At 35.6% G+C, this 69,936-nt stretch overlaps 1 protein-coding gene across 1 annotated transcript; it reads left to right on the top strand.

The window, feature by feature from the left end:
- Positions 1–36,207: 36,207 nt before the first annotated feature.
- LOC149771353 (Golgi-pH regulating cation channel-like) lies at positions 36,208–69,203 on the top strand. The gene is made up of 4 exons (XM_089948560.1): positions 36,208–36,311; positions 39,051–39,109; positions 52,609–52,712; positions 63,222–69,203. Exons 1-4 carry the CDS (start codon positions 36,269–36,271, stop codon positions 63,295–63,297), a joined length of 282 nt encoding a protein of 93 aa, XP_089804686.1. The 5' UTR covers positions 36,208–36,268; the 3' UTR covers positions 63,298–69,203.
- Positions 69,204–69,936: the final 733 nt, after the last annotated feature.

Genomic DNA, 69,936 nt, shown 5'->3' with positions numbered 1-69,936 from the left:
ATGACATTTATGGATAAACTTAATTGTAAGTAGATATGACGTACTGAACACTCACTTGTGAATTGCACGAAGAGCATTTCGTTTACACTTGTTCAAAAATTAACAAAAATTAAAACCTGAGAGAAGAAAATTCGATAAAAATGCCAATTAGCTGTAGTCATCTGACAAAGGTAATTAAGTGTTCCTCCAAGACTAATGTAAATTTTAGCGAAACAACATTGTGTTAATAAAACATTAATTCTTAATATTTGAGTAAACTCCACTTTGTTGCGTGTACTAAACATATGTTTAAACTTTAAGCTACATGCGAAATATCAGACTTTTGTAAAATATGAAATTTAATTCAAAATGAAAACTAGCATTGTTTTTTTTTTTTTTTTTTTTGCTTTCAACCGACTTTTGACTATCTCATCAGATTGATCATCACTTAGATTTTAATATTGGTCATTTGATTCAAGTTACATGTGATAAAAGTGATTTTAGTGGGAATTCAAATTTTTCCACCGCTAATTTATATTCTTTATAACTTTAAATTCTGCAGAATTGTAAACTGTGGTAGAACCAGACGTAACGGCTCGTATGATTTAGATTTTGTAGGGACATAATTATAGCATGTGATATTAGGTACAAAATCTAAATCATACGAGCCGTTACGCCTGGTTCTACCACAGTTTACAATTTTGAAGAATTTAATTTTTTTTTACATACAAACACAAATGCCTTTTGAGTGTATGGGTAAATAGCTACATCATTGCAAAAATACCCCTTGATATTGTACGAACCATATAGATACAGAACCATAAGTTTGTTACATGCAAAGACAAATGTATTTTGAGTTTATGAGTAAATAGCTACATCATTGCAAAAATATCCCTTGATATTATACGAACCATATATATATATACCAGTTTGATACCACGTGATATTTCCAAAACTGCACAATGTGTAATTTTAGAATGCAGTCACCTTATTGCATTCAACGAAATATGGTGGAATCATTTTCCCATGATGTAGGATGGCGCTGCATGTATTTTGGTTATAACTCCAACACAAACGGGTCAAAAGGAAGAAGTTGCAAGAAAGAAAGTGAATTTACTGTCACTTTTTATTTAATGAAATTTGGCACTTGGACTTGATAACCATGGACAATTATTTGTTATTTTTATTTCTAGACATGTTGAACGAATGGTCCCTGGGTCTATCTTTACCCCTAAGGACTTTGACCCAACGTCGTAACTGTGTATAACTGGGTAATTATAAATACCCCCACCTTTTCCTATGTACATGTGTGCCACTTACGCATAGAAATAATTTTTGTATATTCATCAGGCCGTAAGCTATTTTCATCCCTTATTCCTTTAAGCGTTTTCGCATCCATCATCATGGATACTGTCGGGTAACTTTACACTGTCTAGGTATTTCTGCAGAAGCAATAACGGTATAATTATTCTTTGAACGTAATTTGTATATACTATAAAAACATCCATCATGATGATGCTAGCGCATTTAAAGGACTAACGGATGAACATAGCAGATATAATTGTGAATATACCCACACTGGCCGAATCCGAGACTCGAACCCACGCAGACAGAAGTGGGATGGCAGTGATCCATAACGGAGTGCGCTTTTGACCACTCGACCACTCGGGGCCCTTAGATAGATAGATAGATAGATAGATAGATAGATAGATAGATAGATAGATAGATATAGATAGATAGATAGATAGATAGATAGTTAGTTAGATAGATAGATATATAGATAGATATATAGATAGGTAGATACCTTTACAACGATAAATTCCAATGACGAAGGTGCACTCTGTGTATAATGTCTAAATTCCTGGGGATTTGGGCTAGAATTTAAAGATTTTGCTTAAAACAGTATCTTTAAGAACAACGGTATTCGTGTTTTCGAACGTCTCTTTTTCTCTGTTGAACAGTTGCTTTCTGGTAAAATGTCCAATTTTCTAGACGATTCTTGAACTATTGCTATGAGTCACAAATAATTTCTTATACTATCGGAATAAACATTAAGTAACGTTCCTTATTATTACTGTCCCAATAGACAAACAGCTAAGATACTTGTAACACTACTATTGGAATGTACACACAGCAGACACGATAGTTACATCTACTATGTGAATAGACACAGCTACGATACTAACACTACTATTGGAATGTACACACAGCAGACACGATATTTACATCTACTATGTGAATAGACACAGCTACGATACTAACACTACTATTGGAATGTACACACAGCAGACACGATAGTTACATCTACTATGTGAATAGACACAGCTACGATACTAACACTACTATTGGAATGTACACACAGCAGACACGATAGTTACATCTACTATGTGAATAGACACAGCTACGATACTAACACTACTATTGGAATGTACACACAGCAGACACGATAGTTACATCTACTATGTGAATAGACACAGCTACGATACTAACACTACTATTGGAATGTACACACAGCAGACACGATAGTTACATCTACTATGTGAATAGACACAGCTACGATACTAACACTACTATTGGAATGTACACACAGCAGACACGATAGTTACATCTACTATGTGAATAGACACAGCTACGATACTAACACTACTATTGGAATGTACACACAGCAGACACGATATTTACATCTACTATGTGAATAGACACAGCTACGATACTAACACTACTATTGGAATGTACACACAGCAGACACGATATTTACATCTACTATGTGAATAGACACAGCTACGATACTAACACTACTATTGGAATGTACACACAGCAGACACGATATTTACATCTACTATGTGAATAGACACAGCTACGATACTAACACTACTATTGGAATGTACACACAGCAGACACGATAGTTACATCTACTATGTGAATAGACACAGCTACGATACTAACACTACTATTGGAATGTACACACAGCAGACACGATATTTACATCTACTATGTGAATAGACACAGCTACGATACTAACACTACTATTGGAATGTACACACAGCAGACACGATAGTTACCTCTACTATGTGAATAGACACAGCTACGATACTAACACTACTATTGGAATGTACACACAGCAGACACGATAGTTACATCTACTATGTGAATAGACACAGCTACGATACTAACACTACTATTGGAATGTACACACAGCAGACACGATAGTTACATCTACTATGTGAATAGACACAGCTACGATACTAACACTACTATTGGAATGTACACACAGCAGACACGATAGTTACATCTACTATGTGAATAGACACAGCTACGATACTAACACTACTATCACAATAGGCACACATTCACGATACTTAACACTTCTGTCGGAATAGACACTTGCCAAGATGCTTAACACTACTGTCGGAATAGATACACAGCCGCAATGATCAATGCTACTGCAGAAACGACCCACATCCATGATACTTAAGACCACTATAGAAATAGAGACAAAGCCACTATCGGAATAGCCAAATGTATACTATACTTAATAATACTGTAGTGTGGTTGTGGAGGGCTGGACTTGTTTGCTCCTATTATTACTCTTCAAGGTCACTGCCTCTATCCCTATGACTTTTGCTCACAAACCACACACGTTGCGCAACCATCGGATTATTATCATTAGTAGTTCACGAAAGTGAAGTGGCCCTAGCAAGAAAGTAGAAACGCATAAACGCAAAACAGTAACCGGCAAAACCGCCAGTATCACTCACTTCCTCAAAAATAATCCACGTCCTAGATTCGCAATCACTGGATCTGGCAGTCGTTGGTTTGATGATGCCCGAGTCACTAATCGCCTTTATCGACCATCTTCCATAACTATCACTGATGGTCTCACAAATTAAATTGGTATGCGTTGTTGAGGTTATTTTCAGTGACAGGCGCGATATGATATCCCATACGGAAAAATAGATTATCATCTGAAATATCATGCCAATCTAAGACTGATCTTATTGACAATCGTGCAATGTCAACCACATACGTTAGAGATTATATTGCAATGAGAAAATTGAGGGGGTGGGCTCATTGGCAAGTACGGAATTGTTTAGAGTATTTGTCGGTTTTTAATTTGATTCTTAGTTGAATTTCTTCATTGATCGATTCCATGTGGTAATGGTTGGCAGGAAGTTAGCATTCACGGTGGTGTCAATGTCTGCTACAAACACGTGTTATATGCTGGCAGACCACCAAAGCATTGTGTCCTGACATTATTTCGAATGACATAGTGATGCTAGTGCGATATAAAGTGTGCGTGATTTACAGGCGATGACAGGTGTAGTAAATGTCACTCTGCATTCTGGTTTCTTTGATGAGATTGTGATCATCGAGGTCACGCTCTGGTCTGTATTTACAACAGCCAGTTGCATGAAAGCATAGATTTCACGTAAAATACGAAATGTTTAAATCGCCTCAGAACTCATCATCGGTGTGCGAACTTTGTTTGTCGTATACATCTTTGATATCTTCAACAAGCTAATTCGTCAACGCATAATCCGTTTTTCAGCCCATAAGGAGATTGTTGAACAACTGCTAACAAATTTATGTAGCTTCATATATGACTTCGTGAACTGATCCCACGAGTTTTGCCAATCGATCCGCTTAATGGTTAGGGTCACATGGTCTACCAAGGCCGCTTCCTTTTATTTTCTTCTTCCTGTTTAGGTGCAGGTGTGGATGGAAGTGCCACTGCTACACGTTTTTGTTGCCATTGTTGTTGCTCCGTCCGCCCATTTTGTTCTTCGTTCGGTCAGGGTGCAAAAGACCTTTGTCCAGCCGTTGGAATAGAAAATTATTCAAAATATGGTTGGTATATGTCTTGGTGGTGGTTGTCGGTTCTAACAATAACGTTGTCGTTCACGAACAGCTTCATTAATATGGTAGATCACTATGAAACTAACCTTTCTTTCGGGCTGGTCTTTATCATTTTTCCGGTTAAGCTAGACCGTTTCCTCTTTTGGCTGTTTTTCAGATTTTTCGGGTTTTGTTCGTGTAGGTGGAGGTATATGTTTTGCTTGTCACATATACATTTTTATTTGTTCGTCTGCCCATTCGGTTCGTTTTTTATCTGTGCGAAATTCACGTTTGGGTTGTTTAGTCATGCACTTTCTTATTTGTGTGTTCTTCTTTTGATGTTGTTGCAGGTGATACACTTTTTTGGGTACACTTGCTGAGCGTTTTGTTGTTCCCGATATCTACGTTGGTCCTTAGTGTCCTGTTCCAGATTTGTTTGTGTAAGATATTTAAGCTTGGGTCTGGGTCTTTAGGAAGTTGTCATTGTTGTGGCATGGACATTTACTTGTATTTTCTTTATAATGTTTCATTTTCCGCGCTTGTTTTGCCTATAAATGTATTAAGTGTTTCTATAAAATGAGCCCACTGATCACCAGTACATTGTTTCTTTCTAGTAAACGCCCTGAATACCATTTTAGACCATTTCTTATCTATGTGTTTATCGTGTGTCTGATGACAATTTTATCGTATACTCATCCCAGTTGCTGAGTCTAAAAGGAGCAACAAGTATAGGATTTTCCAAAATCGCCTCACGAACTGTTTAGTTTTTAAAAAAATCTGAACTGATGCCTGGTACGTGATTTTTTTTGGGGCAACTGTCTCTCTGACGTCTTCATCAAGTACACGGGTTCTTTTCTCAAGTACACCAACGGCTTCTTATATTTGTGCGAGGTTTTCTGTGATTACTCAATCACCTGTGACAAGAGTGTAATAGTCTTTGCAGTTGCTTATGTTGCTACTTTGTTATCCTTTTTTAGTTATTGAACGAATAGGACCCGGTTCTTCTTTTGTTCAAGTTAGAGCCACCACTTGTCCTCTGACGTTCGTGTTGCCTTTTTAATTTCCTCGGCACTTCCGGCAATTTCCGTTGTTGGTTTAATTAGCCTTACCAATGTTTGTTCAAGACCTGCTGTTAGGTCTTCTCATGAAGACTCCCACGCCTATAAAATGCTTTTGGCATTTTTGTGGCATTATGAATCAGTTTCTTGTGTTCACGAGCGGCTTTACACCGTCGCTTTCTATACTATTCTATGACATAACTAGCAGACATTTTATATATTGTTTTTGATGTTAAACTGAGACGCGTTCGTATTAGATAATTGCGTCGAAGCCCTCGCGATATTTACCATCGCTACTGCATGTTCCAATCAAACCATGGGTCGAAAAGATCTATACGGGTTTTCTGTGATCCTTAAAAACATATCCCGAAATTGATCGCACGAAAGGTCTGCGGTAAATCAAGTTCAGTGAACATGTGCAAGGCCATGTGCGTGAATGTAACGAAGTATCATCAACATGTTACCGTTGTGACGAACCACTTTAGGGACATATATGTACCGTTGAGTCAGATAGATTACAACGGGACTTTTGTGCCGACCTCTTGAAAATATTTGCATTGGATTTATTTTGTGCTCAAGCGTCACATCGTCGAACACAACGAGATTGTTTTCATCTGCACTCACATTGTTATTGGTAGGTGCTTCATCGATGGTGGCAAACAAATTACGGTGTCATTGGCACTCTTGTCACTCAGCGCATTTTGAAAGAATTTTAATAGCAACATAACATTACTACTCATAAATCGATGCTTGAGTCACGTACAAATCACCCAAATTTAGCAATCTTAAAATATATTCAACAGCAATTTAGTTTTTATTGATCCAGCGGCGCACAAACATGATTTGGAAATATATCACCATGCTTCCATGGTTTAGCTGTTCCCTGCACGGACATGTCAATGACCCAATCGTTTTACAATCTTCAGTAATTTTCTTTTCGTGATGTCATTGAATAATACAATCACGTCTTCATATTTTGTTTACTGAAAATCCAATTCAATTTCAAAGACTTAACGAAAGGGCAGCCATCAGTGAAATTCGTGTTCGATCTTTAGTATAAAAAAATTACTTTTATTGAAAAAATGGTCGGCAGTGGTATCGTTGCTGCATTAACAAAATTACCAGCAACACCATTGACTAAATATCCTTGTGAAGATTCACATCGCTGGAGACAATTACTGTGGGCCAGGTACATGGCTGGTACTCGACATAATGTTAACAGCGAGCCAAAGCCTAGTGAAACACCTGTAAATCGTGTCTATGTTGTGCATTGCAGACAAAGATTAAGGCGCTAGAGGATAATCGTTGTGTACATTATGTGAATCTTCTGGATATTCTAGATCAACTTCAAAGAAGTATATGTAGTCACTGTTGATGTTGTAATCATTTGATTATGTCAATGTGTCTTTGATTAATCCACAGAAACCCCGCCAGCCGTCAGCAGCTGCATCATTGTCTATTCATAGTAGTTATCGGTATTAAATACATGATGTAACTATTAGATGCAGCGGGATAATAACCGTCTATGTTTGGGTTCTTTGCGCAAGCATATCGGTGACTCGATATAAAAATCCCGATACGAAGAGATCACTCAATGAACATATATTGGTCAAAACTGGTGAGCAGTTCCAAGTCGCGTTTGGTTTTTGGACAAAAACACATCCTTAGCCATACTGTTGATGAGAAGTTTTGTGCGGGATCCAACTTATACGCGTGGATGGCATTGTCAAGATTGTTTTCAAATATATAAGCGAGCAACAATATATCAGTACTTAGATACAGATCGTGATAGTCACCCATGCTTTTACATACGAATGAGGACCAAACTTTGTTGCGTTGGTTGAAAATACCTTCTTTTGACAGTGATGAATGAAACGCTTCAATCGGATGTAACTAAGTTTCGGCAAACTTGTCCCGGTCGCTTGTGTAATCGTATGGACACACCTTTCTCAATAACATAACAGGTCCTTATTTTCTGAAAATATAAGCGAGTACTTTTAAAGGTTTCCTCCTTTACATTGCTCACTAACTTGTCCATTGATGAACTTAGGAACTGTAATGAATCGATGAACTGTTGACCCAGGCGAAATGTCATGTATTTGTCCATCCTGTTTGGTACAAAACGTATTGGTGATTTTGATGCCGTAGCTACTGCTTGATTTATTCAGTGGTCATCATATCTACGCAGAGTAGAAAGCACTATATAAATTTTTCTTTTGTTTGGGTATATTCGTAATTGCAGATTACATGCGTTGTGCGTGGTTCCTCTTTAAGCGCACGTGAAGTGAAAATGGTCAGAAACGTTAGAATCAAAACTTCCAGTTGGACCGGTAAAGTAAAATTCTTTCACAGACACAGCAATGTGTGGTTGCAGAAAACTCACGAAAGTTATCATGGATCATTATCATGTCTGCTGGTGAATAGAGCTGTTGACGAATCAATCAATTTGATTTAATAGATTCTTCAACCGAGTCCTGCCTCAGTACAACATTGGTGATTCAGTTTGCCCGTCATACATAACTGCTGTTTAGCAAAAACCGCATGGGACAACGTTCAGTATCTTTCACTGATGGCGCTAGTATTGCTAGGATTCAGAATTGTACAAGAACTGGTGTGAATCAACCGTTTAGTAGTTTCAAATTCACCATTATCACATTGGCAGCACGTAGCGGCATGATCACATGCCCATTATGAACAATATTAGCTTTAAATCCCAAAAGGACAAACTGTTGCAACCCCGATGTGATTCCATGGACCATGGTTTTAAATAGTTGCTACTTGTCCTGGTTTGTATGTGTGTTGGACAATTGACACGTGCTTTTCTAATGCACCACAACAATTATGTAATTTAAATTCAGGTTTTTGTGATTGCTATGCTCGTTCATGAACATACTCAGCAGCTTCAGCCGCAATAGCAGATGTAATACGTTTTTATTCATCCCGATGACGGTTTTATTCATCCCGAAGACGGTTTTTATCATTTTCAAACACCCTTAATATCGCAAGTATATTATCGTTTCCTGCACCTCTTGGTATTTGTGTGTTAAGCTCACGTGCAGATTCTTTCAGTAGCTTTTCTGCTAACATCCGGATATGGATTTGCAACCGGCTTTGGAGCAGGCTGATACAGTGCAGCAACAGGTCTGAAAAATTCAATTCTATCAACTTTTCGCAAAAGGCTTGGAATTCACATTCCATAATGTTGAGCGATTTGCTTTACCTGAAGCACGATAGGCATGTATATAAGAGCAATACCTTCCCTAGCTAAGAAGTTCATCAAAATATTTTTTTTATTTTTTCCGTTCTCCTCGGATCAGAAACTATAATTGCTTCAATCCTACGTATTAGTTTATTTATTTCTGTGTCGGTGTAGTCATAGGTGTCTGTATAGTCAGACAAATCTGTGTAATCACAAGTGTTTGTTTTTAGAGCCCCAAAACCATTTTTTTTTTTGTTAATTGACTTTTGGATATCTTCATTATTATAGCTGAAACATTCGCTAAAATTGGCAGAAAATTAATTAATGGAACTGTCCTCTTACCTCCAGAGACAATTTTTCTCGTGCAGATTATTATATAAAGCATTTTTCTTATTTGTTTGCTCATAATCTTTACCTTGTTTACACGGTACCTGTTTTAAAATTATTCCTAAGTTAATCAATTTATACATATTTTAGGATTACGTGTCCGAAAACGCATATAACATCATCTGTGCTTCTCTGATACATTTGTATGGTGCTTCAAACAAAACAGCTATTGAAGATTTTCTGCTACACGTTTTTTCCCAGTCAGTCGATAGGTTAACCCCATTTTTAACAACCTCCTTAAATTCCCTCAAAAAATTATTACTATCGATAGCTTCAGTATTTTCCGGCATGTTTTCCTTTCATGTGAGGATTTCTTGGAAGCTGAGGGAAAACTTGTACGCACCGTCAATACCGAAGTGGGATTTGTCAATCATGGAATCATGTCTTTGTTAAAGAATGTACGATATTCCATCGATGAAAAGGAAATTGAATCAAATGTTGATAACGGAGATTTTTCAACAACAATTCTACGACAATCAAGATGCAGTAATTACACGCGATCAACAGTCCATAAAATGAAGTTTTATAGACGACTCATCAGTGTCATGCAGATGATAGACCGTATAAATTTCACCAAATTGCACATGATGGTTTTGTGGACCAACATCCTGCTGGTATGGATGTCAGACCTGGTGCCCCTGACGCACCTATGATAATTAGTACTAACCCAGATTGCAACCTTGGATTAACACAACGTCGAAACGAGATCACTGGTTGTTCATTGAGGTTTTCGTGTGCAATTCTCCCCAGTCACACATTTGGGTTTTGTAGAGATGTTCACAAAGTCATTTTCGGAGTTAAACACACAGTCACCTTATTTCGGAAGAACAACATTAACGATGCAATGTGGCGTGTAGGAGGTACTGTTGTTAAAGTTGAGTTGTCATCCACGATCATTTACTACAGAATCATGAATCACGTTATTATCATGTATACGGTCGGGAAGCATACCAACACTGTCGTTTTGCGTTCACAACACAGACGGGCACCCACCAACTGGTATGGGGGACAATTTACTTGGCAAATATGTACCCATTTTGGTCTTACTGCACCATAACATATGTTCTTGGGTTTTCAAAATGTAACTCGTGATAATAGCCAAGACGATATTTGACGCCTATGCGTGGCTGTGTGTGTGGCTGTGTGTGTGTGTGTGTGTGTGTGTGTGTGTGTGTGTGTGTGTGATTTTGATTTTAACGTAGCTTTAAAAGTTTTTCAGTCATATCGCTACGATATCTGCAGTGTGGTAGTTTATGGTGATGTCTTGCACTGGGACATCATGCCGCAGACATTTAGCACGATTTCCGACCCAGTCACATTATCCTGAAACCAAGCCGACCAGTCCTAACACTAACCTCATAATGCTGAGCGCCAAGAGAGGCAGCTGTTAGTACCATTTTTATAAATCTTTGGTATGACACGGACGCGGATCTAACCAACGACCTCCTGCACCCGAAAAATAGTACAAAGCATCCCGTGTTCCGTTGGCGGATGGAACGATGAGGAGAAATATTAACATGGGTGGAATGAGCTTGTACGGACTTTCTAAAGCAAAGGCGGGGTCTTTTATACCCTTGAGACCTGCCGATTTTGATTAAGCCTTGGCTGGAAAATACGATAAAACGGGTGGATCCGTCACTGGAAATTTGCACGTGGCTTACATGTTTTCCATAGCAGGTCAGGTCATGAGCAATCTGGTTATGGCGATCCGAATTCTGAAACCAAGTCTCAAACTTCCAGACCGTGGGGGTGTACAGCGGACTTGATATGAGAACTACCATGGTCTATAACTTTGGAACTTCGGATCGTTTCCTCTGGATCGATAGAGAGGCAGGTAAAAATTAATCTCCCATCACGGTTCAAATCGAAGGATTTCGCGTCAACAACTCGAGTTACTATTCTTTGGTGGAGATCAGTCATAGTCAAATTAATTTGTACAGAACAATGTCTGCGCAAAACCAAAAAGTGTATTGACATCCTGCCACGTGGTTGATCAAGGAAAACTCTCAAGCGATTTCATACTCCTAGCTCATCTCGTTTTGAAATACTAAATTATCCACGAAGGGCGGAACACTCACCAGAACTTTCACTGCGACAACAGGAGTTAAAATGGTAGTGACGGATTATTCACCCGTAGCCAGCGAGGAAGTAGCTACAAAAATGTACGTGACCCGCCCCGCGCAGAAACAATGTGGAATATGTTCTAACTCTCTCTGGAAACACGGATAATCGCTGTGGAATCGTCTTTGAAGCGTCGTCCGAATACTTGTTGTCATTCCAGCCCTATGTGGTATTTTCTAAAGATCTTGTGGCAGCTCATAGAATTGGAAAGAAGTGGGCGACTAACGGAGTCACTTCTAATTTTTGGATAAAGATAAAGCTTACCGAAGCAGTGACGATATGGAAATTTAGGGTCCGAGGACGAAATAGTGGCAGCGAAAGAATTCTCACGTGGAGTCTCGAGGGCTTAAAACCCGATGATATTTCGGATGCCGTATATAACGGTACATCAGCTCAGAGAGGCCATCGATCGATACTGGACGGTCTTTAAATTTTGCAACGAACAAGAGTAAACACGGTTAGATAAAACATTAGAAGGCATCGTGCCAAACATCATTCACGAACTGCATCCAGACCTCGCGGATGTCACCTTGTGAACAGGCTACGTCAAACGATGACGGTATGGTAGAAGGGAAGACGACGAGGCCTACAAAAGATCACAACTGCATGGACAGACTTGTTTCACGAACGAATTTTCACAGCAGTCGACAACTTCGAGACGCTATCAACAATCAAAAATATTTTCAGGATGTCGGCTTGGAGAACGAGGACTTGGATACGATTCTGTCGGTGATGGGACTCGACAAATGCTCTGGCGGAGGTGCTGAGGCTCCAGTGTTTAATAACAGGATGGCTATGAAAGCGCTTTTTAACGTGATCAGGTTTAGCATACATGGAAAGATGAGCAGCTGAGTAGTTATTTTGTTTTACAAAAAAGGAAGTGTTCTTCCACAAGGACACTTTCTCAATGTTCTAAGGGCATATACAGAACTTTTAGATATAATAAATGATCGAGAAAAATATCGAACCAAATACTGGAGTTAGTGGGTTTTCATGAACATAGATTTTATATTTTCAGCGATACAATTCTTTGAAAAAGTAAATTTCAACGTGGAACACTCGCCCTGGTGTACTTGTATTTCTACAAGAATTACCGCAAACGTACTCATTCCATGGGTGAGATGTTACACGCCATATAATCACAACAGCATCTGGACCATGTGGAACGGGTAGCGACTCCTGATAATTTGTCTGATCTTGTGAGGTTAAATCAGTAGACGAAATCACAAAAGACTTAAACATATATCCACTGTGACTCGTTGGAAAAAAGGTGTCGGAGATCGACGACGATACAGTTAACGTGCACATAAATTTCTTAAAGGAATACTTGCAACAACTTGACCTGCTTTTGCTGAGTTTAGTAGACTCAGAATAAAGCACATCCTTGACCTTAATCACATCGATTTAAACCTTGTCGGTAGAGCAGTATAGTTAACCATAATCGTATTATTCCTATTAGCATCGAATCATCCACATCTACAGGCATGTGTACCGTCGCTACAAACGCATCCTTAAAGTCATTTCGATGATCGTTCTTGTTATGACTGCCACAAGAGTCATCCGATGATGTTGAATGTTTTGACCGGAGCTGGACTAGCCATGCAAACTCTGATGAAACGAGTCAAGCAAGGACAAGAGGCTAACAAAATATCACCAACCAACCCATGCTGTCCTATCAGAAAACGCTCAATAAAATCCGATCGTATCTGTTCGGAGTTCCCTTTGACGTGTCATAGCTCATTCACGAGATGTGGACTGTCGACGATCTCATCGTGGACATGGTGGGCAACCAGTGTGAGCTAATCCAACTAGGCCGATTCGAAAAGTTTTATGCCCAAAATATGATACCTAATTCTATCACAGATGTCTGATGATAACGAGTTCTTTGTGGCTGACATGATCTTGCATCACTCCGAAGCGCACCATAAAGCCGTCACGACAGTAGTAGGAAATAATGTTCATGTGAAAATCGAACTGACGCTGACCACAACACAAGGAGCAGCGCGTGGACAGACATTATCCCGAGACAGCGTTATGAAGATTATCTACGATGAACATCTGATCAGGCAGCACTGCATGCGATGTATGAGTAAAAAGCATTTTAAAGAATGTTACAATTATCTTAGTATACATGCAAGACGTAGAGTTGACTGATAGCGTGATGGATCAGACGCGATATCTCACATATGTCCTTGGGGAAAATCGAAAAGATCTCGAGGATCCGATCGAGAATGCGTTCAATCTCAACATAGACATCAAAGTGTCTTTCTCATTCACCAAAGTAGTGGGAATAGGAAACGATCTCGTATTGCTCATGGGGGCATAGCAGAAGGAGCTTTACGACAATACCATGCTCAATATCGTCTATGATAAAGAACTCCTTTTCAAGCACTGCATCCCTTGTATGCATCATCAAGAACTCTTCAAGCTGATGTACAAATATACCGAGGCGTAGAAATTTTTTGTAAAACATAGTTTTTAAAAGAAATTCTTTGCTATCCGTCATGTCTTATCTCCGTTCTGTTCAGATGAATGGGGAATATCCGATGGGAACCACTCCTCGATGAGCTTCAAACACCAAATTATGGCGGTACATCATAGCCATAAATACACTGACAAACACATGAACGATGGAATAACACCGGTAGTGCTACAATTTAGCACATGCCTAGTTTTAGTGCGCCTCTGTGTTAGCTTCGTAACAACTAAACACGGGATGTACTTTCCACAGCAATGTTTCCTGAGTCATGCTTAATCTTGGTCAGAAACCCATTAAACAACGCTGAATGGTTTTTGAGTCTCTGTGCAGTTCTCGCTTTTTCGCAGTAATATTTAATCACCCTGATGTTTTGTCTACCGTAGAGCTGACACACTTGGAACTGACCTCGAACACGTTCCTGTCAACCTAACCAGGGTTTCATTCTTGTATTTCTACGCTTGATTAAAGCACGATTCTGTTCGCAGTACTCTTTCATGGACGAATTGGTGCACTTTTCCGTGCTTCTCAGAGGTAACCACGCAAACTTATGCGTCCCACGCAGAGGCATTGTGCTCTATAATAGATTAAATATTTACCATATAACAAACAATCAAAAATATGACAAATGAACAAGCAATTTAAAGAAATGAACCACGGGACTATAGTATATATCATCTCTATCATCGCAAGGATAGACATTAATCGTGCCCATCATCCACGTATGACAGATCCAGAGAAAGAATTTATCTAACGGCATGATACTGCTCGTCGACCCAGGAGCATCGCTTAATCTTTACAAGGTGTCTACGTACCCTATCCCATATCGAATACCGCTCGGCACGAGTTAATCAAACGAATCAGAGGCGACATCAAGGCGATGCCAAAAAACATCCTGCACGTCGCAAGCTCGTCAACGAGTACAATGGCGGGACGAGAGATCCTCAACACGCAGCAGTACACGAAGCAACTGCGAGACAAATACAAAGCGCTCACGGGGAAAACCGTTAAGCCTTCCAAACCTCTATTGCAACATGAAATTATGAGCCGATCGCGAAGAGCTGATATCGAGAAAAAACTACCCAAAATCGATCCACATGCCCTTCAACGACAACGTGACACGATCACGCGTTTTGCACCACCCCGACGCACTGAAAACGCATAGGGGGGGTGCTGACAAAGGATCTATCTATGATCTTTCCCATGTCCTTCAGCGTGGAGTCGATCAAAGACTCCTGAAGAGCATTCTACAACCTACCGTAGATCCAGAATTACGCAAACACACGGACATCAAACTTGGAGTAGCTTTCAATGTTCATCTTGTCAAAGAACACAAGAACTTCGACGAGCGGATAAGAGCAAAATCGCTCATCGTGTATCACGGTGAAGATTTCTGTTCCATCGTCTATGTTGCCTGGTAGTTTATCTAGCGTCTCATCGGAGATTATGAAGATTCGGGATCGGCTAGACTCTTTGCCAGATTACCTCGCTACTTGGAAGTAAGTACGTGCCACTGCCCAAGCAACGCCTAGCTACCTAAGTGTGCATCAAAGTAAAAAATAGCGATGAATTCTGTGTCGTCTGTGCGATCCTCTTAGCGTCACATCTCGCTGCAGATCATGTTTATCGCGTATCCCACTACAAGCCCTATTTTGATACACTTCATACCACTTGCATCTCCTTTCCAGCATCGGTTAATCTGGAATCGCTCAAATAGGGACTCTCAATCAACGTGTTTGGACTCGATGACAAGAAGGCGGGCGATAAGCAGTTTGTGGTCTATACTATTCTAATCTCCAAAACATCCTCACAACGCAGGCTCAATTTCTTTATTACCAAAATCATTTCGTGTACACCAAAGGCATCAGCCGGTTATACCAACCTCAGTACATGCAACATAAAAATCACGGCTATTTCTGCTATCGCTGCTTACAATACTTTCCTCAACAGCAACGACTAAAGAATCACGTCTGGTCAGGATACTGTCAGGAATTACAAACCGTTCAGATGTCACGCTAGGGAACACTGCAGTTCGACCTCCACGACAAAGTGTACGTACGACCCTTTCATATCGACTTTGACTCGGAAGTCATCCTGGAAAATGTACAAGGACCCTCTTCTAGTCCAGACCGATATTTCACTCAGATGGGACAAAAATACATTTCCCTGCGCGATTGGCTATAAAACCTGCTCTCCTGTCAATGAGCATTTGTCCTCACCCTATCGGCAGCATCCTGGTGAGATAGCGTTCCATGGTTCTTTGAGCAACTCGTCAATAAATGAAAATGCATCCAAACCAAACTACGACAGCATAAAGCATCCAGCGATGTCATATATGCATAGACTAATTTCAACCTCATGATAAAAAAGTCAGAGACCATTGCCATATCACACGGAAGCAGCTGTTATCGAGCTCTCCAAAATGCCCATGCTCTGGTTTCATTACGACTTCATCAAACGGAGACAAAGCCACGCTACTCATGACGGATACAGTCTCAATCGTCTATGAACTTTAATCCGACGAAGTCTACCCGGATCTATATCAGCACATATAACTCTTCAATTTTAGTGATTATCCACAAAACAGTCCCTTCCACTGCGGTGACAATTAGAAAGTACTCGGAAAATTCAAAGATGAAACTCAGGGCATACCAGTCAAGGTATTCATCGGACTTCCAGTTAAAAGGTACTGCATCGTTGTTGACAATGGTACTGTCTTGAAAAAAGCCAAAGTAGTAAACAAAAATATTATTCCTAACATAGCCACACACCAACATTATACGCAAGCACTACACGGAAATCTCCATTAGTACTCCATGAGAACATTCCAATCACAGCAGCACAAAATATCTACCATGTTCATTCACAAACAACGACTATGCCCCTTTGATGGTAAACGCTACTCCACCGATGGCATTCACACGCTCGCTCATGGACACAAAGACACACCAGACTGAAACAAAAACTAGGAAAAAGAAAGAGCTAGAGACAAAAAAGAAAGAGCCAAGTGATACACAATGACTCAGGACCCCCATCACTCAGTAGTATAGATTCATGTGGACCTTTTCTGGCCACTTTTTTATCACGAAGTGATAAAGGTAGCCCAGAGCCTTATTTTCCTGTGCTACTGAGGATATCGTGAAATAGGTTGACATATAACAAGGCTGAGTCGATTAAGGAAGGACTCTAAATGTGAACCGCAGACAATGAACAGTTAAACAAAATATATATTGCTTTTGAACTTCTGTTATTTAGTTAATTCAATGAGCCACACAGGAAGAAAAACATACGCATCTATAAAGTGGAGAAAACACTCATACCAAATGGAACATTTGACCTTTGTGTGACACCTTGGAGTACACAACGAGGAGGCGTATTGACATTTAGAAGACGGTCGGTATTATACGTACAATTATGCATACTTTCACTGCTCCCAACTCTTAAAAACAAAGGGCAAAGAAGCGGAAAGCTCTCCTACCTAAGCAAGTTTTTAATACTTAACTAAATTACATGCATTGTTCATTCTAGTCAAAATATGAGGCCTTGGACTAAACTTAATGTCAGAAACCATCATTTGCTTATTATACTTATCATGACCGTGATCTTTGACCTTAAGACAACAAACCGATATGTCTCTTTTTTTACCCAAAATGAAAGTCATCCACAAGGTTTCTTCTGTGAACTTATTCCTTACCAAAAATTATTGTGCAAAACACATGTATATTTAAGCTGTGATACTGGTCCTGGAGTTATGGAAGGTTTATTTTAATAAAATAATTGTTAGTATCAGGATCCGTCACGTTCTACGGTTAATATGCATCGTTTGCGTACTCGAGTTCTGTTCATTTTATTTCAAATTACTATTTAATGTCTGTTTATGGTATGAGTTGTCTAATTTGTGAAATATGTTTGCTTATGAGTAGAATACAATAGCTTCCACCATGGCAAAATCCTTTACCAAAAATGGACTCTGCCAATACATCAATGGCCACATGGAGGATTCATTTATACAATCTTTTTCCGCAAACATCGAATGATCGATGTTGTTCTGTACGTAGCTACAAATAATGTTGAGATCATCTGTTTGTGAAACGCATTTGCTAGTTTCAGCTACATTTTGAGACTCCCACGTGAAAAATGGCTGTTATTGACGGGGAAATTATTCGCGATGCTGTGGTAATAGGTTGGGTTTGAATGACAACACACGCTTAGCGATCTACTTTCAGCCATATTACTGAGTGAAAACAATCTCTTAGTAACAGTGCTGTATAATCATATTTGTTCAATTTTGCAAACAGTTTTATTTTACCTGTATGATGTTAATTGTTTTATATGGAACAGCTGCCGATTCTTCCCTACAAGCAGGGTATAAAACCACAAAATGTGTATCTATTATTTTAGGTTGACAAGTTGGCGGTGGCGTGTTGTGTCGCGTATATGTATGTGTACGGGACAATATAATTTTAATAGCAATAAATACAACAACAACAACAATGTAGTATTAATTATTGTTAAAAAGTTTTAATCTCTCTGGATAACTTACTGCATCGGGTGCTCTGGGTGCGCTCTACATATATCATGAACTTCTGAGGGAGTGTCATCTGTAAGGTGAAGTTGTTTAAATTTGCAACATGCACAATGTTGTTATTCCTCTATTTAACTTTAATGTACTGTGGATGAAATTTCTCTGGATATTGTACTTGTGGAAGTTATACATGATCTAAGCACACAACTAACCAAACTGATTGATCCCATGTGCTCAAACCATCAGGCTGAATACACTGTGAATAGAGGAAACAAACTTTCTTAAACAAATACCAGCTTCTGAAAGTGGAATGAATGAATTACACAATATATAAAATGTAAACAAAAATATCGGGCCATTCTTTGCAAAAAATATCTATGAAATCCAGTAGATGAAAATGACCAAGTGGAGAAAGCATTTTGATAATAAATGCACATCTGAAATAAGGCGAAGCTGTTAACTCTATAACCTTTATCACATCATTCAGTCCTATACCAAAATAAAAGGACTTAAAAGTTTGTTGAACAATACCTGAGATATACAAGGTCTTTTTAAAATAGCCTTTACAAACACAAAGGACATCGAGGACATTTATTTTATTATAAAAAGTTCAACCCTATGCAAAATACTAAACTTTAGAGAGCCAGAGAGACGAGGTCAGGTGCATTTGGCTGCCCTGATCATGATACCGATAACAAAGTTTTACTGTAGAAACCACGCAACATCCTGTTGCATTACTTGTTCTCTTCGTCATCAGAAAGCCTGTCCGGATGTGCTCGAATTGAAATATTGTCTTCGAGGTCTGTTGAAGGAGATGAATGCACAGAAAATCAAGAAGTAAATGCGGAAATTAGAGTATCATCTTAAGAATTTAACAAGGTTGAAAGAAGAAACAAAAATACATATTGGAGTCACATGTTTGTAACGTTTATCTTGAGATATCAGAAGGAAACTAAAGGATATGTTCGACGATTTTGAGAAGATGGTGAAACTTGAAAGAAAACCAATTTACAAAGAGTGGTTGATCAGGAAACAAAAACAAAATCATCAATGTCAGTCCTTGCTAAGTGGTATCAGAAATTCGCAAGCACTTTTTGAGACGGTTGCCCAGTATGGGTCGGATACACAAAATTTCACGGTGACCTGCAAAACGGTAAAGCAGCTTCAGTGTTACAGTGATTAGATTCGAGAGAAGTTTGAAGGAATGGATCAGATCGGAATAAGACTTGAACTCGATAGTAACATGAAAGCGGTAATATCTAAAGATGCAGTAGGTTTGGTGAAAATATCATGTCAGGATGAGGCTAAGGATTTGCAATGCACAAGTCTTATGATACTTCTTTTCAAATAAACTGTGGAAAACTCTATATTTGCTGATATTCACTGTACAAGTCACATCAAACCCATAGTATATATAGGTATTGTCCAATTACCCGACGGATGCATAATTCTGGCAGACAACATTAACAAGGTATACTGTCTGTTCGATTCATCCTATGACTTCATCACAAGCCTTATTGTGCATGGAAATCCGTATGACATGTAAATACCATGTAGAAATGTTACATTGTTGCTACTGATAGCAAGGAGGAAATTGTTGTATCTTGCTTTTGTGGTGATGGAATGTTCAGTAAGACAGGGGTGGGCAAACTACGGCCCGCGGGCCGGATGCGGCCCTCCAAGGGCTTTCATGCGGCCCGCCAAGGGTTTTCATGCGACCTAGTAACAAGTCATCATTCGTACTGGCTCTGTTTACGTTACTGTTTATCAAATAAATTTGCTTCTTTTGAAGTTTAAGTTTAAGTTTTCAAATATTAACAACATATTAACAACTGAAAATGAATTATGATGTTATTTAGAAAAACCTTTTGTTTCTGCTATTTAAAATATTGATTATTTTACTTAATGAACTATGCGGCCCGCGACAAGGTGTAAATTTGTGTATGCGGCACTTGCACTGGAAAGTTTGCCTACCTCTGCAGTAAGACGTCACAAAAGCCAGAATACTAGGAATAGAAATGTCAAGCTTCACCATGAATTTGATTATCAAAGGACATGTCGTGCTTAGGTTGCTATACATGTATTTAAGTCACCTGTCTACCTAACTGTTTTTGGCGCCAATACAATGTATTATTTTGGTCTGAAAGATGGAAAAAAGCAATTTGTCTACTTATCGAATAACTTCAAGTGTACTACCGGTATATAACTGAACAAAGTGGACAAGGTATTTGTTGGGGGATACTACTCTAACAACATTCGTTAATCATCGCATGGTGGCTGTACACTCCAGGTGACTCCTTTGGAGTTCCGAAAAATCGAAGAAACATTTCCATCACAACAGGGATCATTTCATTATCATTAATTTAAGTAATGTGAGTAGCGAACGTCACGAGTTTGTGCACAACAAATAATATCTCCTGAACGACATAGATAATGGTGACAAGTCTATTTATGCAAAATAATATAAAAACGGACGCATATTACGCAGACAGGACAATGTCTATATTGTAGGATTCAACTCTAACAACATTTATAAACTATCACCAGATGCTATTGCACTCCAAATTAGTACTTGCGGTTTTCCAGTAAACTCAAGAGGAATTTATTTCAGTCACAGCAGAGATCAATTCGTGATCACTAATGAAATCAAAACGAGTATGTAATGTCACTAGATTGTATACAAATAATACATATCCTGAAAGATATAGAGGATGGTGATATGTATATTTTTGCACAGGAACTAACAAACAAAGCATTAAATTCATTGTAATATTAAAAGCCAATTTCTCTTTTGAAACGTTCATTTTTATGCTTGCAATATTGCTTATCGTGAATAATTAAATTATAAAATTATATCCCGTGTTAAATTGGAGACCATCACTTTAATCGTTGAAAATCACACCGTCTTCAGTTATTTATTCAAATCAAAACAAGCCGTCACAACACTGTCAAAGTAAAGTTTCATCCAATACTGCATACAAAGGATAGTTGGAAATGTTCTAAATTGAACGATACATTATTTTAAAGATATCTTTTGAACGTTTAATTACGATGTACGCTGTTCAGAGGAGATTTTGTGGTTATACTTGCTGTGTAAAATAACATCAATATACACCATACACCAACAATAGCGCGTGATAAAAGAGATATATTTGTCGGTTTAAAGAAAGAAAAGAGTACAGTGCCAATGCCAGTGGTCAGAATTGATCACTAAACTTTCTTTTTTATGTATACATTCGTTTCCTAGACGAAGATTTAAGGATTCTTGCACCCTTCACAAACATCTGCCACGTTTGTGCTGTGAATTTTCTTTCTACAGATATTATATTTAGTGTAGTTCCACAGAGTATGATATTTAAATATATATAACTTATTTTTACTGTATCTCATTTCGTTATATGTATTGCTAGATCCTACCGCATCACAAATAAAAACATTCTGCACTGTCAGCTTCGCTGACGTCATTCACGGTCAAGTAAACCCAATTGCTAAAGTTTCGTTTTACCACAAACTTACTAGAGCTTTAGGCTTGATAGCTTCATTAAACTTATGCAATTGTTCCTTGTATAATTCTTCCCCATTAAGCAATAAAACGTATTCCCATTAACCAATGCAACGTATTCCACATTGATGAACTTTTCTGTTTCTTAAGACATGACTGCCTACAGATTAATCCTGTTTTTAAGATTTAGTGTCCTGACATGGCTTGAGTTACAGGCACTCATAATACTATTCAAACCAATTAGAAACTGGTTAAACGAGGACATGGTGGCCCACCCTTTGTGTATTCGTCAATAATTGCAATGCCAGTAGCTGGTAAAGGAAGGTAACGTTTCCATTGGTCAGAATGTTACCACGTGATCAAAATTAATTGCGTTTATTTCCGTATAAAGTAGAACTACTTTTCTAATAATACCCACTTCTATAGATAGATTCACGTGTACAGCATAAGATAAGCACTGCCAGTGAAGGCAGACAGTAAGTAAGCATCAAAGGAAAAGAACATTCTTACAATTTAAAACAAAAATTGAATAAATTTAATCTGAAAGACGAAAGCAACCGATATTTCTCACCTTTTATGAATAAAATCAATTCTGTCTTTGTCGAAATGTGTGAAAAATATATTACGATCCAGCAGGACAATCCTAAGTGCTAAAATAGCTACGTAACAGGAAACCCCAATCATGTATTACTACGCTCAATTAAGATTTCTGTTTTTTAATGATGCAAACAAAATAACATAACGAAGAATTGAAATTTCAATTATTAGAGTTTAACGTTGTTTATTTATCTGAGTTTATCGTGGTATAAACTGTCAGTTGCCGACTCACACAGTTTACATAACGGCAACTGACAGTTTATAATAAATAATAATAACGAGGACTTTGTATAGCGCCTAATCTTTAGAAGCTCTAAGCGCTTTGCATTAAACAACACCTAGAAGATAAAAAAAAACATATAATGATATGATTACAAAAACAAACACCATGAAATTAGAAAACATTAAAAAAAACATGCTGAGAATATTTAAGGTAGGAATTATTAGGTCTTTAAGTTTGTTCTTGCAGTCGAAATAAGTGAGTTTTGAGAGCCCTCTTGAATGTGATCACTGTGTCGTTTAACCAGGTTATAATTGGTTTAAATAGTATTATGAGTAAGTGCCTGTAGCTCAAGTCATTTCAGGAAATGGAGTTATACCACGATAAACTCATGTCAGGAAATGGAGTTATACCACGATAAACTCATGTCAGGAAATGGAGTTATACCACGATAAACTCATGTCAGGAAATGGAGTTATACCACGATAAACTATAGACAAAACAACGTTAAACTCTTAAATGACTGCAGTTGATTGGTTAATGCAGTCAGGTTTGCCTTGGTTTGGTACCAGGATTCTTATTGCAGGTACATAACCTTAATTATTACAGTTTTTATGGCCTACCTTTGTATAATGATATTAATTTTCAAATGGGGTCAGTGGGCGTTAATGACATGCATTTTGACAATACAAGTACAGGTGAGTTTGTTGATCTCTTTGATAAGTCTTGCTATACAGTGGAATAGTTGGCAGCTTTGCTAATCTCTTTCACTATTTATTTATCTAAGGTGTAAGAAGGCTATTATAATCCACGATCTTAGATTATACTGAGGATATCATGCATCTATCTAATTGTCAATTGATAAAGCAGTTTTCTTTTCTCCGAGGCTTCCATGTATTCGTTGTTTTGTAACCAGCAGCAAAAATAATATTTTATTCATCAAGGGACATTTCCAACTGTCGGTCAAAAGATAAAGTTTAAAAATTGAAGAAGCAAACTGATACCTGAAATTATATGTAAGTGTTAGGGCTGTGATCACAGGTGATACACTTTGCATATATAATTTATTCTAAAAAGATTATTTGCGCAACCTTCTACTGTTTAATACATTTGGAAGGGTTACATAACGCAAAATCATTGTGATATTGATATATTTAAGTAGGTTATGATGTATGGAGTTCTGAAGTGGGTTAACCGATATAGCAGAACTATCAATTATTCATCTGTCATCTATCAGATTAAAAAATGATTACTTTTAATAATGCTTGTACAAATATTGTTTTTCTACAACTAATCGAGTTAGATTTAACTAATATACACAGATTATATTTAAGGAAGGGCTATTGCCATTATAACTGCTAGCTATCATAGTTCTAGCGATTAGTAACAAAATCACCAGAGGTGATTAGAACTTTCAAAATATAAAAAAGGCATGACATGCGTTTATGGTTAATCCCAATAATAATGGTCTCATTATTTTAAACAAAGGGGCACATAACTCAAGCAAATTAACAGGAAACCCAACCGGTATCCCATAAATGTTGTGTAGGTGGGATGTTTCACAGCATATTGTTTGTGACACACTCGTATCACAATTTCAGTGAAAAGGAGGTTACCATGTTGCATGCAGCTGCATACAGGCAGCCAGCCTGCACTTAACTTGATATGTGGCAGGGCAAAGTGTTTTAGCTGTATGACGTTAATGCAATCAGCACCCAGTCTAAACACCTGTTGTCCAAATAATACGATACCAATTTAAACAATCAATACAACAACCTGAAAACAGAGACGGTTTACAAGTTAGAGAGAAGCGATCCCCTTATAAAACTCTTATATCAGCTAATGTAACTAATGTTGTTTTAGGCCGCAATACATTTTCTCCAAAACTATAACAAACAAGTATGTTTATATAATATAGTTATGCTTGTATCAAAATGTGACTATACTATGAATCAAGTTTATAACAATTACAAACAGGTGTGTGTACATATTGAGGAATGACATATATGTAAAGATGTGTGTTTCTGGTTGTAAAACATATTTTGTCAGTGTTTGCCTTTTAACATGTTTTCCTCGCAGACGATTGTTTTAAGATGTTAAACGCCTGTGCTTGAATTATGGATAACAAACATAGCAACTTAATACATTTTAAGCTTAGACAGAGTTCGCATCCCATTAAATATTTCTGAAGAGATGATATGTTTCTTTATTGTTGAATTAGATATAAAAAAATATTGGTTATTGTTCAAGAGTGTGGAAGATGGTTTCAATACAAAATAGCTGAAAAAAGGAATGCCATTCCTTTGGATTCCTGGACATTTTCTATGGATAGTAGATAATCCATCATTCTGAGAATGCATTGTTTGATAGAAGATATCAATATTTATACACGTTTTGAATAAAAGTCACTGGAAATATTGTTGTGAGAACATTATTCCATATTTTATCATTGAAAGTAATAATTATTTTCATTCTTTAGTGTGTACATCCTTCAAATTGATTCATATTTAATTATTGCCTGATTAGCTAAGTGAAGTAGAGTATTTCATTCTAATTCTTCAGTCAGTGGTATATATATATATATATATATATATATATATATATATATATATATATATATATATATATATAATGCTTTACCTGACCCCTATCATTAGCAAAGTACCCTCGTCCATCTTGCTTGCTAGGTCAGGCCTCAGTATCCTCTTTACTAGGTTTGATTCATGAGTTAACATATTATCGTGTAGGTATTAAGACTACTCTTATCTTATTTCTTCTTCTTCTTCTCCTTCTTCTTTTTAATTTTGTTTCCGGTTCATATCAGTACTAGCTTTTTTCTGTATTATGAAATTAATACATTCTCACCGCTGAAAGGCCTTGCTTTTCGATATTGTTACGTTCACATCTTTGGTCTAACTGGTTTGATGAGGCAACATAAATCTGGATTGCTCGAGCTGAGATAGCCATCAACACTTCGTAAACAATGCAACAGCATACAAATGGGATTACATTTACAATTAGTCTTCGTAACCAGTTACACATGACCCTTGTGGCATACTTCCGCCCATTTAATATAGGGTGTTCATTCCTAACAGTGTCATCGATAAATTACGATAAAGTGGAAGTCTATTGCTTGCTGTTTTATGAATGCATACTTCATATTGTGGCAATAACTGTAACAAGACACATCATATAAAATGTCAAATACCTCAACCGCCACTTTGTTGAACGCTTGAAAGTTGTAATGCTCATGCTGCAATAGGAAAAACAACTCAAAGGTGTGTTTATAATATTTCATTTCCGGGAGCAGCAAATCTGTGTTTCACATAATGAGAGGAATGAATGATAACAAGTAATGCCGATAGTTTCTCCAAACGCAAAGCCATATCATTATTGAGTCGGCATGAAATATTGTATAAACAATCAATGGCAAAAATAAAAATATCAAATTATCAAACATTTACAAAAATCTAATAAATGTTCACAGCAGTACTAATAATTTTAAACACATCTCTTCATTGGTCGAAACATTTCCAGAAGAAAAAAAATGTTTTTTCAAAAGCGTTAGATTTCAAGTATAAAACGTGTATGGACGACCTAGAAAATTTTATTTTTATTCTACCTCCAGTACAATCACATGAACGTTAAAGCAAATTGAGCAATAAATATTCGTAACTCTTTCCCCCGATTAGGGTCACGTGGTTCACTTTTGTACCCAAGTAGACGATCTTCATAAGGATATGAGTAAATAAAGATATATATTAGTTGCTATTCTTTCAACAACTTGAAAATAAAATATCATATCACATCGCCGCAATCGACGTGTTCGCATGCACATTGGATTTTTTTCCATCATCCGATGAATATTTCATTCGAATCCAGATGGAACCGATCTAAAATTCGATATTTTGTCAGCACTGGACGCCATTATTCATCTAGCTGTGGCATACCAGGTTTTAAAAGCGTTGACTTTCTCAGGCGGGATACACAAACCGAGGGCTATAACCAATTAAACATTGTAACAAAGTAGTTTTAACAAAGCCTTTGAAGCACTTACTAGTTAGGAAGTTGGCCAGCAGTGAATTAAAATTCAGACGTTAAAACACACACACACACACACACACACACACACACACACACACAGGGAGAATTATAAAACGTGCACCAGAAAGAATAGAAAGTGCTATCCCTGGATTCTATAGTTTAATGCTTGATAATAGTAGGCAGAATTAATATTTTAATACAAATAATACTATGATACAGGTTAGAGAACTTTTAATTCGTACTCACGGAGATTCGAAACCAGGTCCGCGGGTAAACGGCACCCATCGCCTTGCCTGCACACACAAGCCCATATTCCCTCACGTCTAAGCACACATCACCAAAACTGATGTTACTCAATCGGTGTTATATGCACTCGTGTGTAGCAGACACACTCGCATGACGACTTAGTAATTAATTTTCATGTATCCACACAGTCAGTCCGCAAGGCGATGGGTGCAGGAAGTGCTCTCAGTATTATGGTGGTCTCGGATAGAGGATTGAGATGGACCTGACGCAGGACTGAATAGGGGGCTTTCACGGTTAGTATCTCCCCTTGAAAACATCAGAGGGCATCTCGGAGCAACTCAATTCCGGATAGTTCAATCAATTAAGATGGCAGATGTAGATCAAGAACATGTGACAGACCGCTCACATTATGCAAGCAGGATCGATATCTCACTATCTTAAAAAGAAATTTTATCAATATTTGATCAATTGTTTTTACATCTTCCCCCCCCCCACTAACTTGCGCTGCTCCCAGCTTTCAAATAAATATTATCTGCCCATTTCTGAACTTCAGTATTTTTCCATTACTACCTGATGCTCTAGTTTGTATTATTTGATTGTGCGAAGGTGTATCGCTGCGTATAATGTTCTTGCAATTTATCTCGCTTGAAGAATAATGAAAATATGTTTATTTTTTGCAGCTTCAATCATAGCAGTGAATGGAGGTTGAACGACGATGAGAACAAAATTCCAACTTCTTAAGGTTCTTTTATTACTGATTTAGACTGTTGCATTTCTATTAATGTTCATTATATTTTTCATGAAATAACTTTTTTTTTTTCAAAATGCACAAATGTCAACCACGCTTGAACAGACAGGCGCGCGTACGAGTCTCATTGATAATTATTTAAATTTTATTTCCTTGAGCGGATGGAAATTTTAGAGTACATAATTTGGAGAAATATCGATGTTAGACACACTATGCATGTATAGGACATTTGTGGCTCTCACCTATCTGCCTGTCTGTCTGTCTGCCTCTTTTCATCTGGTGCATGGGTATGTATATCCTCGAATGAATGTGTGTTCGCATACGTATATTACATAAACATACTTCTGGTTAAAAACGAGTATAAAATGATGCTAAGATGGAAAGAGTGAATGATACATAAAGACAACAAATATGAATATTTGTGAGTATCCATTTAGTGTGGACTTGTAGAGCATGTTCTTACAAGCAGTCTCTTTTAAATCATACTGTTTGCAATTTTACATCCGGTCACGTGGATCAATATCGATTTAAAAGGCGAACCAATGTGATAGGAGGGAATCTGTGAAATAATCGGATCTTTAAACTTACATATTTGATGCAAGGAAAGTTAAACAGAATTAAACTAATTTTAAGAAGGCTGTTCTAGATGACTTTGCTGGTGGTAATCAGAAATGTTGTCTAAAGACCCCAGCAAATTTGAGAGTTATTACTTGTCAGCATAAGCAAAGAAAACTCATGCTGAAAGTTATTGCATGTACCGTACGATACTTAATGTTTAAAATCCAAAAAGAAAATGAAACACAAAAAAAAAAAAAAAAAAAAACGTCATTGGGCATGTTATTTAATCTGAATATTGTAAGATATTTACACCCAAATATGAATAAATATTCCGTCTGCATTAATTACACTCCTTTATCGTTATGACAGCTAATGTAATTATTGCTTTGTTAAGTTCCTCTGAATACATTAAAATACTGTGCTCCATTTTTCTTTAAAGAAAACTTTCTGGTTTAAAATATTTAGCATTACAAATCAGCTGAAGTGTCGAATTCGTGTTATGATTTTCTTATTGAACTTGTGTTATAACTTTGTTAACTCTTGTTATAAACGAACTGTTAGCCTTGCGAAAATAACTGAGAAAGAAGGATATATCAACATATGAAAAATGCAAATTGTTGAGATTGTTTTCTTTAAAGTTATATAGCCAAAAATGTGCAATAAATGTTTAAAATCGGACAGCAGAGTGAAATGTTCCTACAAATGTATCTGAAATTATGGATAATGAATCTATGGTATGGACAGTGTATTTAATTTAATTATTTGATATGATTTAAGTATGGAAAGTAAATATTATTTAATTATATGATATAATGTAAGTATGGACACTGAATCTAATTATCTGATTTAATGTCTATAATTATTCTCCTAATATGAACGAACAAAGGATGTTCGACATATATTATTGATTCATTGGTTTAACCATAATGATTTGTAGAAGAACTAAGATTCCTTCCTTTGTTGACTTTATGTTTCGCTAACCAAGTGTAGAACGGTGAACTATTCGGAACTGGAAATGTTTTGTGGGCATGCGCATTGGAGCTAAGGGAGGTAATTTTAGGCACTACGATCAGTAACTCCGTTACAACTGTGAAACCCCCTATAAGTATCGTCGAGAGAGCTTGTTTAAGAATGTGACAGGATATGTCAAGCCCTACTGTCAGGACATCACATGTCCATAACCCCTGGAGAGTCCGGAGCTTCATGCTAATTCTTTGGTCCGCGTTTGTGAGAAAAGATAATTTTGGGATCACCATATATTTTTTGTCATCATTTGATTATGTTAATTTGAAAACAAATTCGCATCACGGAAGAACATGTCATACTTCCAATATTCATCCATAACAATTTTAAAAGATATACGGTGTCAACAATAAAAGCTGCCTCATAAATATTGAACCAAGTTAAATAAACCTCAGTATTTAATAACTAAACATCAGTTCACGCCCTGAAAAAATTTTAATGTGAAATTGCCAATGGCGCTATTTGTGTAACCAATAGTTTTGAATGTCACAATGCAGCTTTGACGAAGAAAAAGTCTTTTATTTAAAATCAGCTACTAACAATCAATTGTAGTATGTGTACGCTGATTTTGCCTTAGTAACTGGATTGTGTCATAGATGATTATGTTGTAACATGCCAAGGGAAAACATATTGAATATGTTGAAATGTAAGGCTTATTTACCAATAATTTGTGTAAATGATTCCAGTCTGTCCTAATGTCAACTGAAATTCCTCTGCTCCTAGCTTTAGAGCAATGCTGAATAAATATCATGTTGACGTAGCTTGCGTAACTGAACATAAACTATTACAGCACATACTTCCATTTTGCGATACTATTCGTTCTGATTATAAATGCACTGCTAAGGCAGAGGATATTTCCTCTAATAGCACGTTAATAAAATGTGGTAAAGGAGGAGTTGCAATCTTCTGCAAAACTTCTCTCATGAGATATGCTAACTTTACAGATGAAGTTAATAGTGACAGAGTTGTTGGCATAGAATTCAAATTTCCCGATATGCAAAATGTATATACTTTTTGTGTATATATGCCGACCCTATTATATGGCATAGATTGTTACAAAGCGCAAATTGAGTTGATTCAAAATCTCTATGATCAGTACTCACAGCTGGGGGACGTGTATTTTACTGGTGATTTCAATGCAGTAGCTGAACCAGACACTTTCAGAGATTACAAAGATAGAATATTCATGAGTTCTTGTGATATAATAATCTAGTGAGTGCTGGACATTTAATAATATGCACTGGTTCCCGTTATACGTTCACCCCAGCAAGAACGATGATTGATCATTTTGTACTGTCTGATCAATGCATAGGTAGATTACGAAGTGTGCACATTGTTTCAGATCACGAAGAGCACGTGATATCTGACCACCTCCCTATCCTTACTTCCCTTCGTACAGTGACCTGTGGGAGAAACTTCAGACAGTCTATGAAGAGAAACAACATAGCCTGGAACAAATTAAACGCTGATATCTTGAAAAACTATCAATCTGAGCTGGACCTTCGCCTGAAAACTTTAGATATAGATACTATTTCGGACAATGTTGATAGCTTTTACCGGCACATTGTTAATGCAATACAGCAGTCAAGCGACATCGCGCTTCCAAAGTCCAAATTCAATTATCATGCCAAACCATACTGGTCAAATGAACTCAAAGAAGCACATAAGCTTCAAAGACAAGCTAGGTATACTTGGATAAATGAGGGAAGACCGAGGGGTAGTCAATTTAATTCTTACAGAGAATATAAAGATAAGAAGAGAGACTTTAGAAACGTTCAAAAACTGGCTGTGGAAAAATATATGGGGGAGATGTATGAAGAAATTGAAAAAGCACATGAATGCGATGTAAGACACTTTTGGAAAATAATCAACATTAAGAGAGGGAACAATATAGTTTTTTGTCAGGAACTATCAACTGATGGAGTTTGTGTCCGTGATGATGATTCCATCGCAAATGGCTTTGCCAGACACTATGAGGACATTGACATGCCGAATTTAAACCATAGTTTTGACGGAAACGTTTATGAATTTATAGAGAGAGAATTAAATCGGGGTCTACAGGACGAAGTAAGCCATATCGAGGCCTTACAGACCAGTATCAGTTTAAACGAAGTAAGAGAAATCATTAAAGGTCTAAAGAAATCAAAAGCATCGGGCCATGATCAAATTTGCAATGAACATTTGATCTATGGCAGCGACTACCTCATCGAGTGCATGACAATTTTATTTACTCGGATGATTGATCAATCTTACATACCTGTAGATTGCAAAAAAGGGTTAGTAATACCACTGTACAAAGGTAACAGAAAATCAATGAACTCCCTCGAAAGTTACAGGCCTGTTACTTTACTGCCCGTTATCTACAAAACCTTTGAGAAAATTATTCATGAACGTTTGGTAACTTGGCTCAAAGATACTAATTCTAGTATACCCAGTTCACAACAACATGGTTACCAAAAAGGTTTAGGCTGCACAACAACGAGTTTTGTGCTGTTGCAATCAGTACAATATAATGTAAACATGGGTTCACGGGTTTTTGCTGCTTTTCTTTGATACAAAAAAGGCATTTGATACCGTGTGGCACGAAGGACTGCTTTTTAAATTATTCACGTTGGGAATTACGGGTAAATCCCTTTTGATATTTTTTAACATGTATACAAATTTACAGAGTAAAGTTCTTGTAAATGGGCAATTTTCAGATTGGTTCTCAATTGGCCAAGGAGTGAGACAAGGGGGTGTTTTGTCAACCTTGATGTACACAATATTTATAAATGACTTGCTGCTACAGTTAGAAAATAGTGGATTTGGAGCAAAGATTGGATCCTTAGCTGTGGGAAATCCAACCCTAGCTGATGATACTTCACTTTTGGCTATATATCCTAGCAATCTACAAAAGCTGTTAGATATAGCATACGACTGCAGTAATAAGTGGCGATTCGAGCTTAGTGTCACAAAGTCATACATTATCATTTTCGGACCCCAATACAATAATTATATCAATATGAAATGGTATCTTCGCCCGACATGTTTGCCGGTTACCGATTCGGCAACACACCTGGGTCACCGGATTAACTCAAAGCTGACGTCGCATGACGCAATACTCGATGCATGCAAGAAAGGGAAAAAATCTTTTCACGGTCTGTTTGGTATTGGCATTAAACCGAATGGTTTAAATCCTTTGGTTGCTGCAAATGTAATTAAAAAGGTAATTTTCCCTTCAATGTTTTATGGAAGTGAATTATGGTGTAACATTTCAAAAAGTGACCTCGCTTTATTGGATAAAACTCTGAGGTATTTTGCCAAACATTTACAAGGTTTTCCAATACATACAAGATCAGACATTGCCCTGGGAATGCTAGGATGGACATCAGCGCAGTCCGAAATTGATAGAAGAAAATTGATCTTTTTACACAGATTGTGTTTGATGCCTAACAATGTACATACTAAACGTGTGTTTAACGTTGCGTTATTTCACTTCATTTTGAGCGGATGCATGTCAAGCTGCGGGTTAATTTCAAATTTATATTATACCTCAAAGAAGTTTGACTTGCTCGGGTATCTAACTGATTATTTACATCATTCTGAAATTCCAGATAAACATAATTGGAAAGAAATTGTAAGGTCAAAAATTGTTGGTCTTCAAAATAGCCTCTGGAGAGTTCGTATGTCTAATCAAGCAGATTTTGATAGATTCTCTTCGATACACGAATACTTACGACCTGCCTCAGTGTGGCAGTCGGCTAAAACCAGACAACACACTAAGGTATTTACATATGTAGCTTAACTATCGGCTGCTGTTCCACAAACACAGCTTGATATGTGTATTATATGTGGGAATGTTTATACAGACTTGATACTTCATTGTTGTGTTAGTTGTCCTTATATGTCGAACTTTCGAAATTCTTTCTGGGATTTCCTTACTGATAAATTTCCCCTGAGCCTGCACATTACGTTGTTTAATGCAGAAGATGAGCTGCAACTACAAAATCTTTTAGGTAAAAGGTTACCATCAGGAGTAATCGACAAAGAAAACTCTAAGCTATTCGTCCTGTATGCAGCATACTTTGTCATGCAGTGTGCAGCTATCTTCTGTAAATAAGGTACTGAAACTTGCAACTTATGAGTTGACGAACACTTTGTTGATTGATATTGTGTAAGAATTTGTATTCTAATATATATATATATATATATATATATATATATATATATATATATATTTTTTAAAATATTTATTGACTGTATTCAGATGATTTATTCTTATATCATGTAATCTTCCATGGAAGGAAATAAAGATGATGATGATGATGCGTGTATATGTATGTCCCATCAGCACAAAAATTCCTGTTATCCACATTAAAAGCATATCTGCGTGTATAGGTATATCCCATCAGTAACAGACAACTTTGGCATACAATGCAGTCAAAACAGTTGACACACCTGCGTCCTCTAAACTAATTTAACCTTTTTCTCGTTATAGAGACCATGCAAGAGAGATTTTCAGAAAATGTCGGCTGATAAAAAGTTTAAAAAAAACAACATGGGACAGCAGCGGAATCATGTGACCTAAGTCAGCCGAGTTAATTTTTCATTGGGCAGGGAAAAGTTTAAGATACAGAAAGATAGTTTCAGAAACGATCAATGTTTTAGCTGCAACACGTTAGGACTTTTTAAAACTTTCAAGGCAGACAACAGCGAAAAATAATATAGAACGTTACGCCTGATTAAACTTTGATTTACTTCGCTGTACCGACGCCAAACAATATATAACATGACAAAGAGATGTAACATGCGAATGTAATATATCAACATTCAACCCCAGTCGTAGGCTGGATTGAAATTAGTTTAAACCGAAACAAAATATGTGTGTGTGTGTCTGTGTGTGTGTGTGTGTGCGCGTGTGTGTGTGCGTTTGTGTGTGTGCGCGCGCATTGGCCACTTAAACATCTGCATCATTTATTAATTAGCCAGGAGTACATGATAAATCCAAGACCTTGTAGGTGTACACCATACTGCTTAAGAATGTGTTGACCACTGAAGCATGAGTTTGCTCATAACAACTTTGCAACTAGCGAACCAGGTTTTTGTTGCATTGATAACCTTTTCTCGGGTTAGTGAAACAGGTTTGTTCTCATACACGTTTGTTGTATCAGTGATATCACTGAGCCAATGTTTTAAAATAGTTTTGGGCAGACAAACCAGTTGCAACAATGTAGTAAAGTCTTTATGTGAGTGAGGGTTTTAAATAAAAGTGTGGGTGTTACTGAGCCAGAGATTTTCATAAAATTTGGATACTAGTGAGTCCTATGGTTTTCACATAATCTATATGGCGGACTTTCAGATTAAAACAGGCTAGTACAGGTAAAGTAAACCAGGGCATATCTCCTGTAACACTGTTATAACTACACATTATACTAGCGGGGGGGGGGGAACACTGTTTTAGGATAAATGAGCTTTACAAAATTTTTTTTTTTAAAATACCATATTTATGAAAAAGGATGGGTGGGAAAAATTATTGTAGTTTACATGTGAGATGATCTACGCTAAACTGATTCTATACTACTGTCGGTTTTGACTGACGAGGAGCTTGCAAGATCATAATCGGACTTGAATATTTGGAGGAAACATATTCTTATTATTTATTTATGCATGAAATTAAAATCTTCTATTTATTTGTATAGACTTCACTGATACACCATAAGCAAATCGATTTCCACGTACCAGGGCAATTTACTCTTGAGTCAGACCATGAAAGAGACGGTATAGCTAAAGCAAGTATACAATTCGTATCTGCGGATGACATTAATTTCGTGAATACGGCTCGTATTATTGAAACATATAATAAATTATAAATTATACAAGGAATTTGACTAAATTTAAATAAAGAACAAATACGTCTATTGACGAGTTCCATATAGAATCAATGGCAAAGTAGATATTGCGACGAGTGAATACAAGTCCTTTATGGCTGATACGATTATTGGCATGATGTCCATGTACGACATAGATTATACTATGATACGACTACCTCGGCATGGTGTCTATGTACGATACAAATATACCATGATACGACTACATCAGCACGATATGTGTACTACACAGATTATATTATGATGCGACTACTTCGGTATGATGACTATATACTACAGATATTATGCTATGATACGACAACCTCGGCATGATGTCCATGTACGACATAGATTATACTATGATACGACTGCCTCGATATGATGACTACATACTGCAGATATTATCCGATGATACGACTACCTCGGCATGGTATCTATGTACGACATAAATATACTATGATACGACTACATCAGCAAGATGTCTGTGTACTACATAGATTATACTATGATACGACTACTTCAATATGATGACTATATACTACAGATATTATACTATGATACGACAACCTCGGCATGGTGTCTATATACGACATAAATTATACTACGATATGACTACCTCGGCATAGTGTCTATGTAAGACATAGATTATACTATGATATGACTATCTCGACATGATGTCTATGTACGATAAAGATTATACTATGATGCAACTACCTCGCAAAGTATTCTCAAACAACTTAGTGTCCATCCTTTCAAGAGACTGATCTTGACTTATAAACAAAATATTATTAATTTTATTGACATAGACCAGGATTACTTTTCCTTGACTAAATACAGATTTTCTCTAGTCTTCGTCAGACTATCAGAACACTTCGATTGCAGGAAAACATTGTCAAACTTAGAATGTATAGGCATTTCACATTTACTCTCATTTTTGCTGTATTTGGTAAGTTATATTTTTTATTAAGCTTTGTTTACTTATATAGTCAGCTGTTATCAGGGCCTGGCATCAAAATGAAGGAGTGCTACAGATTTTGTGTCAGTCAGTCCATCTGTATGATCATAATTATTGTAATCACCAGTGCTCTGCATCTCTTATTCATAATTTGAGGTAATTGTGTGTGTGAAATGCATATTACATCTAGATGTATATTTTCAGGAATAATATTACATAGTTATTGCCCCTTCTCTGTCATTTTTAAAACTTCACTGAAGCAGATCATTGTAACCAGTATTAGCTTCCATAACCACCAACCATGTTCAGAACCGACACATTATGGTGAGAACCACGTTATGTACCATATCATGATATATTGAAAACATAGCTATGTACTCGATGTATGCCATTGCAGCGTTTCTGAGGTTATGGTGTAAATCAAAGTTGTGGGTAGTTTCCATGGATACGTGTAAATTAAGGACGTTCTGTGGTGAATTATACCTCTAAGTTTTCAAGCAATTATGCATAATTTATGCATACTTTTTAATATATATAATATTGTGTTGCATCACAATGAGATATCACAGCACATGGCACCAGCGATGGTGTAAAAGTGAGTGGAGTGACACACAGTTAATATTATTTCCTCATTACAAGAAATGAGAGAATCTAGTGAGCAAGAAGGCCCTCCACTCTGACGGCTTATGAGAGAAAATGGCGTGTGTTTAACTTTAGGGAACGGTACCATATCGATAACATTGTCCCTCTGAGTGCCTCAATTCCCTAAATTGGCCATTGTTTTTTCTTAGGCTCTTGGAGGAGAAAAAGCTCGCTCTTATTGCCATCAAAGTCTACTGCTCGATTATCTCTGACATTTAAACATCATGGCAGATGTGATATTGATCATGATAAATACCTCTCGAATTTGTTAGGCAATTATTATTTGCATCGACCAAAACCACTCCCCCTATTTCCTAAATGGAATCTGACCTGGGTTCTTACATGGCTCAGCTCAAATAAGCTTCAGTTGGCCCAAAACTTCACTGAAGCTACTATCATACAAAGCATGTTTCCTGATAGCCTTGGCCTAGATTGCAGGGTGGGTCAACTACATGTCCTTTCAGTTGACACCAAACTATCTTCAGATCAGATGGCTCGAGGTCCTCTCAAGGCAATCATGATTTTTTGGCCAAAAAGAAGGCTACTGTCAGTTGGCAGTCAACATTTGTCATATCCTTGCTCTCCACCATAGACAAGTCAAGTGCATCAGAAATACAAGACCCTATTTGCGCTCTCAAACACTACTTGAAATGCATGGAGGAAAGTTGTGACAAGTGCAAATGACTCTTCTGGTGAAAGCTGGAAAGCAAGATACGACTCCACACACCCTATTTTCATGGCTGACGTGGGTTATATGCTCAGCATACACTGAAGTCTCGCAGCTGCCTTATGAATGTTTCAGCTCATGAGAATAAAGTGATATCTGCAAGCATCACGTTTGAATGCAACAATTCGATTCGAGAAATAGTGTAAGCAGTCGACTGACATGCAGTCAACCTTCTCAGAGATTTAGCTGCTCAAAAACAAACTCTGGTGGGTTCCGTGACAGTGGTCCACATGACCACCATACCCACTTACAAGTCAACACAGCCTATTAGCTTTGCTGGATTTGCCAGTGACATTTTATAGGTAAGAATATTTCAGTTCTTAACCTGAGATAGTGGTCTCAATCATGTGATCCTGTGCCGTGTTACTTATCAGTTATGAGAACAGGTTATCACTCAAATTGGGAATCAAGCCATAATCCTCTTGGGGATACCGAAGGTAGAGATTGGATGCTTAGTATTCCCACCTCCCATTACATATTCTCCTAATGTTAACATGACCGAGGAACACATTTGAAGGAGAAAGCAAATTGTTAAGTAAATTATGTTTCTTAGAAAATACTTACGCACTCACAGTACTTAAAAACCCTTGCAACCACCCCACTATGTGAGCATCTATGTTCCCATATCACTCAGCTTAAAAACTAGCAACACCTAGTGGTGGCAAGGGAAACTAATGGGTAATAGTTATTGCCCATTGTCTATATGAAATAGACTGAAAGATGAGTTTTCATCTTTTTAGTAGGGCTTGATTCCGAAGGTAATAGGCTTATATCTCTAATGTTTATGCGATTAGGTAAGTATTCTCGGAGAAAAATAATTTACTTTAAAAATTTGCTTTCTTTTTTAATTTTAGCTTCAGTGTTATAACAAGAACAAACAAATGATCATGTAAGATGTATACAACTGTAATAGTAAATTGTTAAAGGTAGAATTATATATGGATGTTCAAATATGTGCATGAAATTTAGTATTGTAAATCTTCTCATAATGAATATAATGCATTCTCTATGTAATACATATTATAAATTATTTTATGGTTATTATAATATATACCTTTATTGCTGTATCTAATACATATTGTAAATTATCTCATGTTATTATAATGCAGATCTGTATTACTCTATGTAATACATATTGTAAATATTCTTATAGTTATTATAATGCAGATTTTTATTGCTTTGTCTAATACATATTTTAAATCAGTTCATAGTTATTATAAAGCAAATTGATTTTGCTCTATGTAATATATATTGTAGACATGTATCTGACAAGCATATCAATGATTTGTCTCGTGTGTAAAAGAAATTTCTTTTTCTACATTGATTTGAATTTACTACTGAGGTTAATTTTACTTTTTCAGCTGGTGTTATTGTCTTTATCTGGTCACTTGTACAGATTAAATTCAAAACTTGTGTGAAGGTGAGCGGAAATTCAAATATTTTTTAGTAATAAATGTTACATGCAGCCAGAACAAAATCAAAGATTGTGCAATAGTTACATTATATATATAGAATATATGTATAGTATGTATGCTGTATCAATGATATACCATGAGATGTATATATTTTTCATTAAAAGGAAATGAGGCTTGCCAAGTTTCCTTTTTATGAAAAATTTATGTGAGTGGTATATCATTGATACAGCGTACATACTATACATATATTTGATTTATATCACATACAAATACACATATTTGCACTTTGAATGGAGTTACAATATGCCCTGGGCAACTGTGTATTGACCAAGTGAATGAACTCCTCAGATCCATGCGAGTGTGTCCACTACAAAATGTAGTTCTATAATTTTTCTTGTTGTTCACAATCTCATTTGCAAATTGATAAGTTGATTTTTTTCATTTTGAGTTTCAATTTTTAGTCACATTGATTAAACCAATATAAGACACACTCATGATTTAAATATGAAATATGGTTTTTATGAAGAAATGATGCACTACAAAATGGTTAACTACTTGTACACTGAACCTGAACTGTCAGGCATTCACATACTGGTGTATGGAAATTAGAGTGGAATAGAAACTAAACAAAATGATGAACCAACAAGAGGTAATTAAAAGATTTTAATATATTGACAGTTCATCTAGGCATTATTCTGCTTTAATTAACATTTCTAAAGACTATAAAACAAAATTCTCTCTCTCTCTCTCTCTCCTTTGGATGGTTTGTCTAAACTTTACCATTGTTCATAGGTCCAGAGACATTGTTGTATGACACAAGCAAAAATCTCCAACGCTTGTATTTTCTTCGAGCTTCGCCCATATCTAGCTATGATAATCCAGAGAGAGAGAGATAGAGGCTGGGGCATCCATTCGGCCATTTTTATATTTAATAATTAATAATCAGTATTTAGAACATTATAATAGGTTTTAAGAAACAACAACAAAAAAGCATTAAATATGCTACAGTATGTGTGCCTTGTAACAGTGTCGACTAGCTATTGCAACTATGTATCATTGATATTATGAATACTGTAGATAGATCCCAAGGAAAGCGTAAATGTACTATTACAATGAATCAGATTACTGTTGGTTACTTGGTACAAGTCAGTTTTAATGTTTTCATCCAGCGCAATAAGTTTTTCTCTCTCACTCCAGAGTTTTGCTCATTTTGTCCCTTATTCATTAGAGGGGAGAGGGAAATAGAAAAAAGAAAGGATTCCAATGACACTGCATACCATTTTAATTTAATTTAGAAAACGGACTATTAATACTTTTTATCATTATTTTCATATCCCATTTATGAATGAGGAGAAATTCATCATTGATCTATAGGCCTGCAGTTGAAAGAATGTTTATATATTCGTAATATTGCGCCCTGGGCAGTTCACAGTTTGATATACCAATAGTATTGGAATATCAGTTTGCTTTATTCTGACACTTTAAATGCCATGTTAATTTTAATATATGTGTTTATAGATGTATAACTGCAATAAACTGACAATGAACAGTGCAAAACTAGTTTCTAACTAGCCTGAGCAATTTAGACTCTGAGTCTTTTTCAAAGGCAAACACAAAATGAGACAAGACGAACAATAAACACAGAAAAGCAGTGAAATTACAGGAGTTTAAATAATTATTTCTACTGGAATCAATGCTTGAAAATGTTTGATGTTTTGACTAATTGGTATTAACTTGACTGATGATGTTGTGCACTAGTATATATTGACCTACGAATTGGTGTGTCATTTATTTCATCCATTTGTAGGTCAATATAAACTAGTATATATTGAACTACAAATGGGTGTGTCATTTATTTCATCCATTTGTAGGTCAGTATAAACTAGTATATATTGAACTACAAATGGGTGTGTCATTTATTTCATCCATTTGTAGGTCAATATAAACTAGTATATATTGAACTACAAATGGGTGTGTCATTTATTTCATCCATTTGTAGGTCAATATAAACTAGTATATATTGAACTACAAATGGGTGTGTCATTTATTTCATCCATTTGTAGGTCAATATAAACTAGTATGTATTGAACTACAAATGGGTGTGTCATTTATTTCATCCATTTGTAGGTCAGTATAAACTAGTATGTATTGAACTACAAATGGGTGTGTCATTTATTTCATCCATTTGTAGGTCAGTATAAACTAGTGCACAACATCATCAGTCAAGCTGAAGCCACCTAGTCGAAACATTGAACATTTTCAAACTTTTATTCCAGCAGAAATAGTCTCTTAATTTTGTAACTTCAATATGTTTTTTTTATTGTTTGTCTTGTCATTGTTTGCTTTGCCTTTGAAAAATACTCAGTCAAAAGCGCTCAGCTAGTTAGAAACTATGTGTGCACTGTTCGTTCTCAGTTTATTGCATTTATATATAAATTTACCACACACATATTGTGTGCTGAATTAAAATTGCTCCCCAGGCATATAAACATGATCACCATTTTGATGGATGGTACTGTCCATCTGCCCTGAGACGCATGTTAATAAAACTGAATAAAAAAACTATTCAAAGTAGACCAGTCAAATTTTATAGACACATGTTTGTTTCTGTTTCGAATACTCTACCCAATTATATTAACATATCAATTAATTTCTACTACCTTCTGAATACAGTCCTGCTGGAAAGACAAAAAAAAAATATTTCTTCCTTTCTAAATACAATATAGAGAGTTAGAATAGTATCTATGAGAAGACAATGATAATGATCTCCCCTTGTCAATACTATGTGGCTGCCACTTGCTATATCCCCTTGTTATTTATGTTTGGCTACCCCTTGCTATGTCCTCTTGTCATTGCTACATGGCTACCCCCTATCTTCCCTTGTGACTACTATTTAGCTACCCCTTGCTATGTCCGCTTGTCACTGCTATGTGGCTACCCCCAGCTATGTTCCCTTGTCACCTCCCATGTGGCTACCCCTTGTTATGTCCCCATAAGTGGCTACACCTTATACCAGCTGTTACTCTGTTTGAATATGCTCCACAGTTTTAAAAAAATGCCTCTTTCTCACATATGTCATTTGGATGAGACTCAATCGTGGAAGTGAAAAATGCAGGGACTATTTACATCTATTACAATCCAGAAATAGAATTCTCTATCTAGCTGATGTCTTTAGCATACTTTTAAACAAAAATTATTTTGCAGTTCATTTAAATCCAGCTTGTGAGTCAGTAGCCAGTATGGTGGGGATGTCTCTATGGACCCTCCCTCTCATTAGATTCCCAGACCATGACATTGGCGAACATTCCTTTACTTCTGGATAACTGGAATGAGAAACCATGGATCTTCTCATTTGCTGCAGTCAGAGAAACCAAATTGCACATGGAGTTTAGGGGTATCTTCTTTGTTGCCTGTCTTCCTGCATTGCAACTCCTGACATGAAAATGAGAGGATTTGCTCCTTTTCTGGCAGCCCAGTATGCATACGTTTTCTCATAGGCTGCAGTTAGTCAGCAATGGTCTGTTATGGGAACCCATCTGGTTGGTCTGTCCACATAGCTATCCCATTGCTGGTTCTGCCTATTCCTTTGATGACTCAAGTACCAATAGCTACTGAGTCACAATTTTATACTTGTGATATGAGTATGTCCTTTGATGAATTTACCTGTTCCCTTCCTCTTTGCATGATTTGCTCAGATATGAATAGCTTGCTGTAAGACAAGAACCTCCCCAGTGAATGCTGAGAGAACTAACGAATGCAGATCCTACAGTGGAGAGAACTTAGTTTAGCTTTAAGGTTGCAATAGAAGATCTATAAGAAATTGAATTCTCCTGAGTGCCTACCTCTACTGTCTTCAAGACAATCATACTCAGCCAGGTTATTTCATGTGGATGATGACAACCGTCCATCCTTCTGACCACTTCCTCAATTCATCCGGATTTAGGAGAATACTGACTATCTGACAAAGAAGATACAGGACCTCAGTAATAAAGCCACCTTCATATACAGCCAGCTGTCAGGTTATTTTCAATTCATGGTAAAGAATGCATTGAGAAAAAATCAGAGTCGTTGAGAAATATAACGCCACCCTCATTCTTAATTGAACTGGTTTTGCTCACTATATTTAAGCTTGCAGAGAAAGCAGGTAATACTCATGCTTGTGAGTTTATCACATTGCATTGTAACATATCCCCAGAATGCCTCATGCAATCTTGTCTTGGTTAGATTGGATGCTTTCCAGCTCTCAACCTCACTTGAATTCCACTGTTCTGTGGCTTTGATTGTTACCTTTTTTTGTTTTTCTGCTATTTGGAGACAATTTGAAGATGGCAGTACAGTAATTGCATCTCCAGCTTGCCTTACCCTGTGTTTCCAGTAGTCAGTGCCAGTCTAAGCCCTAAAGGCAAGACAACAGTCACCGATCTTACACCAGTCTTTCTGAGTCCTTTTGAACACAACAGAAAAAATGTCAACAATAGTCTCAGTGCAGAAAACAGTGAAATAAAGGAGAGATGAAGCCCACTTTCTCATCTCCATGATTATGAGCAATCAACAGTGACTCATGGTCTGCCAACTGACAGATTTGTATAGGTCCCCAGAATAATTATTGACAAGCTTGACTTGACCTGTTCCTGGACAACAAATGGATGTTTCAGAGAGGCTCTGTATTTCTTTCCTCCAGACCCCTCCATCTTTGGCCTCTCCAATTGATCCAGAAAGGGCACTAATTATTAAGATGAACAATTTACTTAACAAGTAAGCTGTAGAGATAGTTTACAAACCAATCTCTCTGGCATTTTATTCACAATCTTTCTAGTGATGAACACGAGCTGGATCAACCAGTTTATAGATGCAGATCATTAAGGCTTTCTTTAAGAAGGATGAGTACATGATCAGCTTCGACTTGATGGATGCCTTTTTATCATACATTTTAGCTGCTGTCATGCAAGTCCCTTTGCTTTGCATTCAAAGGAATCCTGGACCTACTTTGTGCACTCCTACTCAGTCTCAACCTCAGTCTAAGGGTCTTCACGAAGACAGTTCAATGCATAACCCATCAAGTTGAATCTTGGCAACAGTAATTACAGTATGCCAGAATGCCAGTTTGAAGAAAAATGTAGTTTGATGTGTTGATTTAAGATAGGATCAGATTTCCCTCAATTCTTTAGGATCAGTTTTCACACAAACATTTAAATCTGTCTCCCTCCCAGTGTTTTGTTCATCTTGGCATGGAATTTGTGAGTTGTCACAATTGAGTCCATCATGCCACTAAGCACATTGCATGCAATGTTGAACTCAATAAAATGTGGTCACCAAGAAGATGTGGATCTATGCATTCATGTTACAACAGATTCTCAAATTCCTTAATGTGGCCACAGACCTTCATCTTACCCATTGCAATAGACCTTCTGGATCTTTAGTAGCCGTTTTGCAGTTTATTAGATCAAAATGCCCTGATATTGTCTAGGATAAAACACTGCTTGTGTCAGTGGCAGAACAGACAATGGTTATATTCAAGAATTCATCTGGAAACCCCACAACCAGCAGTTATGGTCTGTATAGATGCATTGGTATGTATGGCAAGGTTTGGGTTTCTTACCTTGCTACAAACAAGAGCTACTGGGACTGAAAGAGAGGCTCCTTCACATGAATCGCCTTAAGGTGAAAGACTTCTTTAATGCTATTCATTTTTGGCACAAACTCCTATGAGAGAACATTGTCCTTTAATGACCTCCGCAAACATGTGGTGGAAGGGGTTAACAAAATCACCAGATATCTGTGTCCTGGTTTTAGATATTTTTCTTGTTTGGTTTCACAGCTCAAATCAAAGATTCTTTATGGTACTAGACTTTAAATAAGAAAACAAAACTGTTTTGCATGTACTCCTACATCTTCAAGCATTTCATAGAAATTACATTTTTGCAGATTTCTCAGGAAATACAAATGTAGTTGGCCAAAATTGTATTGTACAGAGTTTGTGTTGTTCACAATGTATTTATTTTGTTGACAGATGTTTAAAATGCATACTTAATCACAATGTGAGCCACCACTTGATTTAGACTAAATAGGTGTTCAAAGCTTCGAAATTGACTGAAATGGTCTTGGAAATGTCATGCAGTGTGTGCAGTTATTACCTGCAAAATGTCAGTTTACAGATTTCACCTCATTTCATGTCAGTACCTTGATGCACTGTCACAATTCATTGCGATCAATGGCAAAATCTTGATCCAACTGGGGAACGAGCATGTGCCTTTAGGGGATTACCTGAGGCCCAAATTATGTTACTAGATTCACTGAATTTGATACTGTGTAAAACTTCTGCATAGTTATTAAAATTTTATGTTGTGTAACATTAGGTCACCATTCATATAACTTTATATTGTGTAACATGGCTAATTATTCATTAAACTTGATACTATCCAACTGCTTATTCATTGCATTTCATCTTGTATAACATGGGCTACATGTTCGTTAAATTTGTTACTGGTACCATTATCTGCCTATTTATTAAACCTGATAGTATGTACCATTATTATCTGCCTATTCATTAAACCAGATAGTATGTAACATTATCTGCCTATTTATTAAACCTGATGTTATGTAACTTTATCTGCCTATTCATTAAACCAGATAGTATGTAACATTATCTGCCTATTCATTAAACCTGATAGTATGTATCTGCCTATTCATTAAACCAGATGGTATGTAACATTATCTGCCTATTCATTAAACCTGATGGTATGTAACATTATCTGCCTATTCATTAAACCTGATAGTATGTAACATTATTTGCCTATTCATTAAACCTGATAGTATGTAACATTATCTGCCTATTCATTGAACCTGATAGTATGTAACATTATCTGCCTATTCATTAAACCTGATTGTATGTAACATTATCTGCCTATTCATTAAACCAGATGGTATGTAACATTATCTGCCTATTCATTAAACCTGATAGTATGTAACATTATCTGCCTATTTCATTAAACCTGATCGTATGTAACATTATCTGCCTATTCATTAAACCTGATGGTATGTAACATTATCTGCCTATTCATTAAACCTGATGGTATGTAACATTATCTGCCTATTCATTAAACCTGACGGTATGTAACATTATCTGCCTATTGATTAAACCTGATGGTATGTAACATTATCTGCCTATTGATTAAACCTGATGGTATGTAACATTATCTGCCTACTGATTAAACCTGATGGTATGTAACATTATCTGTCTATTAATTAAACCTGATAGCATGTAACATTATCTGCCTATTCATTAAACCTGATAGCATGTAACATTATCTGCCTATTCATTCAACCTGATAGTATGTAACATGATCTGCCTATTCATTCAACCTGATAGTATGTAACATTATCTGCCTATTTATTAAACCAGATAGTATGTAACATTATCTGCCTATTTATTAAACCAGATAGTATGTTACATTATCTGCGTATTCATTAAACCTGATAATATGTAACATTATCTGCCTATTCATTAAACCTGATGGTATGTAACATTATCTGCCTATTCATTAAACCTGATGGTATGTAATATTATCTGCCTATTCATTAAACCTGATGGTATGTAACATTCTCTGCCTATTCATTAAACTAGATGGTATGTAACATTATCTGCCTATTCATTAAACCAGATGGTATGTAACATTATCTGCCTATTCATTAAACCAGATGGTATGTAACATTATCTGCCTATTGATTAAACCTGATTGTATGTAACATTATCTGCCTATTGATTAAACCTGATGGTATGTAACATTATCTGTCTATTGATTAAACCTGATAGTATGTAACATGATCTGTCTATTCATTAAACGTGATAGTATGTAACATGATCTGCCTATTCATTAAACCAGATGGTATGTAACATTATCTGCCTATTCATTAAACCTGATGGTATGTAACATTATCTGCCTATTCATTAAACCTGATGGTATGTAACATTATCTGCCTATTCATTAAACCTGATGGTATGTAACATTATCTGCCTATTCATTAAACCTGATGGTATGTAACATTATCTGCCTATTCATTAAACCTGATAGCATGTAACATTATCTGCCTATTCATTAAACCTGATAGCATGTAATATTATCTGCCTATTCATTCAACCTGATAGCATGTAACATTATCTGCCTATTCATTCAACCTGATAGTATGTAACATTATCTGCCTATTCATTCAACCTGATAGTATGTAACATTATCTGCCTATTTATTAAACCAGATAGTATGTAACATTATCTGCCTATTTATTAAACCAGATAGTATGTAACATTATCTGCCTATTTATTAAACCAGATAGTATGTAACATTATCTGCCTATTCATTAAACCTGATAATATGTAACATTATCTGCCTATTCATTAAACCTGATGGTATGTAACATTATCTGCCTATTCATTAAACCTGATAGTATGTAACATTACCTGTCTATTCATTAAACGTGATAGTATGTAACATTATCTGCCTATTCATTAAACCAGATAGTATGTAACATTAGCTGCCTATTCATTAAACCTGATAGTATGTAACTGTATCTGCCTATTCATTAAACCTGATGGTATGTAACATTATCTGCCTATTCATTAAACCAGATAGTATGTAACATTATCTGCCTATTCATTAAACCTGATAGTATGTATCTTTATCTGCCTATTTATTAAACGTGATAGTATGTAACATTATCTGCCTATTCATTAAACATAACATTTGATACTGTGTTTCATTATCAGTCTATTAATTAAACTTGATACTGTGAAACATTAGCTGCCTATTAATTCAATTTCATGTGGTAAAATATTAGCAGCCTATTAAATAAATTTCATGCTATAAAATATTAGCTGCCTATTAATTAAATTTCATGTAAAATATTAGCTGCCTATTATATTTCATGTGGTAAAATATTAGCTGCCTATTAGTTAAATTTCATGTGGTAAAATATTAGCTGCCTATTAATTAAATTTCATGCTATAAAAATTAGCTGCCTATTAATTAAATTTCATTCTATAAAATATTAGCTGCCTATTAGTTAAATTTTATGCGGTAAAATATTAGCTGCCTATTAATTAAATTTCATGCTATAAAATATTAGCTGCCTATTATTAAATTTCATATGGTAAAATATTAGCTGCCTATTAAATAAATTTCATGTGGTAAAATATTAGCTGCCTATTAATTAAATTTCATGCTATAAAATATTAGTTGCCTATGAAATAAATTTCATGTGGTAAAATATTAGCTGGCTATTAATTAAATTTCATGCTATAAAATATTAGCTGTCTTTTAATAAAATTTCACGTGGTAAAATATTAGCTGCCTATTTGTTAAATTTCGTGTGGTAAAATATTAGCTGCCTATTAATTAAACTTCTTGCTATAAAATATTAGCTGCCTATTAGTTACATTTCATACTATAAAATATTAGCTGTCTTTTAATTAAATTTCATGCCATAAAATATTAGCTGCCTATTAAATAAATTTCATGCTATAAAATATTAGCTGTATACTAAATTTCATGCTATAAAATATTAGCTGCCTATTAGTTAAACTTCACGCTATAAAATATTAGCTGCTGATTTGTTAAATTTCATGTGGTAAAATATTAGCTGCCTATTAATTAAATTTTAAGTGGTAAAATATGAGCTGCCTGTTAGTTAAATATCATGCTATAAAATATTAGCTATCTATTAATTAAATTTCATGTGGTAAAATATTAGCTGCCTATTAATTAAATTTCATGCCATAAAATATTAGCTACCTATTAAATTTCATGTGGTAAAATATTATCTGCCTATTAATTAAAATATTAGCTGCCTATTAATTAAATTTCATGCTATAAAATATTAGCTGGCTATTAGTTAAACTTCACGCTATAAAATATTAGCTGCCTATTTGTTAAATTTCATGTGGTAAAATATTAGCTGCCTATTAACTAAATTTCATGTGGTAAAATATGAGCTGCCTGTTAGTTAAATCTCATGCTATAAAATATTAGCTACCTATTAATTAAATTTCATGTGGTAAAATATTAGCTGCCTATTAGTTAAATTTCATGCTATAAAATATTAGCTTCCCTATTAAATTTCATGCTATAAAATATTAGCTACCTATTAATTAAATTTCATGTGGTAAAACTAGCTGCCTATTAGTTAAATTTTATGCTATAAAGTATTAGCTGCCTATTAATTAAATTTCATGTGGTAAAATATTAGCTGCCTATTAATTAAATTTCATGCTATAAAATATTAGCTACCTATTCATTAAATTTCATGTGGTAAAACATTAGCTGCCTATTAATTAAATTACATGCTATAAAATATTAGCTGCCTATTAATTAAATTTCATGCTATAAAATATTAGCTGGCTATTAGTTAAACTTCATGCTATAAAATATTAGCTGCCTATTTGTTAAATTTCATGTGGTAAAACTAGCTGCCTATTAGTTAAATTTTATGCTATAAAGTATTAGCTGCCTATTAATTAAATTTCATGTGGTAAAATATTAGCTGCCTATTAATTAAATTTCATGCTATAAAATATTAGCTACCTATTAATTAAATTTCATGTGGTAAAACATTAGCTGCCTATTAATTAAATTACATGCTATAAAATATTAGCTGCCTATTAATTAAATTTCATGCTATAAAATATTAGCTGGCTATTAGTTAAACTTCATGCTATAAAATATTAGCTGCCTATTTGTTAAATTTCATGTGGTAAAATATTAACTGCCTATTAACTAAATTTCATGTGGTAAAATATGAGCTGCCTGTTTGTTAAATCTCATGCTATAAAATATTAGCTACCTATTAATTAAATTTCATGTGGTAAAATATTAGCTGCCTATTAGTTAAATTTCATGCTATAAAAAATATTAGCTGCCTATTAATTAAATTTCTTGCTATAAAATATTAGCTACCTATTAATTAAATTTCATGTGGTAAAATATTAGCTGCCTATTAGTTAAATTTCATGCTATAAAAGATTAGCTACCTATGAATTAAATTTCATGCTATAAAATATCAGCTACCTATTAATTAAATTTCATCTGGTAAAATATTAGCTGCCTATTAGTTAAATTTCATGTGGTAAAATATTAGCTGCCTGTTAGTTAAATTTCACGTGGTAAAATATTAGCTGCCTATTAGTTAAATTTCATGTGGTAAAATATTAGCTGCCTATTAAATTTCATGTGGTTAAATATTAGCTGCCTATTAGTTAAATTTCATGCTATAAAATATTAGCTGCCTATTAATTAAATTTCATGCTATGAAATATTAGCTGCCTATTAATTAAATTTCATGCTATAAAATATTAGTTGCCTATTAATTAAATTTCATGCTGTAAAATATTAACTACCTATTAATTAAATTTCATGTGGTAAAATATTATCTGCCTATTAGTTAAATTTCATGTGGTAAAATATTAGCTGCCTATTAGTTAAATTTCATGTGGTAAAATATTAGCTGCCTATTAATTAAATTTCATGCTATAAAATATTAGCTGCCTATTAGTTAAATTTCATGCTAAAAAATATTAGCTACCTATTAATAAAATTTCATGCTATAAAATATTTGCCACCTATTAATTGAATTTCATGCTATAAAATATTAGCTGTCTACTAATTAAATTTCATGCTATAAAATATTAGCTGCCTATTATTTAAATTTCATGCCATAAAATGTTTGCTGCCTATTAATTAAATTTGAGACTGTATGATATTAGCTACATAATAATAACATTTTATATTACATAACATTATCTGCCTATTGATTGAACTTGCTACAGTGTTACATTTACTGTTATACTATATTACATTATCTGCCTATTGATTGAACTTGCTACAGTGTTACATTTACTGTTATACTATATTACATTATCTGCCTATTGATTGAACTTGCTACAGTGTTACATTTACTGTTATACTATATAACATTATCTGCCTATTGATTGAACTTGCTACAGTGTTACATTTACTGTTATACTATATTACATTATCTGCCTATTGATTGAACTTGCTACAGTGTTACATTTACTGTTATACTATATAACATTATCTGCCTGTTGATTGAACTTGCTACAGTGTTACATTTCCTGTTGGATGCAGGACGTTGTGGGTTTTATTTCTGGCCGAGTCATACCAAAGACTTTGAAAAATGGTACTAACAGCTGCCTCGCTTGGTGCTCAGCATTAAAAGGTTAGTGTTATGACTGGTTGGCCTGGTGTCAGGATAATGTGACTTGGTGGGATATCATGCTAATTGTCTGTGGCATGATGCCCCAGTGCTAGACATTACTATAAACTGCCACACTGCAGACATTGTGGTGATATGACTGAAATTTTTTTAAAGCTTCATTAAAAATCCAAATTATATACACATAAACAATTACTGTTATAGTTTCTTTCTTGCTTGAAGACTTAGCCCTTCGACTATTTCATGAAAAATGTAACGGTCTTGCCCATCTTTTATTTGCATAAAATATTTATTTTCTACCGATCTGAATTATTAATAAAAGTCAATTAGTGTAGCAATTTCTATAATGAGAAATTGTGTTAATTTAATGTAATAATTTCCTGCTAACAGTATAAGGTACATAGATAAATGTCTTTAATTTAATTCTGGAGCATACCTTGAGTTTGTGCTTTTGCAGAAAATGACATTTTCACCATCATGTAAACTGATGTAGTCCTTTCATCATTACAGATGGATCATTGTTTGCTTCAAACTTTAAATGTGGTGTGTAGTAGGCACAGAATCCACATACAGTATCCAATGAATCCACTTATAGTAAGCACCGAATCCACTTGAGGTATCCAATGAATCCATTTATAGTAAGCATAGAATCCACTTGTTACAAAATTAAAAGGTAAATTGCATAATAACTCTAGCATCAACACATTTCCATGAATTGAATAAACAATACATAATATGGAAACCTCATCATAGCAAACACATTTGCATAAAACAAACAAACAAATAATAGACTAGTAGTGAAACTAAAATTGCGTACCTTATTGCTGTTCTCTTTCAGAACATGTGCGTCCTAGCACTAAGCATCCAATGAATCCACTTGTTGTAAACACAGAATCCACTTGTAGCATCCAATGAATCCATTTATATATTAAGCGAAGAATGCACACAGTTTGCCACACAACAAATAATACTGAATTCACATCATCAAGGGAGTGTGTATAATTTAACTGTAGAAGTTCTATGAATTTATTTAATTATGTGAGCTCCAGATTTTATGGTTTTGCAGAAATGATATATATATTTAAATACACAGATATGCCTTAAATTTGGAAAGGGGCCATATTATAGTTGGGAATGGACCATTGTTTGATGGGTCAATAAATCTGGCTTGTAGCAATCATGAAGTCTACAACAATGGATACTCACCAAATTTTGGTAAATTGGAAATAATAGTTTAGTATGATGAAGATTTTGAAATAAATGACCTATCTCTGTTTACTAGGACTGGCAAGTGCTCTGGTTGGATGAAGCTATATGGCACCTTTTTTTCTTCGTCCTCCTTATGATCATCATGATCCAGTGGAGACCTACTGCAAACAACCAGAGGTATGATATTCTTTCATCTAGGAAAGATGAAAGACAGGTATCACAATTAGAGGTAATCTAGCCTGGTCACACAACAAAGATACCAAACATGTGTATTTTGATACCCACTGCCAGACATCATCGTCTTCATTATTTGAACTAAGTTATGGCCCCTGATTATCCTGTCTCTTTGGTAAATTTTTGTTCACAGCTTAACTTTATTAATGAATGTTGCATTTCAGATAGTTGAATACTTTATCACTGCTGACAAACCTGGCTGTTGCAATGACACATATCTTTTAAGACACTTGAAACAGGGATTTCAAACAAACATAGTGCTGCTCCTGATAGTGGCAGGCAATATTGAACTTAATATTGGTCCTATAAAGAAAAATGTGTAGAGTATGTTCAAAGCCTGCTAATACCAATGCTGTTGTGATGACTGCCAAAAATGGATTCATTCCAGGTGTGTGGGGTATCGACAAAAGGGAAAAGTTGATAATGGATGATATTGATTGATTATGCCCACAATGTACAAGCTGTTTAATGATTGTCTTGAATTTGCAAAGAAATGTGCAGGGTTACTCTTGCAAACATTCAATCCAAGGTAATTGCTCATTTACAGATCCTTCCTTGTTGTATTTATATTATGTTCATGAATGATTTCACTATGTGTCAACCAAGTGGACTAAAGCGCTCTCCTTTACCGATCATTGCCATCTCACATCTGTCCACATACCTACCCATGCATGCATACATTCATATGTAATCACTAAGAACATTCACCCATTTCCTAATTTACACGTGTGACTTATATTTAATAAAACTTCTACTATCATCTTGAAATGGTATTGAAGACATATGATACCAGTAGTCATGGCTGCTTAATACATGCATGCAATGATTTTAGTACTATGACAATCAAGCAAGTACATTTGACCTTTAGAATACTGTTTTGTTGGTCTCTATTCGCAGTGCATCGATAGCGAGGCTGTATTACTAGTTAATAAAGCCATGCATTTTAATTAAAAAAGAAACAAAAAGGTTATACTGATCAATGATACTAAGGAACAGTATTGAACACAATTAGGCAATAAGCAGGTACACATAATCCTTCTTAAATGACTTATTGATAAGTGTTTAATTATTATTAGACGTTTACCTTGAATGTAATGCATTTTTTATGCAAAGACTTTAGATTAGCCTATTATTGACCCCGCTCTGTGTTAGTGCATGAATCAGGTAATGTTTTAACCTCAAATGTCCTTGGGACATTTTCTCATCAATAAGCCTATTGTTGTTTGCTAATCATACATATTCTGGTCAAGCATGTTGGGAATGTAGCAGAAAAATTAATTTCCAAGCTTTAAGTGAGTTTTGCATAATTTTGTGGTCTTGTTGTAAAGAGTAAAATTAAAATTATGGATCAAACTTTGTTTCAGTATTCAGAGTAGAAGGGCTTTGTTTTACTGGAACAAATGATGACATTAAAGAAAGAAAAGTTTGGGACCCCCACCATTTTGATGATAAGGAGATTCCAGTATAAGAAGGATTTGTTTTTGAGGGGTGATACTGTAAGACATCAGACCTCCACCTACCCAAGACCTAAATAAGACTGAGAGACCCTGTTTAGCACCCTCCATTGGTGCCCCAGTCCTAAAACTATGAGTCTTGAATAATTGAGAATTTAAACCACATTGCAAGAGTGATGTACACAGGGCTTGGTTAAATTCGTGCCTAGTTCGGGGCAATCGCCCCAGAGGTACGGAAGAGTGGTCCTGCATGACAACCCTGCAGTTGTAAATATTGATGCAGAATGTGGACAGGGTACGGGTCTTGTACATTTGGAGGCAAAACACTCAGGCGAAAAAGTGTACCCTTGGAGTATTTGTAATTTGTAAACTGGACAACTAAACCATTGTCACTGAACTAACCTGACAGAATTGAAGTAAGTTTGGATTTATGCAACCAGGCTGTCAAATGGTCATTTCCCCTACCTGCAGAAATGCATGAAATGCAAGAAGAAATATAGACTTAAATAGAGCTGCATGAAAGGCATTGTGGGTAAATGTTGGCAAGACTAGAACAAATTTTTGTAGCATACATTTATCAATTGGTAGTCTGGCATACATTGTGTGTGGTAAATGTTTATGAAGCATTTGTGGGAGTTTTTGAATAAGAAAGGAATTTGTTGGATCAAGGATAGTTTTCAGTTTTGTGCACATACCCAATAGCTGAGACATAGATAGATGCCTCTCTCTCTACCCCTAGCACTCCTGCTAGATCAGCAATTCATGCTGGCTGGAATGACCTAGCCAACAAGGGGTCGATTGTCCCGAAGTGACCAGGAGCTCGGGTGCTGCAGGGGACAAACCAGCCATGCATTCGAACCCTGATTTTGCATTTTGGATTTTTCCCATATAATAGTGCCGGAAATTATATGTGGGTAGTTAGTCAAGATAGTCCAGCAGAAAACCACATTTCGTCTTCCATGCTTTCATTTGATTTCTTTTTAAAGAAGCGAAATTCACAAAGCTCAATTCTTTATAGAATATTGGCAGAATGGGATGCATCTATCTCAAAGAAAAACAAATATTGTATATATATATTTTTTTTTAATTTAGCAGCAGATTGTCATTGAAACAAATATATGACAATCTGCTGCCATTTACAAGTACTTGACTCAGATATCTTGCTGTATTAAGTTAGTCTGTAAATAACTTTGCAATCAGTGATTACTGTCTATTTTACAGGATTTTACTAAATGGAATTCTTTATTCAGTCTTCCATTCCCTGATAAAATAACTACATAGCTAATTGAGTGTACAATCACTTAAAGAATTTCCTTTAAGAAAAAAAACTCAATTGTTTCTCTAACATGTATAATATTTATAAAATTTTGAAAATGAGAAAAAAGACATTTGTAGAAAATAACATTTCATAATTTGTCTTGGTCAAGAAATAATTCAGTTTATTTTAAAATATATTAAAAATGTTCATAGTTAATTTAAACATAGAGAAATTTTGGAATAATAATTATTTTATTTATGTATCAGTTAAGTACAAGTATTTGAAATTCTTAGCATTTTACAATGCTGAAAATGTATATTATTTAACTAAAGTGCATTATCAGATGTTATAAATAAAAACTAGATTACCGGTAACATCTTTTAATTTGACAGTAGTTTCTTATACTGAGCATGATCTAGTAACAATATATATTCTTCAACATTTCAGGAAGTACTGATCTCATGCAGCCCTGCTACCTTTCAACTTTCACAACTGATTAATTCAGGCTTGCGCAAGCTTACATCAAGTCTTTTAGATTTTGCAAGCTTTAAAGCTTGTGTGACCACCCTTACTAGCTTGTCATAAGCTTGCTGCAAGCTTGTTGTAAGCATACATTTTGGTTTGCATACACCCATTTCTTTTTGTTGGCTATCCAGTGCAATGCCCTGCTAAAAGTTTCAAACATATTACAGCTTTAACTGCAGCCCATTAGCAAACATTTATCAAAATAGAACTTGATTTTACATTATAAACCAAGCAAAGGATATTGTGAAGGCATGAATGGTATGATTCGATAAGCACTAGATATATCTGTTTTAGCCATATAACACCCTTTTCCTAACTGCTTAGTGGAAGATACAGCATCTTCAACCGAAGCATACTTAACTCACGAATTTGCTGGCAGAATATTATCATTGACAGAGTGTCCTTAAAGATGTGACAAGTGGTAAATGAGATGGTAAGTGCCCAGAGTCTTTTCCTCAGTCAGGTCTAAGGGAGAAATCTGCATACACTGTATTTGGAAATGGTTAGTGAATGCACTAACAAATTTAGATTGGTTCTGACATGGCAGTGCCGACTGGCTATGACAATGGTTAGATTAGTCTTAAAATTGAATGATTATGATTTGAAATACAATGGAAGCAATGAGGTTCAAAAACATAAACTTGTATTGGAAATCAGTGAAAGATAATGCAACTCCTTTGGCATCTAATATTAATATGGAGACCTTTCAGTGATACTTTATGGCAGTAAATAACACTTTAGTTTTGACCAATATTTTATAACAGATGACAATATTTTATATATTTCATTTAGAAGCATGTATGGGTTTAATATTATTTTTAGTGAATGAATTATTTCTGTATCCAAAATTGATAAGGCTCTGAATCAATTAAAACTTAATTGTAGTCTACATATATCCATGAATTTTCAGCTATGCTACAGGTTTTCTATTGAAAATATTGCTTAGTTTCTTTCCAAATCTTTTTAAAGGGGGTATTTTCCAAAGATGTTGTATGACTGGCTGATAGTTCCTCATTAAATTGGGTCTTGAGGATATTATTAAATCTGTCTGATGCTGTTAAATCCAGAGTTAGATTTAATAACATAATTAGTAATGAATTTTCATGTTTCCTTGGAGTGTGGCAGGGTGATTGTATGTTACCTTTCCTGTTACAATGCTTTTAAATAATCCAGAAGAGGAATTTATATTCCACAGCATAGAGGGTAGACATTGATAAGGCTTCTTATTTACTACATGCTAATAACAGTGGCAATTTTTGAGTTCTTGTACAGGTGTTCCAAATGGTTTAGACTTGGTTATAGATCACAAACTAAGGAAACTTAAGGTAAACATTTAAAAGATAAAGATTGCAATATGTAGAAATGGTTGTAGGCTACCAATCAATATGGACTTTACTTATGGGGACATGAAGTTAGAAATAGAATGGTTATATACCTTGGTATATGTTCTTTTATCTGGCAGATTTTTTTATGAAATACACAATATGCTTCATTTACTTAAAGACATTTTGGTTAGGTAGGGACATTTTTATGAATTCATTCACATGTTCATTGTGTCAGCCTCCCAAAAGAAGCTATTTGACAGAAGAACCATACGTTATAGAAAACTTAATTACATGTACCTACATATTTTACATGTTGCAATAACACCCCATGCAGGTGCAAACACATTAATGTAAGGTTACACTTCATCATCATCTTTATTTCCTTCCATGGAAGATTACATGATATAAGAATAAATCATCTGAATACAATCAATAAATATATAAAAAAAAAAAAAAAAAAAAAAAAAAAAAAAAAAAAATTCTATATTGGAATACAAATTCTTACACAATATCAATCAACAAAGTGTTCGTCAACTCATAAGTTGCAAGTTTCAGTACCTTATTTACAGAAGATAGCTGCACACTGCATGACAAAGTATGCTGCATACAGGACGAATAGCTTGGAGTTTTCTTTGTCGATTACTCCTGATGGTAACCTTTTACCTAAAAGATATTGTAGTTGCAGCTCATCTTCTGCATTAAATAACGTAATGTGCAGGCCCAGGGGAAATTTATCAGTAAGGAAATCCCAGAAAGAATTTCGAAAGTTCGACATATAAGGACAACTAACACAACAATGAAGTATCAAGTCTGTATAAACATTCCCACATCTATTACACATATCAAGCTGTGTTTGTGGAACAGCAGCCCATAGTTTAGCTACATATGTAAATACCTTAGTGTGTTGTCTAGTTTTAGCCGACTGCCACACTGAGGCAGGTCGTAAGTATTCGTGTATCGAAGAGAATCTATCAAAATCTGCTTGATTAGACATACGAACTCTCCAGAGGCTATTTTCAAGACCAACAATTTTTGACCTTACAATTTCTTTCCAATTATGTTTATCTGGAATTTCAGAATGATGTAAATAATCAGTTAGATACCCGAGCAAGTCAAACTTCTTTGAGGTATAATATAAATTTGAAATTAACCCGCAGCTTGACATGCATCCGCTCAGAATGAAGTGAAATAACGCAACATTAAACACACGTTTAGTATGTACATTGTTAGGCATCAAACACAATCTGTGTAAAAAGATCAATTTTCTTCTATCAATTTCGGACTGCGCTGATGTCCATCCTAGCATTCCCAGGGCAATGTCTGATCTTGTATGTATTGGAAAACCTTGTAAATGTTTGGCAAAATACCTCAGAGTTTTATCCAATAAAGCGAGGTCACTTTTTGAAATGTTACACCATAATTCACTTCCATAAAACATTGAAGGGAAAATTACCTTTTTAATTACATTTGCAGCAACCAAAGGATTTAAACCATTCGGTTTAATGCCAATACCAAACAGACCGTGAAAAGATTTTTTCCCTTTCTTGCATGCATCGAGTATTGCGTCATGCGACGTCAGCTTTGAGTTAATCCGGTGACCCAGGTGTGTTGCCGAATCGGTGACCGGCAAACATGACGGGCCAAGATACCATTTCATATTGATAAAATTCTTGTATTGGGGTCCGAAAATGATAATGTATGACTTTGTGACACTAAGCTCGAATCGCCACTTATTACTGTAGTCGTATGCTATATCTAACAGCTTTTGTAGATTGCTAGGATATATAGCCAAAAGTGAAATATCATCAGCTAGGGTTGGATTTCCCACAGCTAAGGATCCAATCTTTGCTCCAAATCCACTATTTTCTAACTGTAGCAGCAAGTCATTTATAAATATTGTGTACATCAAGGTTGACAAAACACCCCCTTGTCTCACTCCTTGGCCAATTGAGAACCAATCTGAAAATTGCCCATTTACAAGAACTTTACTCTGTAAATTTGTATACATGTTAAAAAATATCAAAAGGGATTTACCCGTAATTCCCAACGTGAATAATTTAAAAAGCAGTCCTTCGTGCCACACGGTATCAAATGCCTTTTTTGTATCAAGAAAAGCAGCAAAAACCCGTGAACCCATGTTTACATTATATTGTACTGATTGCAACAGCACAAAACTCGCTGTTGTGCAGCCTAAACCTTTTTGGTAACCATGTTGTTGTGAACTGGGTATACTAGAATTAGTATCTTTGAGCCAAGTTACCAAACGTTCATGAATAATTTTTTCAAAGGTTTTGTAGATAACAGGCAGTAAAGTAACAGGCCTGTAACTTTCGAGGGAGTTCTTTGATTTTCTGTTACCTTTGTACAGTGGTATTACTAACCCTTTTTTGCAATCTACAGGTATGTAAGATTGATCAATCATCCGAGTAAATAAAATTGTCATACACTCGATGAGGTAGTCGCTGCCATAGATCAAATGTTCATTGCAAATTTGATCATGGCCCGATGCTTTTGATTTCTTTAGACCTTTAATGATTTCTCTTACTTCATTTAAACTGATACTGGTCTGTAAGGCCTCGATATGGCTTACTTCGTCCTGTAGACCCCGATTTAATTCTCTCTCTATAAATTCATAAAAGTTTCCGTCAAAACTATGGTTTAAATTCGGCGTGTGAATGTCCTCATAGTATCTAGCAAAGCCATTTGCGATGGAATCATCATCACGGACACAAACTCCATCAGTTGATAGTTCCTGACAAAAATTTGTATTGTTCCCTCTCTTAATGTTGATCATTTTCCAAAAGTGTCTTACATCGCATTCATGTGCTTTTTCAATTTCTTCATACACCTCCCCCATATATTTTTCCACAGCCAGTTTTTGAACGTTTCTAAAGTCTCTCTTCTTATCTTTATATTCTCTGTAAGAATTAAATTGACTACCCCTCGGTCTTCCCTCATTTATCCAAGTATACCTAGCTTGTCTTTGAAGTTTATGTGCTTCTTTGAGTTCATTTGACCAATATGGTTTGGCATGATAATTGAATTTAGACTTTGGAAGCGCGATGTCGCTTGACTGCTGTATTGCATTAACAATGTGCTGGTAAAAGCTATCAACATTGTCCGAAATAGTATCTATATCTAAAGTTTTCAGGCGAAGGTCCAGCTCAGATTGATAGTTTTTCAAGATATCAGCGTTTAATTTATTCCAGGCTATGTTGTTTCTCTTCATAGACTGTCTGAAGTCTCTCCCACAGGTCACTGTACGAAGGGAAGTAAGGATAGGGAGGTGGTCAGATATCGCGTGCTCTTCGTGATCTGAAACAATGTGCACACTTCGTAATCTACCTATGCATTGATCCGACAGTACAAAATGATCAATCATCGTTCTTGCTGGGGTGAACGTATAGCGGGAACCATTGCATATTATTAAATGTCCAGCACTCACTAGATTATTATATCGCAAGAACTCATGAAATACTCTATCTTTGTAATCTCTGAAAGTGGCTGGTTCAGCTACTGCATTGAAATCACCAGTAAAATACACGTCCCCCAGCTGTGAGTACTGATCATAGAGATTTTGAATCAACTCAATTTGCGCTTTGTAACAATCTATGCCATATAATAGGGTCGGCATATATACACAAAAAATAAATACATTTTGCATATCAGGAAATTTGAATTCTATGCCAACAACTCTGTCACTATTAACTTCATCTATAAAGTTAGCATATCTCATGAGAGAAGTTTTGCAGAAGATTGCAACTCCTCCTTTACCACATTTTATTAACATACAATTAGAGGAAATATCCTCTGCCTTAGCAGTGCATTTATAATCAGAACGAATAGTATCGCAAAATGGAAGTATGTGCTGTAATAGTTTATGTTCAGTTACGCAAGCTACGTCAACATTATATTTATCCAGCATTGCACTAAAGCTAAGAGCAGAGGACATAATTCCTCTAACATTCCAGGTCAGTATATTAAGATTCATATTAACTTGCAATATAGGCATATTAATACTTATGCATCGTGAAAGCAGGACTAAAATGACAAAGATGACAAAACACATTAACTTACGACAGAACATAATGGCAAATTTATGAACAATTAACTGTCACCCTAGTCACAGAATATCGCATCCTGCACCTTCATTTGCCTCCTGATCGCGATTGCTAAACCTGTCTCGCCAAGATTGATTCCCATACCACCTTCTTACATAAACACCTTTTGGCCATGTTACATCATTTTCAACAGTGTCGCAGTCTGAATTATATACAGTCAGCTTGGCCGATAGACAATTACGTCTACTGTGGATAAACTTTATGGATAACGGATCTATATCGTATTCTTTCAAGAATTTACCGAGGCCTTCAGCAGTAGATTTGACGCCAATGCCACCCACATAAAAGCGCCTTGTTCTACGTCTAACTACACCTTCAAATACAACATTCTCATTTTTGTCATCAACATCCTCATGTCCAACAATACTCTCTGAACCTATTTCTAAACCTGATTTACCAAATGATCTAGGTCTTTCTACCTGACCCCCAATAACGGTAGGTATCTTGCTAGGAGGGGTTTTCAAGTCTATACCTTTCACATTACTGTTGCTAGTAATCGGATGCCTAGCGTTCTCTATCCTGGTCGAAGTCGAAGTTAACAGTTTATTTTGATTCTGAATGGGTGTGCGCACAACATTTGTCACATCAGGATGAACACTGGCTTTATAAATCTGTGGGATATTTCCATCGAAGGGGGCGATATGTCTTCTCACGAAAGTCTGTGAAATTATATCCGAACTTTTTGAAACCAGAGTTTGCAGAGCACTGACCCCACTCTTTTCCATAGTTGTTTGGGCCGTTGCACCGGTTCGTGACTCCACTGCCGTTGTACCTGGTGTAGAGTCGTCAGCCTCAACCAACACGGGAGACAAACAGTTAGACACTGCAGTTCTGTTCTGAGATTCACTTGATAGGCGGCAGTGTGTATCGCAACCAGTTTTGTTAGAGTCAATCAAGACGGAAGATGAACAGTTAGACACATGAATCTTGTTCTGAGCAGCAACTGATGGAGAGCTATCATGACATCCATTGGGACTACATGATAGGTTACTTACAGCTGGACTATTCGTGCGAACGACATCCGCATAAGACATGGGTTTACTCAAAGATTTCATCAGCTTAACTCTAAGTTGCTCGGTGATGGTGTGGAGAGTTTCATTTTCTTTCATCAACACGCTTTGAGTAGTTTTCAGTGACGTAATCTCATTACGGAGCAGTTCTATTGTTTGAGATTGTGTCTGTACCTTATTGTTTACATCAGCACGGAATGCATTAAGGTCATTCATATTCACCAATGTGATTTGGGTTGCCTTCAGAGATATAATCTCTTCTCTGAGTGAAACGACAGTTTGTTGTAGATGACCGCAATCACTCTTGATTTCCGCTAGCGAGAGTCTTGCTGAATTAATCACTTGTTCTGCTTGCCCTGAGCTATGTTCATCGTCATGTTCACAATGTTCAGCTTGTACATTAGGGTTTGATTTCTTCTTGCTAAAAATGGTTATATACCTTGGTATATGTTCTTTTATCTGGCAGATTTTTTTATGAAATACACAATATGCTTCATTTACTTAAAGACATTTTGGTTAGGTAGGGACATTTTTATGAATTCATTCACATGTTCATTGTGTCAGCCTCCCAAAAGAAGCTATTTGACAGAAGAACCATACGTTATAGAAAACTTAATTACATGTACCTACATATTTTACATGTTGCAATAACACCCCATGCAGGTGCAAACACATTAATGTAAGGTTACACTTAAATTTGTTCCTTTAATTCATTTTGATTGATTGAATCTACTTTAAATAGTTTTCTTTCATTTTCAGTGATTTGGCATGTCCTGCCAACTCCAGCCATGAGTTCTTAATCTGCCAACCAGCACCCAACCCAAACACACCTTGACCTCATCATCTTAATGAGAAAATCCAGGGGAATAAACTAACTATAGCTATCTTATCTGCCACATATTTTATGTATCCCAAAGAATGTAACAAGTTTACTGTTAGCAGTACCTTATATACCTGCTTATTTTTTAAAGTCATATGTGATGGGATTATTAGGGCATGGTTGATTAATTGGACCAATGGGAAACTTGTCTTATAAATGTTTATACTTTCTTAAAAAGAACCTTTTTATTAACCAATTACTATCACTTTCTTTATCCAAGTTCTACACTAGAATCCACATTCTTTTTCTTTTTAAATTTTTTTTTCTATTCATTTTTATATTTCTGTATTAATACTTAAAAGTGTTACAGCAAGTGTGTTGCTCTCAACACCTGAATCAATAATTATAAGCATTGGAAGATTCATTGACCAATTTAAAGACTATTTTCTTTAGTTGCTTATAATGACAATGTGTATTTTGACAATGTACTTGGTGACTCTCTGATAGAGAAATTAAAAGACTAAGCACTTTTAGTTGACTATAACAAGACTGTATTTTTGCAAAGCACTTTAGAACTCTCATAGAACAATTAAAAAAAATGATTTGTTTGTGAAGAGGTTTACTTTATTGAAAGTAACAAAGCTTGATTTTACATTAACAGTTATTATAGGCAAAAATAATGTAGTGATTTTTACTTAATGTCTTCTATTACTCTATTAAAACACAAATAAAAAGCAATAAAATATTTTCGTCATAGGAGAATAATATGGAATTAATGGACAGTGGTGTAGTATTTCTTTGCTGCAGTTCATACAGTTGTTGTAGCATGTGTGCAGGTAGATGATCAGCCACCCTGTGTTGGTGGTTCCCTGCATATTCTCTGGCTTCCTTCACCATGAAAGATCACACAATATCAACATCCAAGCTGTCAAAAGCATGTGTGCAAATAGAACAGACATCTTATGGAATCGGTCGGAATTAATTTGATATTACAATAACACAACTGTATAGACGTTCTGTGTAAAGTACATGAGATTTAATTTTTTTAATCGAGTTCAAAATGCTTGTATCAGTCTCTTATTTATTTTTGGCTTCATTATGCAATTAGTTTCATTGGTAGCACAAATAGATCTATTTTTTCTTTGCCAAAACTTACTGGTGGGCAAAAAGTTGAATTGACTAGCTGCTTCTTGCTTTATGGTACCTGGGGAAACCATTTCGACCCCCACCCTCCAGTCTTGCACTGTTGGGAACTTCAGATGTGGAACAGGCATGATGTACCCTGCATGCTGACTTGGTATGTTTCCAGCGATGTTCATGCTGTGGATGTGGAACAGATGCGATGCATCTTTTTTTACATGTTGACTTGGAATGCATCCCATGATGATGTTCATTTTGTGGATGTAGATCTGTTCCAATGCACTATTCTGAATGTCGATTTGGAATGCATCCAGTAATGACGCTGATGTTATGGATGTGGAAGAGGCCTGATGCACCCTCCAATATGTTCATTTAGAATGCATCAAGTGATGACGCTGATGTTATGGATGAGGAAGAGGACCAATGCACCATCCAATATGTTCATTTAGAATGCATCCATTGTTGACGTTGAAGTTATGGCCATGGAAAAGGCCCAATGCACCCTCCAATATGTTCATTTAGAATGCATCGAGTGATGACGCTGATGTTATGGCTGTGGAAGAGGCCTGATGCACCCTCCAATATGTTCATTTAGAATGCATCCATTGTTGACGTTGATATAATGGCTGTGGAAGAGGCCTGATTCACCCTCCAAAATATGTTCATTTAGAATGCATACAGTAATGACGTTGATGTTATGGCTGTGGAAGAGGCCTGATGCACCCTCCAATATGTTCATTTAGAATGCATCCATTGTTGACGCTGATGTTATGGCTGTGGAAGAGACCCAATGCACCCTCCGATATGTTCATTTAGAATGCATCCATTGTTGACTTTGATGTTATGGCTGTGGAAGAGGCCTGATGCACCCTCCGATATGTTCATTTAGAATGGATTCAGTCATTATGTTGATGCTTTAAAAGATTTTAACTTTTTAAAAGTGTTTTATATCAAACATTTTGCTTTTACATTTTAAGAATTGTATTTTTTTAGTCATCTTGGTGGATTGTACCTCTTTTTTATTTTTATATTTGTTGTTTATGCCTTTATTGATTACACTATATATCAAGAATGTGGAGATATATCATTAAATCTAATTCATACAAACATACATATATCATATGTATACACTAGCAATTTGCAGCCTGTGGCATATCCACATCGGTGGCTTTGTGTATCTTTATTAAGATCTAAGCTGCATGCATTGTACTGAAAGATTAATTCACCAACCTATTCACCAACATATACTCTACTATCCACCAACATACACTATGCTATTCACCAACATATACTGTACTATCCACCAACATACACTATGCTATTCACCAACATATACTGTACTAACCACCAACATATACTATGCTATTCTTCAATATGTACTGTACTATTTGCCAACATAATGGACTGTTCACCATCATGCTGTACAATTTGCCAATATACACTGTACTCTTCACATATGCTGTACTATTCATCAACATAATGTACTATTCACCATCATATGCAGTACTATTTACAAACATATACTAGACTATTTTCCAACATACACTGTACTATTCACCAACATCTTACTATTCATCAGCATGCACTTTACTGTACGTATCTTATTAAAGAAATCCATGATCTTCATTCAGTCAGTGCAAGCTGCATCAACCATCAATTGCTCATTAGGCTACAATTTAAGGAGTTGTGTTGATAGAACTGTTCCTTTCATGTATGAGAACTATTACAATTGAATATATATTTACATGTAGTGCTTGACAATGCAATTTAATCTTTAATATTTTCATGGATTTAAGTTGAATGGACCATTAATCAATGTTATAATTAAGCATGGATTTGTAAACAGTGGAATAGCTAAGCATTTACCTTTAATTAGTGCCATTGTTATAACTGTATACAGAGCCAAATATGCAACGATACAATCCAGAATCCTTATAGCCTGAGGTGGGCGGAACAGGTCCCTAGACCCGATTATGATATGTACATCATAAAGTTGTCTAACTACACTATTATTGAAAATGTACAATTACAGATTTGTTCAGAAAGTTAAATATGCGACATATCATTCTTGAACAGGTTCTTAGTCATCGTTTCACGTAATTGGTTATTTGTAATCAGTAACTGTTTATGCAGGAAAATTGCCTTCAATAATGCATATGAGTGATTTTGGATTTGCCCATTGATATGTTTATTTGTTGGCACTTCTGGTCCCTCAGACATCAGAAAGCTAGTTGACCTATTTAGGGAGACATATTGATTAGACTTCCATGACCAGATTATTTTGGTTGAGTAATTTTGTTCCATCCCTGTGGCCTAAAACATAGTATTTTGAAGTTCTCTTCCTCTCCTCTTTGTCATCTAAAACCGTTTACTCAGATTTTGAATTTTTAAATATAATAGCCATCCTTGCCACAAGTCAATATATGTAAGTCAATAATTTGTTCTGCATTTGTTGTACACATATTTGCATTTTTATGTTGTTTATTAATAGAGAATATTTGGACAAGCATTTTTTTTTAAAACTAATCTATTACTAGTTGCTCAACAAAAAGGTAGAATAAGACAGAAATGTAATTATTTAGAAATAAAATATTGTTTTTCTTTTTTTTTACTTGGTGTCAGCATGCTATAACAATGATTGCTAGCATGTGCGTTCGTTTTGGTTTGTGGTCATGTCCTTTTTTCAGGGATTTCTTTGAGAGTCAATCTACCTCTCACACCTTAATAGCACAATAATCTCCTTTTCACCCACTGATTAAGGGATGACACATAGTCATAGCACTTACTAATACCCTTGTACTATCAACCAGTTTTATATTGCTGTATTCTAATATCCTAGATTCTGCAGCAATATATTTAGGTTTTAATATGTAATGAATATCTTTGCCTGTTATATGCTAGTCATGGATTGTTAAATGTGGCTTGGTGATTTGGTAAGAAATTAATTTGGTTAAGTTAACACTGACTGAAGTATGGTATGATTCCAAACAACAGGACATAGAAATATGTGTCGGAATAGCCAGAACTGAAGCAAATGCCCTTGCAAATTAGTCAGTTTGATTATAGAGAATAATGATAATTGGTTTTTGTTTGCAATTTTATCACACTTCAATATTGGTACGTTATTTACTGCTACGTTTGATTGGAGTAAAGTGCCTTGTTCAAAAATACACCACAAACGTCAGCCCATGTTGATCCAGTGGTTGTATGAAAGACCTGCGCCCTTTAGGTTGCGAGTTCTGCATGGTAACCACTGACCCAAAATAGCGATAACAAGTAAAATGTTGCTGCTGGAATGCAGCAAACGAACAAGTGACATGATGAAGTATTTGAGCATGTATTAAAGTTAAATACCAGAATAAACGCAGCAATATCTACATATGGTCAAATATAACTTCATTTCTAAACACGGAAATGGCAAAAATAAAACAAATGTATAGCAACATAAACCCTCCCGAATGAAGTACTTCAGTTTGTAAAAGGTAAAAGATGTTAAGGCCTAAACAACGTATATAAAATGAAAGGTAAATTTATAAAGTGTAAATGAATTAAAGTAAATAAAATAACTTCCAAAGTCAGTAGAAAATGTTAGGATACAAAAATGTTGCCATGGTTTACCCTTTAGTACATATCCATGAATCATGTTCTAGATGACATCTATGCAATGGCATCAAATCTTTGCAATTTATTCAATACGATGGATACCACTCTTGGTGTTCTGAATCTTGTTTTCATTTCACATCTTTTGCCAAGTACATGGAACATATAATATTTTAAGTCTATAAATTGAATATTTATTCAGAATTGGGTGAACTGCATCGTAGCTTTCACTGCTTTATCTGTCCTTTCCTTACCCTTACTACTACTGTATCTAGGCAGCCAACAGTAAAAAATAGTTTTCTCCAAGAATGTTTTTGCCTGATTTGGATCTAAGCTAATTTATTGATTTTGATTTTTAAATAATATTGTAATTATAGTATTTATTCTTTTTTTTCTGGACACCAAATACTAACCACAATTTTTTTTATAGTTTTGAATCAAAATTGTCAATGTTTCTATTATAAAATTTTCATGGCTGTGAGTTATCTCAGAGAATCTAATATGGTTTTAGCAAAAGCAGAGATAAATAGTTAAATTACGCATGTTAGTTTGTATGGGGTGCTATAAACCTAATCTTGGAAAATGAGAGTCTATGACGAAAAGCTGAAGGTCCATGAAACATTCATTTTCACCTCTAAAAGCCCTAAATTGCCAGACAATAATGCAAAACCAGCCCAATCACTTTCGAAATCTACAAATTTCATTTTAAGGGCAATAAACCACAAAAGTCAATTACACAAATAAAAACAACACAAAAACGCAAATGCTATACAAAATCAACATTGTGTTTTTAATACAGACAAATATAATTAAATACGAAATAAAGGTTGAATGATGTTGAGCGTTTTTTGTTTTTAGTGTTGGCAAGGCAGGGATGGCTTCAACAACGGACCCCAATTGATGGCATCAGTAGGTCAGCAATGAAATGTTTGCGCCACCTACACAATATTCAGTCCTGGGTATAATATTTCCGTCCTGGATATAATATTTTTGTTGAACGGGTTGTTCGCTAAACCCTGCAAGAAAGTTATGTTCTAAAGTAATATTGCATAAATGAATTGTACTGTTTAATAGCTTAATAAACGCTTTGTAAATAATCTTTAAATGTGGTTTTTATATTTATATAAATGACAGTTAAGACCATGGGTTTTAGAAAGCAAATAAATGGCAGGAAAATGTGATTTTGGTAACCTGTAATCATTTTTATAATTATATTGTAACTTTTGAGTCACTAATTTTATGATGTGTGTCGCAAAGCGATCTTCACTTGGTAGGTAGCGAATTTTGTACTTTTGAATTTAAAATCGAGTGCATGTTTGTAAATAATAATAATAATAATGAGGACTTTGAGCACCTAATCTTTAGAAGCTTTTAGCGCTTTACAACATTAGACAATGATATGATTACAAACACAACCACCATGAAATTAAAAAGCATAGAAAACATGCTAAGAATATTTAATGTAGGAAACATTATTAGGTCTTTAAGTTTGTTCTTGCAGTCGAAATAAGTGAGTTTTGAGAGCACTCTTGAATGTGATCACTGTGTCTTTGTGTCTAAGTTCAGTGGGCAATTCATTCCATGTTGCTCTGCCCTGGTATGCAAAAGAACGCTGTCCATATGACTTTGTTTTCATTGTGGGAATAATGAGTATACGATTGTCAGAAGAGGAGCGTAAGTATCTTGCTGGTGTGTAAACATGGGTGGGGTTGGATAGGTATGTTGTAAACACAAGTATGATTCATTTGTGGAACAGGATTCCAAGAGTTGAATGAATGGCAATTAGAAACTTACTTTTGCATCTACCACTGTTCTCAGAGTAATGACAACAGAGACATTGCCTCCAGTCCTCTACTTATGTAAAGATTCCTAGTGAACTAAATCTATTGGCGCCATTTTAAGATTTATCCCCAT

This window comes from Sinohyriopsis cumingii, unplaced genomic scaffold, assembly GCF_028554795.1.
Source record: "Sinohyriopsis cumingii isolate HCF-2022 unplaced genomic scaffold, ASM2855479v2 utg001938l, whole genome shotgun sequence".
Lineage (NCBI taxonomy): Eukaryota > Metazoa > Mollusca > Bivalvia > Unionida > Unionidae > Sinohyriopsis > Sinohyriopsis cumingii.
The sequence above is the reverse complement of the archived record's forward strand: the minus strand, read 5'-3'. Positions and strand labels throughout refer to the sequence as shown.

Coding starts and splice junctions, on each gene's coding strand:
- LOC149771353 (XM_089948560.1), top strand. CDS start 36,269: ATGTATAGGCATTTCACATTTACTCTCATTTTTGCTGTATTTG. Junction 39,110..52,608: donor AATTCAAAACTTGTGTGAAG/GTGAGCGGAAAT, acceptor TCTGTTTACTAG/GACTGGCAAGTGCTCTGGTT. Junction 52,713..63,221: donor CCTACTGCAAACAACCAGAG/GTATGATATTCT, acceptor TTTCATTTTCAG/TGATTTGGCATGTCCTGCCA.